The sequence below is a fragment of the Helianthus annuus genome, chromosome 14, assembly GCF_002127325.2.
Source record: "Helianthus annuus cultivar XRQ/B chromosome 14, HanXRQr2.0-SUNRISE, whole genome shotgun sequence".
Lineage (NCBI taxonomy): Eukaryota > Viridiplantae > Streptophyta > Magnoliopsida > Asterales > Asteraceae > Helianthus > Helianthus annuus.
The window spans coordinates 11,332,362-11,404,450 of NC_035446.2; the positions used below are offsets into that span (position 1 = coordinate 11,332,362).

At 37.6% G+C, this 72,089-nt stretch overlaps 2 protein-coding genes and 1 pseudogene across 2 annotated transcripts; 2 read left to right on the forward strand and 1 right to left on the reverse strand.

Annotated features, from left to right (window-relative positions):
* Nucleotides 1-16,207: 16,207 nt before the first annotated feature.
* On the forward strand, nt 16,208-17,335 carry LOC110906408 (annotated as a pseudogene).
* Nucleotides 17,336-24,200: 6,865 nt separating this feature from the next.
* LOC110906407 lies at nt 24,201-24,977 on the forward strand. The gene has a single exon (XM_022151543.1). It carries the CDS (start codon nt 24,201-24,203, stop codon nt 24,975-24,977), a length of 777 nt encoding a protein of 258 aa, XP_022007235.1.
* Nucleotides 24,978-50,282: 25,305 nt separating this feature from the next.
* Nucleotides 50,283-57,298, reverse strand: LOC110908076 (enoyl-CoA hydratase 2, peroxisomal). Its single transcript, XM_022152981.2, has 13 exons — nt 57,245-57,298; nt 56,875-56,923; nt 56,729-56,796; nt 55,390-55,412; nt 55,177-55,282; nt 54,506-54,576; nt 54,348-54,420; nt 53,924-53,963; nt 53,413-53,485; nt 52,276-52,423; nt 52,038-52,108; nt 50,837-51,010; nt 50,283-50,585 (listed from the first exon to the last, which is right to left on the reverse strand). The coding sequence occupies exons 3-13, from the start codon at nt 56,783-56,785 to the stop codon at nt 50,495-50,497; spliced, it is 927 nt and encodes a 308-aa protein (XP_022008673.1). The 5' UTR covers nt 56,786-56,796; nt 56,875-56,923; nt 57,245-57,298; the 3' UTR covers nt 50,283-50,494.
* Nucleotides 57,299-72,089: the final 14,791 nt, after the last annotated feature.

The window sequence follows — 72,089 nt, forward strand, 5'->3', positions numbered from 1 at the left end:
TGATCCCACGTGAGGTATGTGAACTTGTATATAAATAAAATTTCAAAAAAAGGCATGTTATGCCCTAATAAGTAATTTATCTTATGTAGTGTTTTTAATAAATCATGACGAATATGATTGTAAATAAAGAAAAATAAAACTTAATAAATAATCTTGGAAGTCCCGACACTCTATGACAAGTCCAAAAACCTTCTCTTCTACCCATTCCATTTGGGAGTGAAAAAGCCACATTATAAAGAGTTTTTCTTAAGGACAAGCAAAGATTCAAGTGTGGGGGTATTTGATGTGCACAAAATGCAACATATAAATTACATCAATTGTGGCATAAAACTAACCCTTTTTTAGTACTAATGTTGGAAAAAGTGTGCTTTTGTCTTCCTTTTGTATTTTCAGGATTAAATGAGCTCATATAAACAAAAAAAGTTAAAAGGCAGCTAAATCTAACATAAATACAAGAAAAGAAACAAACGTCGCATGCCCGACCTCCCGACAGCATCTTCCCAAGCAAAACAAGAAAACAGAAGACTGAACACGCCCCGTGCTCAGTGAGCACGGGGGCGTGCCCAAGTGTCAGCAGAAAAGACAAAGTTGTAGAAGCTTCTATTGCCCACCATGGGGCCGTGTTCAGCGGACACGGGGCCGTGGTCAACTATAAGATTCGCACAATCCAGACAAATCTTGATAGTACAGATACGCTTCTGCACACGGGGTCGTGCTCAGTGGACACGGGGGCGTGGTCAACTAATGCAGACAAACTTCATTTAATGAAGAAAGAGAGGAGGATGGACACGGGGCCGTGCCCAATGGACACAGGGCCGTGCCCGGGCTTCTGTTCAGCCTATAAATAGGAGTGCTTGGAGCTCTTGCAACTCATCCCTTGGCACACCACCTCTCTCACACTTCACCCATCACCCACCACCATCACAACACCATCATCCACCACCATCATCCATTGTCCATCATAGAGTGTGTGAGTCGTCTCGGGATCCAAGATTGATCGTAAGAGTTCTTGACAATCAATCCCTAAGTCTCTTACGTCACTTGGTGAAGACAAGTGTTTAGTGTATTACTTTTTATTTTTAATCTTTTGCACTTTTTAATTGGTTATGTATTAATGACTTTAATTACTAGTTTCTTATGTTGAAGGTGATTCTTCCTTATCGTTTGTCCGTGGTGTCTTGGCATTATTTTACTGTCTATATAAAATAAAAGATTTTCACCATTCATATCTCCACGGTCTATATGGAGGTATCTTGGCTACCTGGTCGGGGGTTAAGGGAACGGTTTTGTAAGAGTCTTGCCATTGTTCAGTGTATAGATCCTGCAAAGGACCTGGGTCAAATTTAGTAGGACCTCCTTCAACACCCACCGGTATTAGATGGCGGGGGTCCAAACTCTTTGATCCCCTCATAAGTTAAACTACTATTAAAACTTTAACCCCGCTACTTAGGACTGTATCCTTGCTGACTCAGACTACTTAGCCAAGGGTAACGTCACCTTCAAAAGAGGGGCCTACCACATTATGCATTAATAACTTAATTAATTATCTTTCAATAATTCGATCCTTTAGGATTGTATCCTTGCTGACTCAAACTACTGGGTTGAGGGTAACGTCACCTTCAAAAGAGGGGCCTACTACAATAACTAAGATAATCTCTTAAACAAGTGCAAAAGTGCGAAAATAATCAAAGGTTACACTACACACGAGTCGGATCCAAATGATTCATCTTGTCTATCTGTTTTTACTTTTATTTTAATTTTTAGTATTTTAGTTAGTTTTATCTTTCTAGTTTAAAAACCTTTTTCTAACTTTTGATTTGATTAGACGTTGAGGATAAACCGGTACTAAAAGCTCTTGTGTCCTTGGATGACCTCGGTATCTTACCAACACTATACTGCGTCCACAATGGGTGCACTTGCCCATATGTGTGTTTAGTGTTAGTAAATATTGTGGGGGCTCAATGAGTTCTAACTTTATAATGAAGTGCTGAAGTCCCTCTCGAAGAAACGTCCTTGCTTCGGAGATAGCGAGGAAACGTGTTCTGAAGGTGGTGGGGGCTCAATGAGTTCAAGCCTTGAAGCCTCCGAAGCAGCGGGTGCAGCAAAGAGGAAAAAGAGGAAGGCTAAAAAGACCCAAGATAATGAAGGTTCGAAGAAGGATGATACAGCAAAGTCTACCATCCCTGACATTGCAAAGTGAAGAAGAAACCTTTATTCATAGCTTTCTTAGCATGTCGAATAATGTTATGGGTTGTTTGTTTGAACATCTTTTTATTTTAAGGGAACCGTTTAGGTCCCTTGGTGGTTAAAGCCTGTAAGGCTTGCGGACAATGTTTTATGTTTGATGGCCATTATGGCCCTTTCTATCTTTAACTTATCTTGCTATGTTTATTGTGTTGTTCTGTTTACTTGATGTGCACAAAATGCAACATATAAATTACATCAATTGTGGCATAAAACCAACCCCCTTTTAGTACTAATGTTGGAAAAAGTGTACTTTTGTCTTCCTTTTGTATTTTCAGGATTAAATGAGCTCAAATAAACAAAAGAAGCAAAAAGGCAGCTGAATCTAACATAAATACAAGAAAAGGAACAAACGTGGCATGCCCGACCTCCCGACAGCATCTTCCCAAGCAAAACAAGAAAACAGAAGACTGAACACGCCCCGTGCTCAGTGAGCACGGGGGCGTGCCCAAGTGTCAGCAGAAAAGCAAAGTTGTAGAAGCTTCTATTGCCCACCATGGGGCCGTGTTCAGCGGACACGGGGCCGTGGTCAACTATAAGATTCGCACAATCCAGGGAAATCTTGATAGTACAGATACGCTTCTGCACACGGGGTCGTGCTCAGCGGACACGGGGGCGTGGTCAACTAATGCAGACAAACTGCATTTAATGAAGAAAGAGAGGAGGATGGACACGGGGCCGTGCCCGAGCTTCTGTTCAGCCTATAAATAGGAGTGCTTGGAGCTCTTGCAACTCATCCCTTGGCACACCACCTCTCTCACACTTCACCCACCACCCACCACCATCACAACACCATCATCCACCACCATCTTCCATTGTCCATCATAGAGTGTGTGAGTCGTCTCGGGATCCAAGATTGATCGTAAGAGTTCTTGACAATCAAAGGCCATGTTTGCCTAAGTCTCTTACATCACTTGGTGAAGACAAGTGTTTAGTGTAATACTTTTTATTTTTAATCTTTTGCACTTTTTAATTGGTTATGTATTAATGACTTTAATTACTAGTTTCTTATGTTGAAGGTGATTCTTCCTTATCGTTTGTCCGTGGTGTCTTGGCATTATTTTACTGTCTATATAAAACAAAAGATTTTCACCATTCATATCTCCACGGTCTATATGGAGGTACGTTGGCTACCTGGTCGGGGGTTATGGGAACGGTTTGGTAAGAGTCTTGCCATTGTTCAGTGTATAGATCATGCAAAGGACCTGGGTCAAATTTAGGAGGACCTCCTTCAATACCCACCGGTATTGGATGGCGGGGGTCCAAACTCTTTGATCCCCTCATAAGTTAAACTACTATTAACACTTTAACCCGCCTACTTAGGACTGTATCCCTGCTGACTCAGACTACCTAGCCGAGGGTAACGTCACCTTCAAAAGAGGGGCCTACCACATTATGCATTAATAACTTAATTAATTATCTTTCAATAATCCGACCCTTTAGGATTGTATCCTTGCTGACTCAAACTACTGGGTTGAGGGTAACGTCACCTTCAAAAGAGGGGCCTACTACAATAACTAAGATAATCCCTTAAACAAGTGTAAAAGTGCGAAAATAATCAAAGGTAACACTACACCCGAGTCGGATCCAAGTGATTCATCTTGTCTATCTGTTTTTACTTTTATCTTTATTTTCAACATTTTAGTTAGTTTTATCTTTCTAGTTTAAAAACTTTTTTCTAACTTTTGATTTGATTAGACGTTGAGGATAAACCGGCACTAAAAGCTCTTGTGTCCTTGGACGACCTCGGTATCTTACCAACACTATACTACGTCCACAATGGGTGCACTTGCCCATATGTGTGTTTAGTGTTAGTAAATATCGTGTTTTATAAATTTAAAACTTGGTTAAAAAGTGTAAAAGGGCTTAAAATATACACCTAAAATATAATACACTTCACACGCATCAAGTTTTTTGGCTCCGTTGCCGGGGACACAAGGATTTTAAGAAAGCTTAAAATCGACGGCCAAATCAGTTTTTCAAAACCTTTTCAAAACGCGCGCACATTTTTCTGTATTTTAGTTTAGTTTGCATTTACAATAGGTTGAACACGGGCCGTGTCCAGTGAACACGGGGCCGTGCTGCATATTTTTAATAAAACACCCAGATACAGAGTCTGAACACGGGGTCGTGCTCACTGAACACGCCCGTGCTCAATAAGACCAGTAACTTTTATTCAAACGCCCAGATACAGATCCTGAACACGAGGCCGTGTCCACTGAACACGGGGCCGTGTCTAGCCTCTGTTTCCGTTTTTATTTTATTTTCTGGTCTCGAGACTCTGTTGTGGTCTGTTGAGTGATTCTCATGGATCAATACTCAGGAGGCTACAACTACACCTATGAGGAGGATGATTATAGGGAAGACTATTGCACTAATTGTGGTAACCCACACTCGGTTCAATATTGTAACTTATTTCAACCATCCACTTCATACACCTAATATGAGGAACCCAGGTACGAGCCATCAACTTCATACACATCCTATGAAGACCAAAGGTATGAACCTTCTCCCTCATACTCATATTTTGATGAACCAAGGTATGAGCCTTCATACTCATACTTTGAGGAACCAAGATATGAGCCACCACCTTCATATGCTTATTATGAGGAACCATGGCATGAACAACCCACCTCATATGAGTATTATGAAGAACAAAATTACGACCCTTATCCATCATATACTTACAATGAAGAACAATGGTGTGAACCACCTACTTCATATGAGTACTATGAGGAACCAAGGATCGAACATGCGGATTCAAGCTTTGAGAATCCCGATCCTAATTCTATGACCGAAGTGACCAATAGGATATTAGAACACCTTAAAACTATCGAACGTTACATAAAAGAATCTCGCGCAAGGGAAGAGAAGTCCCGCGCAAGAGAAGAATTAAATAAAGAAGAGATAGTTGAAAGTGTAAAAATGAAAGAACAAGTAAGTGAAAAACCGACACATGAGTTAAACAACGAAAGAGGTGAGTCCGTCAACGCTAACATTCAAGAAGAGTCTAATTTTAAAGAAATTAATCTCTTGACGCCTTCTTTTGAAAATCATTGTTTAGTACCCACTCATGCTAAGTTTTTAAAAGAGTTAAACACTAACACTAAAATTGACGAAACGGTAAGCGTTAAGTTAACAAATGATCAAACTTCGCTAATAAAAGAAGACCCTTTTGAAATTAATATTACACCGGTTCCATGTTTCTTTCAAAATTCCTTTATTAGTAATATCACGATTGATAAAGATCTTTGTGTTAATATAATGCCCAACTATATTTTCGAAAAATTAAGTATTAGTGATTTTTCCCCACTTCAAATACCCATTTTTCTATCTAATCGGAAAGTGATAAAATCAATCGGTATAGTTGAGGATGTCTTGGTTCAAACAAATCAAATGGTAATCCCAACCGACTTTGTCATCCTTGATGACGCTCCTCTAGTGTTGGGACGACCTTTTGTAAAAACACACGAAGCCTTGAAAAACCGGAAGTACAATAATCTATCTATTCAATTAGGGGCATTTAAAAAAAGTGTCGATCTTGAACGATCAATGAAATATCCAATCAGCAATGACGACCCCCTAATTGAAGATGAGCCAGAACCACCCGATAAGGAGGGTCTAGCCAAGGACCCTTATAAACGTGGCGCACCACGGAGGCATTCCGCGGAACTATCCTTAGTTTTAGTTTAGATTAACTTTTATGTTTTCTAGTTTAGTTTTATTTTTCAGGAATAAAACACACTCGAAATGGTGGAGGTTACTAAGGGAAACTTGAACCCACACCCCATGCACAAAAACAGAGCCTCCGTTTTTCTTCATTACAGCAAGTTCAGCACGGGACCGTGCTCACCCAACACGCCCCGTGCCCAAGGTTCTGCAGAAAATGCCCAGTTCAGGTAACTGGACACGGGGCCGTGCTCACTAAACACGCCCCCGTGCCCAGCCTTCTGTTTAAATTTGATACTGGAAATCTGACCATGGGGTCGTGCTCAGCCCAGCACACCCCGTGTTCAGCCATCCAGTAACATAAAATCTTGTTTTTAACCCACTTTTACACATTTTAATCAACTGAAAAACTTATTTTTGGGACACATTGAGGAAAATGTGTAATTTAAGTGTGGGGGATGCTAAAACCTTGAATCTTGCAAGTCCTAATTAACAAGCCTTACATAAAACTCTATTGGAACCGCTAATCACCCCAAATTTTTTCAAAAATTTTCATTTTCTTTTTACTTGTCTAGGTTTAATTTGGGAATTTCAATTCTAACGAGGTTATTTTTTTACAAATTTACAACCGATAGCGTCGTGATAAAAAGAACCAGCATAAAAAAATTACGAAACGGCATGACAAGTTTAGTTAAAATTTGATTATATATACTTGATCACATAAAAACTCATTCCCACAAAAGTGAGTTTTGAGCCTTTATTGAGCAAACAAATACATATCATTAAACTAAATGCTCATTCTTCGTTTCTTGTGTGAATAGCCGCTTGGTTCTTACAAATCTAGAACTTGCCACGACGATACATTCTCGGTCCTTACCAACTTAAACCCAAGCAAGTAAATGATAGAGGCATTAGGATTAACCCTTTTTCTTTCTTCACCATTATTTTTCATTTTTTTACCACCTACCCAAAATCCCCCTAGTTAACCCCTTTGAGCCTAAACCTTTTCATTTCTAAACCCAAAAAAACAAACACCCTTTTTACCCACCAAAACCATTTTTTCATTTTAACCCTTTCTTTTAGTAACAAAGCTCGGTTTTTCTTATGACTTACAAAAAAAATCCATGATGATGAAACCAAATAAACAAACAAGTTTGTCAAAAACAACATTGTTTGAAAGAAATGGTTCATCAAAATAAAATAAATTATCAAAAATAAAAAGTATTTCAAAAACCGATGCTTTTTACGCTTTTCGCCATTTTACTAACCACTAACCCAACCACCCACCTTTAGCCCAAGCCTAAAGCTTCACCCAAAAGTCCTCTTGATATTTACAAAGGTATATAGTTAAAAAGGAGGAGGATTGATTGCTTGGCAAGCTTATGGTAGGAGTAAGTTCCATGCCGCTCTCGAGTGATTCACAAAAAAATTACACCTTCGGCCGAGTGTTGAGTGATCCCACGTGAGGTATGTGAACTTGTATATAAATAAAATTTCAAAAAAAAAGGCATGTTATGCCCTAATAAGTAATTTATCTTATGTAGTGTTTTTAATAAATCATGACGAATATGATTGTAAATAAAGAAAAATAAAACTTAATAAATAATCTTGGAAGTCCCGACACTCTATGACAAGTCCAAAAACCTTCTCTTCTACCCATTCCATTTGGGAGTGAAAAAGCCACATTATAAAGAGTTTTGCTTAAGGACAAGCAAAGATTCAAGTGTGGGGGTATTTGATGTGCACAAAATGCAACATATAAATTACATCAATTGCGGCATAAAACTAACCCTTTTTTAGTACTAATGTTGGAAAAAGTGTGCTTTTGTCTTCCTTTTGTATTTTCAGGATTAAATGAGCTCATATAAACAAAAAAAGTAAAAAGGCAGCTAAATCTAACATAAATACAAGAAAAGGAACAAACGTGGCATGCCCGACCTCCCGACAGCATCTTCCCAAGCAAAACAAGAAAACAGAAGACTGAACACGCCTCGTGCTCAGTGAGCACGGGGGCGTGCCCAAGTGTCAGCAGAAAAGACAAAGTCGTAGAAGCTTCTATTGCCCACCATGGGGCCGTGTTCAGCGGACACGGGGCCGTGGTCAACTATAAGATTCGCACAATCCAGACAAATCTTGATAGTACAGATACGCTTCTGCACACGGGGTCGTGCTCAGTGGACACGGGGGCGTGGTCAACTAATGCAGACAAACTTCATTTAATGAAGAAAGAGAGGAGGATGGACACGGGGCCGTGCCCAATGGACACAGGGCCGTGCCCGGGCTTCTGTTCAGCCTATAAATAGGAGTGCTTGGAGCTCTTGCAACTCATCCCTTGGCACACCACCTCTCTCACACTTCACCCATCACCCACCACCATCACAACACCATCATCCACCACCATCATCCATTGTCCATCATAGAGTGTGTGAGTCGTCTCGGGATCCAAGATTGATCGTAAGAGTTCTTGACAATCAATCCCTAAGTCTCTTACATCACTTGGTGAAGACAAGTGTTTAGTGTATTACTTTTTATTTTTAATCTTTTGCACTTTTTAATTGGTTATATATTAATGACTTTAATTACTAGTTTCTTATGTTGAAGGTGATTCTTCCTTATCGTTTGTCCGTGGTGTCTTGGCATTATTTTACTGTCTATATAAAATAAAAGATTTTCACCATTCATATCTCCACGGTCTATATGGAGGTATGTTGGCTACCTGGTCGGGGGTTAAGGGAACGGTTTGGTAAGAGTCTTGCCATTGTTCAGTGTATAGATCCTGCAAAGGACCTGGGTCAAATTTAGTAGGACCTCCTTCAATACCCACCGGTATTGGATGGCGGGGGTCCAAACTCTTTGATCCCCTCATAAGTTAAACTACTATTAAAACTTTAACCCCGCTACTTAGGACTGTATCCTTGCTGACTCAGACTACTTAGCCAAGGGTAACGTCACCTTCAAAAGAGGGGCCTACCACATTATGCATTAATAACTTAATTAATTATCTTTCAATAATCCGATCCTTTAGGATTGTATCCTTGCTGGCTCAAACTACTGGGTTGAGGGTAACGTCACCTTCAAAAGAGGGGCCTACTACAATAACTAAGATAATCTCTTAAACAAGTGCAAAAGTGCGAAAATAATCAAAGGTTACACTACACACGAGTCGGATCCAAATGATTCATCTTGTCTATCTGTTTTTACTTTTATTTTAATTTTCAGTATTTTAGTTAGTTTTATCTTTCTAGTTTAAAAACCTTTTTCTAACTTTTGATTTGATTAGACGTTGAGGATAAACCGGTACTAAAAGCTCTTGTGTCCTTGGACGACCTCGGTATCTTACCAACACTATACTGCGTCCACAATGGGTGCACTTGCCCATATGTGTGTTTAGTGTTAGTAAATATCGTGTTTTATAAATTTAAAACTTGGCTAAAAAGTGTAAAAGGGCTTAAAATATACACCTAAAATATAATACACTTCACACGCATCATTACTCCCTTGTGTTTTCTTTGGTTTTGTATGTTGTCTTTGTCTTGGGCGGTGCATCTTATGTTATTTATACCTTAAAGGGTTCAGTGCTGCAGTCACTTAGCCTTAGGATATTTTTAACAAGAAGATGCAACCTCTATCCTATGTATTACATTCACTTAGAGTCTTTTTGGTTCGCAAGCCAATGTTTGGGCTTAAGGAACATTTGGTGTAGGCTGTTCCAACCCGTCTATGAGACATGATTTTTAAGATTTCTATGAGTCTCATGGAGTTGTATTGATTTAGGAACTCACCCCTTATATAGGTCCATTGAACCCTTGAACCTATTGAGCGATGTGGCCTGGGAGCTCATCCCCTTACATGGTCCTTGCCATGGAGTTTCTTGCTAGGTTCTCAACCTGATTATAGGATAGAAATACAAATTTTGATTCATTGTTCATTCATTTCAAAGTACTTTGATTACTAGGGGAATAGAACAACTTTGGAACTATTTGTAACACGTTTTGGTTAAACATGGAACCTTTTAAGGTTTTTGCCATCCCAATGGCGGGGAAGCTTTTTGCCTTGCGGACCTGTCAGCTTGTATGATTCCTCTTTGTGGGCTTTAAGGATAATGTATGGCCCTTCCTACTTAGGGCCAAGCTTTCCTTGGCTTTCTTTCTTGTAGGCCTCATTATTTCGAAGCACAAGGTCCCCAGGCTTGAAGCGTTCATGCTTCACCCGTGTATTGTAATACAATTCCATGTTTTGCTTGTACCTTGCTTTTTGTATGGTTGCTTGATCACGAGCCTGTTCGAGGAGTTCCAAATTCAATATCGTCTTTTTCTTATTTGGCTCGAGGTCGATGTTAATTGTTCTTTGTGTTGTTACTCCGATTTCAGCTAGGATTACAGCCTCTGATCCAAACACTAGGCTGTAGGGTGTTTTCTTGTGGCTCGTTTTCTCGGTTGTTCGAATTTCCCATAGCACCTTGGGAAGTTATTCGAGCCAGTTGTTTTCGTATCTTTCTAATCGAGATTTAATCTCTTCAACAATGTTGCCGTTTGTCCTATCAACCTGGCAATTGGATTGTGGGTAAGCTACCGAGCTGAATACTTGAGTTATTCTGAACTCCTTACACCGGGAGCTAGAAGGCTTCTCGGCAAACTACTTCCCGCTACCTTGACAAGTACCCCTGGGAGCCCAAAACAATAGATTATGATTTTCTAAACGAAATCAGTGACCTGTTTCCCTGAGATTTTTGCCAATGGTTTTACTTCCGGCCACTTGGTAAAGTAACCCATGGCTACCAATAAGAACTTGACTCCTCCTTTGGCTGGTGGGAATGGTTCAACAATGTCCATTCCCTGCTTGCGAAATGGCCAAGCCGAGGAGGTGGGAATGGGGTCATGTTTTGGGGCTTTTGGGTATCAGAGCATGTAACTGACAAGCTTCACATTTTCGCAGTTTTTCGAAGGTATTATGGAAGGCCAAAAGTATCCGTGGTTCATTAGCTTTCACACTACCAATCTTGGGCCACAATGAGCCCCACATATCCCTTCGTGAACCTTTTTGATCAGATATTGGCTTTGTTTTGGGCCAACGCATCGATGTAGTGGTGCAAGGTATCCTTTTTTGTAAAGGATGTCTCCTTGTAACACGTACTTCCTTGACTTGGTACAAACCTTTTCTGCCTTTGTCTGATCATCAGGTAATTCACCATTTTTGAGAAACTTTTCTATGGGAGTCATCCAATTTGGCCCTTCTTTAGTGATCACATCTTGATCCTCAAGTTTTTGGATGGATGGGGTTTTGATACCTCCATTAGTACCTTCTTAGTGAGGTGTTCAAATGTAGGAGATACAAGTTTACTTAGTGCATTAGTTCTCTTGTTTTGAGATCTTGGAACTTTTTCTATGGAACATGTTTGAAATGTGTTAATCAATTCCTTTGATTTCTTTTGGTACTAATACATGTTGGGTTCTTTTGCTATGTCTTAGCTTGAGAGAGTCTGTGAGGACTTGAAGCTTTTGAACCCCCATTCCTTTGGCTATGTAGTTGTCACTTACTTGGTTTGAAACAAGCAACGAGACTGTGAAGACTTGAAGCCTTTTGACACCCATATTTTTTGCAAGCTTGAGCCCAGCAATCAATGCTTCATACTCAGCTTCGTTGTTTGTAGTCTGAAATTCAAGATGAAGGGCATACGTGAATTCCGATTCGTTAGGATCAATTAGAACTAGCCCTGCTCCTGACCCTTCAATGCTGGAAGCTCCGTCGGTAAAGAGCTTCCAGGTATGGGGGTCGGAGGGTTCAGTGGAGGCTGTATTGACTTCCGTTTTGACTTCTTTAGGGACTTCTATGATGAAATCAGCTGGGACTTGGGCTTTGACAGCTTTTCTCGGGACATAGGTGATTTTGGGTTCACCTAGTTTTCACAACCCATTTGGCTAATCGTCCGGAATTTTCTTGTTTTTCAAGCACATTCTTAATAGGTTAGTCAGTGACCACTTATATCGGGTGTGACTGAAAGTACCTTCGAAGCCTTCTAGCCGTTTGGACTAGGGCTAGAGCAAGATTTTTCAAAGAAGGATATTTGAATTCTACTTATTTTGAAGATTTGAAAAAGTAAACGGGTATCTGAACTTTGTTTGGTTCAATGATCAGAGTCGTACTTATGGCATTTTTAGCAATCGAAAGGCAGACAGAGATCGTTCCTCCAGTTTCTGGAGCTGAAATGGTTGGGAGTGAAGCCAAGTGTTGCTTCATTTGGTTGAAGGCTTCCTTTTGAGGTAAAACGCTTCAAAGCTGTAAGCTTTCCATCGAAAGTCTTTCTTGTTAGCACATCCCATGAGGGTTAGCTTTTATGCTTTGTTTCCCCATGATATGCCATTGAAACGAGCACTTGACTGGATCAAGCTTCATGTTGATCTTTCTTGAGTTTTGGAAGGTTTCTTGTATGTCATCGAGCACTTGGTATTCCGTTTTGCTCTTGATCACAAGATCGTCAACATAAGCTTCAATGTTCTTGCCGATTTGTCCGGTAAACGCTTTGTCAACCAGACGTTGATAAGTGGCATCTGCATTTCTTAAATCAAAAGGCATTTTTTGATAGCAAGATATACCTTTATCAGTGTGGAATGTGGTTTTTTCTTCATCTTCTTCTTTCATTAGGATCTGATGGTAACCCTTTTAGGCGTCAAGAAGACACTTGGACGGGAAGCCTGTGAGCGAGTTAACCTTGAGGTCTATCTGGGGCAGTGGGTAGCAATTCTTTGGGCATGCTTTGTTTAAGTCTTTAAAATCGATACACATTCTCCAAGACTTGTCGGGTTTTTAAACCATTACCGGATTGGCTACCCATGATTGATACTTGAACTCTCGAAGGATTCCGGCTAAAACAAGCTTTTCCATCTCTTGACACTCTGCAAGGCTTCTTTCAGGGGTTTGACTCCGTTTCTTTTGTATAATGGGCTTGACATCAGGTGGGATCCATAACTCATTGTTCAACAATGCTATGAGGGATGCCGGTTATATCTTCCGGGCATCGAGCAAAGACATCGACATAGTGCAAGAGCAGCTTTTCAAGGTATGAGAGGGTTTTATTGGAAATGTTAGTGTTTACCCTTATCCCCTGTTGAGGATATTTTGGGTTTATGTCCAACCCTTGTTCATCATCTTCATCCTTTCTTGATCTTTCTCCTTCAACCACAAAAGCTTCTTGGGTAGGTTGAAGGGTTGTTATCCTTTTTTCAGTGGGAAACTTCACAGTGCCTTGACCAACTGAAACTGCCATTCCGAACACACTTTGCCCTGGCCTTCCTATGATAATATCATAGTTGGAGGGGATATTGATCACCGTAAAAGTGAATTGTTCGGTTCTTCCCTTTGTTCTCTCACTGAACAAACGTTAAGGGTTATCTGGCCTAAAGGCTTGATAGGTATGTCTGCGATACCTTCGATGGAGGATTCAGACTGTTGAAGCTTTGAACGTTTATCGTCTCTGAGAGGGTTAAAGCATTTCTCAAACATGATTTTGGTGGTTGCACCAGTGTTAATGTAAGCCTTTTGTGTCTTGATGGTTCCTATGTTGGATTCCATCACAAGAGGGTTTAAAAGCAACTCTCCTTTCGGTGGTGGGAAGCAAACATATTAACGTTCCCATGCCTTGGAATGATGATGTTTTGTGGGAAGCTTTGTTTTCAAGGTCGACCATGTTCATTTCCTACTTTGTTTTTTTTCTTCAACCATCTTGTCCTTGACCCCTTTAACCAAGTGAGCCAGTTCGGACTCGACGGCTTCTTCGATCCTCTTTTCGAGTTGGAAGTAATCATTGGTATGGTGACCTTTCTATTTGTGAAACTTACAATATTGGCTTGATTTTTCCAATCTTTTGTTTTTTGGCAAAGGTCGAGGAGGGCGGAAGCTGTGTTTTACCTCTTTGGTTGCCAAGATCTCCTGTGGAGTCTTGGTTAAGACTGTAAAGTTTATGGTTTTTTCTCAGCTTGGAGGGTTCCGGCCTTCAGGCCTTCTGCAATCCGAGCCTTTGAACCGTTTGTCATAAGAGCCATACTGGAAGCTCCAATTAAGAGTTCTCACTCTCTCTTTTTTTTGTTCTTTGATGTCTATAGCTTATTCTTCTCGAATGTGGGCTTCAGCCCTTTTGAGTGTTTCTTCAGGGTTTTAGGCAGGCATTTATTAAAGTCTCTTGTGAGACATTTGGAATTTACAGCATTCATGAACCCTGTAACCCTAATCTTTTCATTGGTGTAAGTTAAACCTTCATTCTTGTACCTTTCGGTGAAGTCTCTGAGACTTTCATCGTCATGTTGTTATGGGAAACCTTTGCTAAAATTGTCAAAGGTCTGAATGCTTTGTTCAGGAAGGTCATTAAACCATATGCGTGAAGACCCTTCAAGGGTTCGCATGAACATGAGACAACATCTGGGGTTGGGCCATTTTTCAATTCTTGCTGCCCCGGCGAAGATTTGGAGGTGGTTTTCAGCACCGTAATAGCATCTTTATCTGGGTTTGAAACTCGTACTCAACAATTTATTGGGAGAAGCAAGACAAGTTGTTGGGCTTGTAAGGTTTTGAGAGGTATTTAACTACCCTTGAAGCTAGGTTACCGCTTGAGGTACCCTGGTGAGTGGTTGGCACTTGGTTGATGAAATTAAGGTTAAAGCCTTGAAGGCTTTCTGTGTCATCATCCACTTTTCACGTGCTGCAAAGGAAGTTGTGCCATCATCCGTGTCATCAGCTAGGGCATAAGGTTAAAGCCTTAAAGGCTTTCTGATGGTACTCATAAAAGATGTCTTCATCTGTGTCAACAGCTGGGGCATAAGGTTAAAGCCTTGAAGGCTTTCTGATGGTACTATATAAGGCATTCCCATGGATGTGCTCATGACCATACCTTGAGCCAAAGCCAGGGTGGCCATGGCTTGTTTTCACGAAGTAGCAATGGGAGGGGGAACACTTGAAGCTGGTGACTGCCATAATTGATCAAGAGTAGTTTTATGCCCAATAGATGCATGAGTTGGGAGGTAAATAAAGGAAAAGCGGTTGGACTTGGCCTCCTAAAAGCTCAAGGGCTTGAGTGGTTGGTCTGTCACACTAGTACCAGCTTCAAGGTAAGATGTGATTAAACGTGAGCTGCTAAAAGGAAGAGATAGAGGGCCAGGTGATAATGAGAGTTTAGACTCCTCCTAATTTAGTTTTATTCTCACCCTTTTCTTCCTTTCTAGGTTCACATGCTAGTTGAGAAGAGATCTCAGTTATAAGAAGTTTCTAGCTACTCCCTCGGGTGTTAGATCCATGCGTTTTGATGTACGCATTGCACCGATTTGAGGAGATGCAACCCCTGATCGAGATGGGGTTGGAGTTGGAGTTTGAAAAGAAGTGAACTCCGGGAACATAGTTCCCGTTGGAGTACTTCCGGGAGTAGAAAGAGGTGTAGATCTAACCGGTGAGATCCGACCAGGATATGGTGTTAAATCGGTGTTGTTAGGCACCTGATTTACCTTGCCAAGAGACTCGCTTTCAGCCATGATGTAAAGAGAAAATGGAGCTACACAACTGGTCTTTAAGATAAAGTAAGCGGCGTAGCCCCACGGTGGGTGCCAACTTGTTGCTACAACAAATACAAGACCAAAGCCTGTAGCGATATCTCCGGGGTAAAAGGGTTCAAGGTTTCGATTAGCCTAACGTAGGTCGTGGGGTCCTCCCACGTTGGGGGGGGGATAGTGCACAGTCCTCCCAACCGCCGGAGTGATCTCACGTTTGTAGCACGTTTGTAGCACGTGGGGTTGGATCACTTGTTTATTGTTCACTTTCAATTTTGGATTGAAGGGAATTCAAGCCAGAATTAAGTTGTTTGTGAAGCAATGATGTTTGAAGTGAAGAAGAGAAGCAAGCACAAAACTTGTTCTCAAGGAGGAAGAGAAGATCAGTGAGTAGGTAAGAACTCAGCAGATCTGGAGTGTCTGATATGGCTGTTGGAGCTAGTACTTATAGATAAGATGTATTCTATAAGAGGAAGCTCGCGACCATGGATCCAAGGATACAGTGGAGGAATTACCCGTTTAGGGGTTGAACCCTTTGGACCTGCGGATAAAAGGTTGTTCTCTATGCACATATTCTCTTTTACGGCTGTGAGAGTGTTGGACACGCAGAGGGTGATGTGACAAGGCTCTAACTTGTCCTTTTTACTGTTCATGACAACTGACCATTTCTGTACCTTTTAACCTTTCAACCTTTTAAGCTGTTGTGTCTCTAATCAGTTTATTAAGGTTTGAGCTACCCCGTCATCAAAACCCATATAAACAAAATGAGTGTACCAAATCCATTTGTGGATCTTGCAAGTAAGGAACTTGAAGAACTATTGTCAGATGATATTGAAATAATTGCGCAACAATTTTTGGAGCTCGACACCGGTAGGGCCAACCATTCTCCCCCCCCCCCAAAAAAAAAGTCGAAATGCAAGTGCATTGAAAGATGTCATGGAGATGGTGATGGTCGTATGTGGAATGATTATTTTGCTCCCAATCCGGTGTACCCCGAGTATCTCTTTAGACGGCGATTCCGGATGAGCATTCGTCTATTTAACCAAATTGTTAAAAGGTTAATAAAACATAATAACTGGTTTTCACAGAGATTTAACGCAATAGGTGGAAAGGCTCTTTCACCTCAACAAAAATGCACAACAGCTATTCATCAGTTGGCATACGATGTAGCAACCGATGAAATCAATGAATACGTACGCATTGGTGAATCTACTGCTATCCTTTGTTTACAAAAGTTTTATAGTTCTGTTATTGAAATTTTTGGTAAAGAGTACCTTAGAAGACCAAATGAAACCGACATCCAACGGTTACTTGAGGAACATTTAAATGTGCATGGCTTCCCAGGAATGCTTGGAAGCATTGATTGTATGCATTGGACTTGGAGAAACTGTCCAACTACATGGAAAGGTATGTACACGAGTGGTGATCATGGTTGACTAACCATTATGCTGGAAGCGGTTGCTTCTCATGACCTATGGATTTAGCATGCATATTTTGGAGTGGCAGGTTCAAACAATGACATCAATGTGATTAATCAGTCGCCACTTTTTAACAAAGTTTTAAAGGGGAATGCGCCACCATGCAACTTTACAGTGAATGGAACATAATACACACAAGGATATTATCTTGCAGACGGAATCTATCCAGAATGGTCAACACTTGTCAAGACTTTTTCATACCCACATGCCGATAAATTGAAGTTTTTCGCCAAACATCAAGAGTCATCAAGGAAGGATGTCGAGAGAGCCTTTGGTGTTCTTCAAGCTAGGTGGGCAATTATTCATGGTCCAGCAAGATCTTGGAGCTTAGACAATATTAGTGATATAATGTATGTGTGCATCATATTGCATAATATGATTGTGGAGGATGAATGCCATGCTATATCTAATTAGGCACGTGATGATCATGAAGATGATCCACCAAGTTAAAATCATGGATCCGTGCCCGCATTTCAAGCACGACTCGAAAGGTTCAAAAATTTACGTAGCGAGGAGGCGCATCATGCAATCCATGGTGATTTGATGGAACACCTTTGGGCAAATCGGGCAACCCGGGAGTAGTTAGTGTTTATTTTTAAATATGTTTGCTTATTAAATCTAGTTTTCTTTAGTTTTTATGTAAGGATATTTCTTTGTTTTTATATTTTTAAAAAACTTACGGTACCCTTATTTTGAATATTGTACCATTCTTACATTTAATTAAATCATCTCGTTACATTAAAATCAAAACCTCATTTAATTTTCATACATTAAAAAAACCCTAATTGCTCCGACTATGTCGGGCGACCAAAGGCGGCCAGATCCAGAAGAATGGGAACAAGCTCGTCATCGAAAAAGGAGAAGGAATGATCATCGGGTTAAGGGTAACAATAAGGTAATATCAAAGTTCTTTGTTTCGAATCTCCCTCCAAAGTGTTCGTCACAAGATCTTATGGAGGTGTTGGGAGGTTACGGTAGATACGAAGGGTCGTATATCGCCAGGAAGGTAGATAAATGGGGTAAAAGGTTTTCGTTCGTATCCTTCTCAGATGTTAAAGATATTAAGCGACTGGAGGAGGAGTTATCGGACGTTTGGATTGGCTCATATAAGTTGTTTATTACGATTGCCCGGTTTGTGGATGGTGAGAAGGTGGCTAAGCCGGTTAGTGATCCGATACGGAAGACGACAGCAACGTATCAGAAGACTCATGCAAACCCTAGTTCTGGGGTAGCATACGAGGGGGGTGGTAGTCCGTTTTTGAATGGGTCTAACAATGCGGCAGTAGGTCCTGGTCGGTCGTTTCTGGACTCAGTGATGAACAGAAACAAAGTGGACATCATTAGAGTCGACGATGTTGTGGAACGGTTTTCTGAATGGAATGGGTATGCCTTTGTTGGGAGGGTGGTGGATTTTAATACCTTGGTTACATTGAACAGTTGCTTCGTAAGAATGGATGCTTATCAATGGACATCATGTATTTGGGAGGGCTTACTGTTGTATTGGTTTTTCATGAAAGTGGTGAAGCGGAGAGGTTCTTTAATGATAATTCTTGTTGGACCGTTTGGTTTACGTCCTTAGCTCCTTGGGACGGTAATGTTAGTATGGAGAAGGAACGTATTGCATGGATTCAAGTGCATGGGGTACCGGTTCAGTTGACGTTAGACCAAGTGTTCGACTCGATTGACAGTAGGTATGGTAAGATGGTTCACTCGGCAAGCATGTCGGGTGACGATAACAATTTTTTCGTATGCTCTTATTGGTGTTTTAACTAAGGTGTGTAAACGGATAGTGGATCGGGTGGACATCAGTTGGAGGGGTAAATTGTTTAATGTTTAGGTAGATGAAGACGTTGGTGATTGGACCCCTGATTGTGTAGTGGATAATGAAGAGGATGTTATGTGACAACCCTCATAATTATATGTATCAGTACGATTTATTAATGTTAATTAAAGTGCTTGATGACTGTGCTGAATTACTTAACTGCTTTCTGACTACTGGGTCATACTTACATATGCTTGTTAACATACTAGTCTTGTGCAGAAAATTGACTAAATAGTCATGTAGGCTTTCCTAAGTGTGGGGAATTAAAAGTGTTACAAAAAGATACATAAAAGACACTAAACGGAACAACTTAGCACTTTAACGAACCGGTATCTAACCGAACAACCGGACATTACCCGGGACACCAAAATTTTGTCAGAAACACTGGTTTATTATTTCTGAACTAGTCATGGTCTCCGAATACCCCAACACACTAGAAAATATGACATACACTTAATGCATTAGATATTACACTTAACCTCCTAAATAATTACCTACTTAAGATCAAAACTTACAATTAACCCCCCCCCCTCTATATTTTCGGCTCCAAGGAGGGACCCACCCTCATCATCACCAAATCCCATGGAATATTTACTCTTATTTTGATTGGGCCTCTTTACTTGTTTCACTTGCCAAGATATTAGTGAAATGATTATAAGTAGGGTGGTTACAAGAATCATCATTTCTCTCTCTCTCTCTCTCTACAAGATCACTCCATCACCCTCACCACCTCTCCCTCTCTCTCGGCCCTCCCTACATCCGCCACCACCACCACCTTGTCACCACCATTACTCCACTTTCAAGCTTGCTCCAAGTGCTAGAAGGTTATCCTTGAAGGTTGAAGCTTGGAGGTCTTGAAGGAACTTCATACTTTGCTCTACACCTCATCTTCATCATCATCCTTTGTTCATAAGTTCATCCCTAGCCTTTGAGCTAGTTGTAAGTCTTTGATTACACTCTTGGTTACTTGTATGATGATTATTCGAAAGATTGTTGTTTGATGTTTAACACAAGAACATAAAAAGAAAATGAACAAGGAACATGAACATAAGTTTACATAAAGATGAAATCTTGTTGGATTACGGTTGGTTAAAGCATGCATGATGTTTGATCGTTGATTTCTTGATAAACCCGTTGTTAGGACATTTGTTGATACGTTTTAGTAACATTTAAACTATAAAAAAAGCATGCTGATTAGCATTTTCAGCCAACTTCAACTGGCTGTAAATGGATCATAATAAATCGAAAAACTGATTTTCTAAAGCCTAAATTATGTATTTTTGAAAAACGGATCAAAAGGCACTGGAATCGTAATTTTTCGAGGTTGTTTACTACTTTTAAAGGTCTGTTTTTGGACAGCAGCTCAAGCTGTGTTTTTACTGCAGAAAATGTGTGATGTGTTTTTCGTCATAACTTGAAACCTGAGTAGAACTAGCTCATGAAATTTATACTGTAGATGATCACTGATGTCACGGTCATTCCCCAACTAGAATTTCGTCAATCGGACCTACGATGAATTTTAAGTGAATTATTCTTTAGACTGTAGTCAGAAAGTGACAAATTTGATTGCAGTCCGGTAAATGTTTTTTTTGAAATATTGGTAATGAACTGAACCCCAAAATTTTTACAAAATAATATTTGGATCGTTTAACCCGTTCTGTAAAAATTTGGGAATTTTTGGAGTAAGTTAACTATTTTATTAAAATTCCTGAAAACAGCCCAGTTTTGAATGTTAAAGCTGAAACGACATAGGTAGTAATTTGCGTGTCTAAATGTCGGGTAGGTTATCTGAGAACGATCTAACATGTTATTTGTCAATGAAAGTGTTATGTGCAATGTCGTATGTTTACTTATGAATGGGAATAGATGAGATGTTAATATGGGCATGAACCGTTAAAGTGAGTGCATGTTATGTGGTAGATGCGTGTAGGAACTTCGTGCTTATTTGAAGTCACTAATAAACTAAGTGGTAATCATACTAGGACGTGATTGACCGACCTTGACTGTTAGTTATTTTTGAGAGTCAAACCGAGCAACCAAAGGTGAGTTCACACTCTTAAGGCATGGGATTCCCGGTGGGTTGGGAATGGGATTAAATAGCTAAGACGGAACTTGTACTTTCACCACTACTAGACTACTTACCTCCGTCCTCGGATTGGGAAGGACGCCAGCGCTAAACCTACGTATTCACTACATACCACTGTCCTCGGATTGGGAAGGGCACCAGCGCTAAACCTACGTATTCACTACGTACCGCTGTCCTCGGATTGGGAAGGGCACCAGCGCTAAACCTACGTATTCTTATACGTACCTCTGTCCTCGGATTGGGAAGGGCACCAGCGCTAAACCTACGTATTTAATATGTACCTCTGTCCTCGGATTGGGAAGGACACTTATATATACATCTAGTCTAGTGGTTTACAACATGGGGTAGCCCCCACCGTTTATGGTTTGGAAAATAAGGAAAGTTGATTTAACCTGCAGTTGCAAACAAACTCATAGTTCTTGAAAAACTACTTTATAACAAACACCTACTGTGAACTCGCTCAACTTTGTTGTTGACTCGTTGTTACATGCCTTGCAGGTCGTTAGATGCTTATGGAGCTTGTGCGAGGAGGAGGTCTTTGTGGGATATGGACTGTTATGTCCCATTCTAAATATTTAAACTTTATGAACTTATTGAACTTATGTTTTGATTCCACATCTTATGCTTCCGCTATTTAATTTGAACTTGATTAACTAGTTTTGAAACACCAATTATATTGCGTGATTGGGTTTTATCTATTTTAAATACATTGTTCAATATGATTGGTGGCTGGATCCTGGTCATGTCACGCCTCCAAGCGGTGATACTCCGCGTGTGGATTTTGGGGGTGTGACATGTTACTTCGGAGACACCAGAGGAGGAGAAGGTCGATGACCTTATGCAGCAGGATGAGAATGTGTTTGCTCACTGTGAGGAGGGGGAGGTGCGAAGGGATGAAGGGTTGGGGAATGTTGACAATGATGGGGTTGGGAATAGTCATGGTATCTCTCTTGGGGCTGGTGATGTTCGTGGTTTGGCTGAGCCTTCCGGAGTGCAAACTGTTACATCCACTGGTAGGAAGAAGTTTCGTCGTAAATCACTATTCAAAAATAGAAGTGAGGGTAGTGGTTCTCTTGAACGTCCTAAGAAGAGGCCAAGGGAGAATAACGACATGTTCGGCTTGGACAAGTTGATTGGTATTTTATCTGATGCTTCTGAGTCGGGTGGTAGTGGTGAAGCAGCCGGTAACGATTGCTTTCTATCTCCGGATCTCAACCAAAGAATTACAGCCGGAAGTTTAGATAGTGGTTCTATTGTAGCGGTTCATGCCGAGGTGAATAATAGTGAGGCAGTGGTTAAGCAGCCATTGATTTAGAAGCATCGGAAACAGTGGAGTTGAGTAGAGCCTTGGGGTGGAAAACTTGAGTGATTTCATGCCGAAGGTTAAAGAGGTGTTGCGTACTGAAGGGTATCAATACGGTGATCAATGAATGTTATTTCATTGAATATCCGTGGTATAGGGAATCACGGTAAAGCGGATTGGGTTCGTCGTCTTCGGACTCATAATGAGGTCAGTTTTTTAATGTTGCAGGAAACACAATATAGTTCTTTGGATCGGTGAACTTAGGGCGTTTTTGGGGGGTTGGGGATTTTATTTATGATTGGGTGCCTTCTACGGGTAGATCGGGAAGTTTGTTGTCTATTTGGGATCCTCATGTGTTCGTCATGGACAGGGTGGTAAAAAATCCTAATTGGCTTCTTGTTTCCGGGGTGATCAAAGGGAGCGGGTGTCCGTGTCATGTGCTCAATGTGTATGCTCCGCAGAATATAGTTGCTAAACGTGTTTTGTGGACAGAGATTATTGGGTTGGTTGGTGAGGGGGTTAGTAGGTGGATTGTGGCTGGGGATTTTAATTCGGCCAGAAGCGCGGAGGATAGGCAGAACTCTATTTTTAATGTGGTTGAGGCTAATGAGTTTAATGATATCATTGATGCAGCGAACCTTCATGAGTAGTCCTTGAAAGGGAGGCGTTTTACTTTTGTTGCAGGTGTGAAACTGAGTCGCATTGATAGGATTTTTGTGAACTGGGATGTCTTTATGGAATGGCCCTGCGTTGAATATATTGCTTTAGAGAGATATAAGTCTGATCATAGTCCTCTGTTGTTGAAGATGGGTTCGAGAAATTTCGGCCCTAAACCCTTTAGATTCTAAAACTCGTGGCTTGGTCGGGATGATTTTGGTATGATTGTTAGAAGCACCTTAGAAGATGGCTCGTTCACTGGTAACCCGGACTCGATTCTAATGAGGAAGTTCAAGATGTTACGTAATAATATTTCCAATTGGGTGGTTGAGGTTAAAGCGAATGAAATAGAGGAGAGGCGTTTTTTGGATCATGAGCTTTGTGTGTTAGATCAAGCTTTGGAAAGTAGAACTTTATCTGAGGAGGAGGTTTGGACTTTGGAAGAGATAAAACGGCGAACTGGAGAACTAGATGATTTTAATTATCGTGATTTGAAACAGAAGGCGCGGTGTAATTGGGCTACTCATCGGGATGATAATTCGAGATATTTTCATGGGTTTATTAACAAACGTAAGGCGTCTAATCATCTTCCTGGTTTGGAGGTTAATGGGAGGTGGGAAACGAATCCGGTTAGTATTAAACGGGAGGTTATGGGATTTTTCCGGGATAAGTTTAAAGACTCTTTGTGTAACCGGCTGAAGCTTGTGTGTTATGGGATGTCCTCGTTGAACTTAGTGGACGCTGATGGGTTGGTTGCTGAGTTCTCGGTGCAGGAAATCAAACGAGCGGCTTTTGATTGTGGTGCGGATAAAGCTCCTGGTCCTGATGGATTTAACTTTAGATTCATTAGGCATTTCTGGGACTTGTTCGAGACTGACTTTGTTGATATTATGGGTCATTTTCACGAGGTGAAACGGTTTAGCTCGGGGGTTGGGTCGTCTTTTATTACACTGATTCCTAAAGTTAGTGCTCCTTCGAGCCTGGGGGATTTTAGACCGATTAGCCTTATAGGGAGCATCATTAAAGTGGTGTCCAAGGTGTTGGCAAACCGGTTGAAGTCGATTTTGGGTAGTCTAGTGTCTGAGCATCAGTCAGCGTTTTTATCCGGGAGATATATTCTTGATGGTCCTTTGATGACCAATGAGGTTATTGCTTGGGCAAAGAAGAGAGACAGGAAAATCTTTTTGTTCAAGATCGATTTTGATTAGGCATACGACAACGTTAACTGGGAGTTTTTATTGTCGGTCATGGCGCAGATGGCCTTTCCTGTTGCTTGGTGTGATTGGATTCGTGGTATCCTGGTTTCATCTAGAGTCGTTGTTTTAGTGAATGGTTCCCCTACCTTTGAATTCGGGTGTCAAAAAGGCATTTGACAGGGAGATCCGCTTTCTCCTTTTTATTTATTATTTTGATGGAGGCCTTCTCGGGAATGCTGAATCAGGCATGTGATATAGGTGCTTTTCATGGGGTCAAGCTTCCTAATGATGGTCCGGCTATGTCTCATTTTCTTTCGGATGATGCTATGATTATGGGGGAGTGGTCGTCGTTTAATTTCACTAATATGAAGCGTATTTTGCGTATCTTTTATTTATGTTCAGGTCTTAAGATCAATCTCCACAAATTAGTGCTTTATGGAGTGGGAGTGGAAGACGCAGATGTTGTGGGTATGGCAGAGACTTTAGGATGCAAGCAGGGTGCATTGCCATTTTCGTATTTGGGCATCAAGGTTGGGGCAAATATGAATAGAGTGTCGAACTGGGAACCAGTGGTGTCTTCGTTTAAGCGGCGACTTTCGAAATGGAAAGCTAATACCCTTTCTATTGCCGGACGTTTAACTTTGATAAAGTCGGTGTTGGATAGTCTACCAACATATTACTTTTCCCTTTTCAAGGCGCCTAAGAAGGTTATTGGTGAGCTAGAAGGTCTAATGAGACGCTTTCTTTGGGGAGGCACGGAGGATGTCCGAAAGATGAGTTGGGTTTCGTGGGAGATTGTTACTAAACGTATTAAAGACGGTGGGTTGGGGATAGCGCCTCTTGAGGTCAATAATAATGCGATGTTAGTCAAGTGGTTGTGGAGGTTTCTTAATGAACCTAATGCATTATGGAGAAGAGTAGTCGTTTCCATTCATGGCTCTTCTAGGGGTTGGGGTATTGCGCCTATTAACAATGCCATTCCGGGCGTTTAGAAAAATTGCGTTACTTTCTGGAATAAACATAAGGTAGAGGGGGTTGGCCTAAATGGTATTATTCGTGGTAGTCCCGGGAATGGGAGGCAAATTAGATTTTGGTTGGACACGTGGTTGGGGAGTGAGCCGCTAAAAGTTTCTTATCCTACTCTCTTTGCTCTCGAGAAGTCTAAACTTGTACTGCTTGCTGCTCGTATGAAGGTTATAGGGACATGCCATGTTTTTAATGGGATTGGGTTAGAGCTCCGATCACTACTGAAGAGGTCATTGACAAACAATCGATGGAGGCTCAGTTGCAGGCGATTAGCTTAGACGGTAGAGAGGACAGGTGGGTTTGGTCTCATGGCTCTAATGATGGGTTTGAAGTCGCTGCTGTCAAGCAATGGTTGCGAGGTTTGGATAATGGTGCATCTACTTTCGGGTTTCATTGGAGTTCCCGGGCCCCAAACAAATGTAATATTTTTATGTGGCACGCGTTTTTGGATCGCCTCCCAACTAAGATGGCTCTTGCTCGAAGAAACATTGCCATTAATAATCAGTTTTGTGTTTGGTGTGAGGCGTATGAAGAAACTATAGAGCATGTTCTTACAGGTTGCGTTATGGCTTTGGGGGTGTGGAATGCGATTTCTGTTTGGTGCAACATACCTAGACCGTTTGTTTTTCACGTCAAGGATTTGGTGGATTTACATGATCATAGTGGAGTGGCGGGGGTCAAGAAAACGATCCTTCATGGTATCATTATCATTGCATGCTGGAGATTATGGCGAGCCAGGAATGATAAGGTCTTCAATAGTAAGGCGTCTAATGTGGTGGATTTGGTTGCGGATATCAAGACATTGGGGTTTTTATGGTACAAACATAGGTTTAAGGGTGGGGTAGTGGACTGGAACCGATGGTGTTCATTTGATGTAATGTAATTGGTTGTTTTGTATTTTCTTGGTGTTCGACTTCTTTCTCCGCCTTGGAGATAGTAGTCGGTTTTGGTTGGTTTTTATGAAGTTCAATTTTCATAAAAAAAACAAAGCATTTAATTAAATCATCTCAGTACACTAAAATCAAAACCTCATTTAAATTTCATACACTCTTTCAACAGAACTAATACACAGACTTCATTTATTTATTAAATCAACCAACTTCATTTAATAATCTTTATTTCATTTCATTTTCATACTTTATGTCAAAAGAACGAATAAATGTAATTTACCAACTTCATTTATTTAATTAATTAACCAACTTCATTTACTCCATGTAATTTACTTACCTACCCATTGAACTCTATTTACCTTATATTTAGAACTACCAGTTGAATCACCTAAAGAACACATAAGATTCTGCAACTATCACCAAATTTCATCACCTATCTCACCATAAAAAAAATGAATCCAAACCAAAAACTAAACTTTACCGAGTTGTTGAATCAAGGTAGTGCAGATAAAAACCCAAACTTACCACTTCCAAACTTTGGGTTTCCACAAAAACAACTAAGCCAACCATTACCAAATATTGGTTTTCAACAGTTCGACCAAAATTCTGGAGTGATTAAACAATAAATAATGTTTCAGCAGTTCCAACAACAAATGATGTTTCAGCGGTTACAACAACAAATGCAACAACAACAACAACGACAGAGTCCTGCTATTCCAAGCACCGAAACATCATTTGTGGAGCCTCATATCTTTAGTGTTGAGGCTACTCCATCCACCCAAAAGAAAACAACAAAAAACAAAAAAAAACACGAAATTTGCGGAATCATCTTTTGAAGTGAGACGCATCAAATGGACCTTGGAAAAAGTGGTTCTGCTTGCCAAGGCTTACGTGCACATTTCTGAAGACCTGGTCTTCAGAAATAGTCAAAGGGTGGGTGTATTTTGGGGATGATTTTTAGAGATTTTCTTGAAAAGCCATCAATTTCCCAAGAGAGGACTGTCCATAACTTAAGGTCACATTGGCACCATGTTTAAAACTAAGGTGAACATATTCAACGACCTATACATACGCAACAAAAACAATACAAAGAGTGGTATGTCGGACGAAATGTTGCTGATAGAAAGAATAACCCCACCGAACAACCATTTCAATATGAGCATGTTTGGAGGGTTGTGAAGGACCACAAAAAATGTTCTGGACCAATCAAGGTATACGGTGCTTAGCCGCCCAAACGCACAAAGACAGCGAGCACTGGTGAATACACCCTGGTTGGTACTCCTTCCGATGCCTATACCACGGCCTTGGACCTTAACGCTAATACCTCATTGTCGGTGGAGGATTATGGCATCTCACTAGATGATGATGATGATGATGATGATGATGACGATGATGTGCACAAAATGCAACATATAAATTACATCAATTGTGGCATAAAACTAACCTTTTTTAGTACTAATGTTGGAAAACGTGTGTTTTTGTCTTCCGTTTGTATTTTCAGGATTAAATGAGCTCAAATGAACAAAAGAAGCAAAAAAGGCAGCTAAATCTAACATAAATACAAGAAAAGGAACAAACGTGGCGTGGCCGACCTCCCCGACAGCATCTTCCAGAGCAAAACAAGAGAAAAAAAGGCTGAACACGCCCCGTGCTCAATGAGCACGGGGGCGTGCCCAAGTGTCAGCAGAAAAGACAAAGTTGTAGAAGCTTCTATCGCCCACCACGGGGTCGTGCTCAGCGCACACAGGGCCGTGGTCAACTCTAAGATTCGCATAATCTAGGGAAATCTTGATAGTACAGATACGCTTCTGCACACGGGGTCGTGCTCAGCGGATACGGGGGTGTGGTCAACTAATGCAGACAAACTGCAAATAATGAAGAAAGAGAAGGAGGATGGACACGGGGCCGTGCCCGAGCTGCTGTTCAGGCTATAAATAGGGGTGCTGGGCTCATTTGCAAACCATCCCTTAGCACACCACCTCTCTCACACTTCACCCACCACCCACCACCATCACAACACCATCATCCACCACCATCATCCATTGTCCATCATAGAGTGTGTGAGTCGTCTCGGGATCCAAGATTGATCGTAAGAGTTCTTGACAATCAAAGGCCATGTTTGCCTAAATCTCTTACATCACTTGGTGAAGACAAGTGTTTAGTGTAATACTTTTTATTTTTAATCTTTTCGCACTTTTTATTTGGTTATGTATTACTGACTTTGATAACTAGTTTCTTATGTTGAAGGTGATTCTTCCTTATCGTTTGTCTGTGGTGTCTTGTCATTATTTTACTGTCTATATAAAATAAAAGATTTTCACCATTCATGTCTCCACGGTCTATATGGAGATATGTTGGCTACCTGGTCGGGGGTTAAGGGAACGGTTTGGTAAGAGTCTTGCCATTGTTCAATGTATAGATCCTGCAAAGGACCTGGGTCAAATTTAGTAGGACCTCCTTCAATACCCACCGGCATTGGATGGCGGGGGTCCAAACTCTTTGATCCCCTTATAAGTAAGCTACTATTAAAACTTTAACCCGGCTACTTAGGACTGTATCCCTGCTGACTCAGACTACTTAGCCGAGGGTAACGTCACCTTCAAAAGAGGGGCCTACCACATTATGCATTAATAACTTAATTAATTATCTTTCAATAATCCGACCCTTTAGGATTGTATCCATGCTGGCTCAAACTAATGGGTTGAGGGTAACGTCCCCTTCAAAAGAAGGGCCTACTACAATAACTAAGATAATCTCTTAAAAAGTGCAAAAGTGCGAAAATAATCAAAGGTTATACTACACACGAGTCGGATCCAAGTGATTCATCTTGTCTATCTGTTTTTATTTTTATTTTATTTTTCAGCATTTTAGTTAGTTTTATTTTTCTAGTTTAAAAACCTTTTTTCTAACTTTTGATTTGATTAGACGTTGAGGATAAACCGGTACTAAAAGCTCTTGTGTCCTTGGACGACCTCGGTATCTTACCAACACTATTCTACGTCCACGATGAGTGCACTTGCCCATATGTGTGTTTAGTGTTAGTAAATATCGTGTTTTATAAATTTAAAACTTAGCTAAAAAGTGTAAAAGGGCTTAAAATATACATAAAAATATATTACACTACACGCACATCAATGATGATGATGATGATGATGATACAAAGGCCAACCGGGAGGGACAAAGCAAAGGCAAAGGATAAGGTTAAGATTAAGAGGAATGCCAAGGCAGGATCTTCTTACCAAGAAAAGAAAGAAGAACTACTTGACCGGTTAAATGAAACTCTGTCTCTTAAGCAACAAGCGATTGGTTATTGGAGAGTTCATATGACAAACTAATTGGAATTTAAATAGAAAAAAATACTTTACATCCCGACTGCTCACATGGACCCAGTTCAAAAAGCCCGACATGACACCGAGTGTGCTAGGATTAAGGCAAAGTATAACATGGATTAATCGAGAGTAGTTTATGTTTATTTTTAAAATGTTTGTTTTTAAATCTAGTTTACTTTTATTTTTAGGTAATGTAATTTTGATGTTTTTATGTTTTTTTATTTTATTTAAACTACTTATATTAATTATCTAATCATTTAGTTTTTTTTAATACATTTTAATAATTTAAGTAAGTGAACTTAAAGAAAAAATGGGTAAACTTAAATAAAAAATTGGTGATGATGTGGAAAATGGGTGCACTTGCCCATATGTGTGTTTAGTGTTAGTAAATATCGTGTTTTATAAATTTAAAACTTGGCTAAAAAGTGTAAAAGGGCTTAAAATATACATAAAAATATATTACACTACACGCAGATCAAGTTTTTGGAGCCGTTGTCGGGGACACAAGGATTTTAAGAAAGTTAGGAATCAACGGCCTAATCGTTTTTTCTAATTTTTCTGTTTTTTTTTTTAGGATTTTCTTAATTTTTCAGCTTCTGCAGAACTCAGCACGGGCCGTGCCCGCTGAACACGCCCCATGCCCAATCTTTGGAACTGGCAATCCTGTTTTAAGTCAGACAGTAGGCTAAACAAGGGGCCGTGCCTACTCAACACGCCCCGTTCCCAAGTTTCAGTTACTGAAAACAGAACCGTAAGATCCCGACGGTTGGTAATTTCTGGCACAAACATGAGTGATACTGATATTTTTTACTTTCAGCACTCTTATCGTACGTGGTGTCAAATATGTGGTGGCTCTCATAAAGAATTAGAATGTTATTTTCTAAATTATAAGCCCCACTATATAGACCCAGTGTTTTCCTGTATCCTAAAGAGGGGCGAAAGTAAAAATAATCCATATCTCTCCCTCGAATGCTCTCAACCGGACCTTCTAGGAGAAATGCTTCTTGATGAACTATTTCAATTAGAAGATCTAATTCTTAATTGGTTAAAAGAACTTAAGATGGATTTCATTGATTCATCTCAAGACGATACCCAAGAAGAATTGTTGGGATCGCATTCGAATAAAAACAACTTCGTTGTTCCCGACATTACCTTCAACTCTACCGAAGACTTGGGCGATAGTCGTCCCTGTGTCGATTGTGCCGTGAAGGACTCTCCATCGACTTCGTTCGGTGCATACAGAGACCTGAGCAATTCGGCATACACCTTCTTTAACGAGAGTCCGGGAAAGGGTTGGACTTATCCACCTACATTTAGCATAGGAATCACCCTCACCGACAACCTCTTGCGTTCTCGTCTTAATCTAGAACAATTAAGGTATCTTAGGCACTTCGGGGTTGTTCCATCCAGTAAGGAACCGCCCGATCTGGATAAATTCCTTAAAAAATAAGAAAACTCCATTAGACAGCTTCTAGACACGGGGCCGTGTCCAGGTCAACACGCCCCCGTGTCCACCAAAAGATTCCTTTCTGATTTTCATCAGAATACGGACAAAATGTGTCAGGATTCTGTCTGCACACGGGGCCTTGTCCAACCGACACGGGACCGTGTGCAGCGTGCGGTCGTTTTCTATAAATGCAGCAAGATTCCTGCTCATTTGGACCACTCCAAAGACAAAGATTTGCTGGGATTTTCACTCATACCATCCAAGGTATATTCTAAAGAAGGTTCTCAATAACCATCTTGTCTTTTCCACTTTTGTTCATTGCCTTCTTCTTCAATTTTCACTCAATACCTCCATTAAAACTTGAAATCTCCATGATTCCAAGTTTTATTGTAATGTTTGTAAGGTTATTATTCAAGGAATCTTGTTTAAAATGAGTTATACAACTTTGTTTTAAATTATTTATGCTTAAAAGTACCTTATAAATTGAAAAAATAATAATTTAAAACTCCAAGATTCCTTGCTCTAAAAACCTGCAAACGGCTGAACACGGGGCCGTGTCCGAGGTACTGTTCCATAAAAATTGAACTCTTTTCGGTCTGTTTTCTCAGAGTGGCGAGCAGAACTAGCGGAACATCTTCGTCGCAATCAAGGAACAACCGGCAGGGGAGGAGGTCATCAACGGTAGAGGACTCTCTTGTAAACTATGTTTACGCTTTAAGAGAAGCTATTGATGAAATGACAGGGGTGGAAGAAGCATTGGTCGACCGTATCAATCACTTAACGGTGGGACTAGAAGGGTGTCTTCGAGAGGTCAACCTTTTGCACCAAAGGTTGAACATTCTCACCTCTCCTCCTTTGGTACCAATAATCACCCAAAGGACATGGAACGTGGTGCCTGAAGTCATTATACCAGCCGAATGGTACACCATACACCCGGGACCTCCTCGCGATATACTACAAGGGGTTCCGATTGGTGTCACTCCCCATCCATAAGATGTTGAAGAAAATGAAGCCGCCTTCTTCCTCCCGAGAGAGATAGAAGAATGGCTTTAACAGCATCTAGGGAACACCCCTCGGCCCGTAGTTCTACCAAGCTTCTAGATACCGGAAAATCATTTCCGGAATTTTGGTTCTTAATGTAAAAGTAGAGCTCCTTAGAATGATTTTATGTATCACTTGACCTATCTAGTTTAGGACCTTTAACTTTTCTTTTTCTTCTTTGTTTTTAATTTTCTAGGATTATTATGTATTTCTCTCTATTTTAATGAATGATGGTTTTAATTATTTTGGTGCTTGGATGATGTTGTAAAGGATAAAACACACTTGAGATGGTGAAGGATAACAAGGGAAACTTGCACCAGCACCCCATGCACAAACACAGGGCCATCCGACAAAATTTTCTTCATTACAGCAAGTTCAGCACGGGCCGTGCTCAGCCAACACGGCCCCGTGCTGCACAATCTGCAGAAAATGTCCAGTTCAGGTAACTGGACACGGGGCGTGCTCACTGAACACCCCCCCCCCCCCCCCGTGCCCAGGCTTCTGTTTCTTTTTACAAACTTTTGTTACTGGCGATCTGAACACGGGGCCGTGCCTGGACACCACGGGGTCGTGTCCAGACGCCCAGTAACATAAATTTTTGCTTTTTCGCACCTTTTTACACATTCAATCAACCTAAAAACTTATTTTTGGGACACATTGAGGACAATGTGTAATTTAAGTGTGAGGGGGATGCTAAAACCTTGAATCTTGCGAGTCCTAATTAACAAACCTTACCCAAAACTCTATTGGGACCGCTAATCACCCCAAATTTTTTTCAAAAAAAAAATTCATTTTTTTTACTTGTCTGGGTTTAATTTGGGAAGTTCAAATTCTAAAAAGGTTATATTTTTACAAATTTACAACCGATAGCGTCGTGATAAAAAGAACCAACATAAGAAAATTATGAAACGGCATGACAAATTTAGTTAAAATTTGATTATATATACTTGATCACATAAAAACCCATTCCCACAAAAAGTGAGTTTTGAGCCTTTATTGAGCATATAAATACATATCTTTAAACTTAATGCTCATTTTTCGTTTCTTGTGTGAATAGCCGTTTGGTTCTTACGACTCTAGAACTTGCCACGACGATACATTCCTGGTCCTTACCAACTTAAACCCGAGTAAGTAAATGATGGAGGCATTAGGACTAACCCTTTTTATTTCTACACCATTATTTTTCTTTTTTTTTTCTACCACCTACCCAAAATCCCCCTAGTTAACCCCTTTGAGCCTAAACCTTTTCATTTCTTAACCCAAAATAAACACACTTTTACCCACCAAAACCTTTTTATTTTTAACCATTTGTTTTAGTAACAAGCTCGGTTTTTCTTATAGCTTCCTTGTCGAAAAAAAAAATAATGATGATGAAGCCAAAAGAAATAAACAAACAAGTTTATCAAAAAATAATGATGATGAAGCAAAGGCAAAGAATAAGGTTAAGATTAAGAGGAATGCCAAGGCAGGATCTTCTTACCAAGAAAAGAAAGAAGAACTACTTGACCGGTTAAACGAAACTCTGTCTCTTAAGCAACAAGCGATTGGTTATTGGAGAGTTCATATGACAAACTAATTGGAATTTAAATAGAAAAAAATACTTTACATCCCGACTGCTCACATGGACCCAGTTCAAAAAGCCCGACATGACACTGAGTGTGCTAGGATTAAGGCAAAGTATAACACGGATTAATCGAGAGTAGTTTATGTTTATTTTTAAAATGTTTGTTTTTAAATCTAGTTTACTTTTATTTTTAGGTAATGCAGTTTTGATGTTTTTATGTTTTTTTATTTTATTTAAACTACTTATATTAATTATCTAATCATTTAATTTTTTTAATACATTTTAATAATTTAAGTAAGTGAACTTAAAGAAAAAATGGGTAAACTTAAATAAAAAATAGGTGATGATGTGGAAAATATAAGGATATGTAAGGATGTTTGTATGGTTGGAAATGAAATTGGTGGTTTTTAAGGATTTTTAAGGATATGATGTGTCAGCTGATTAGGCAGCTAAAGGCGCCTAAGGGCGCCGTTTGCATTGGAGATAGTCTTATAAATTAGGGATGAGATTTTTTACCGGAATACCGGTACCGTACAGACCATCGATAGTCTTATAAACCAGTATTAGTACCGAATTTTACTAAGGAATTTCAAGAGGTTTTTTTGGCAACTAATTAATTTATCCTTCAATTTATATTTTAAATAATGGTAGATGAGTTAACTTTGGTGATGTATTTTTCTTATAAACCAGTTGAATATTTGTTTACAATCTTTTTAGTTAGAGTTAACTGCCAAAATTGTCCCTAAGGTTTGGGTAGTTTTGCCATTTTCGTCCAAAATGACACTTTTGTACCAAATTGCCCCCAACGTTTGTAACTTTTTGCCATTTTCATCCAAACCACTAACTTAGTTTATTTTTTCTGTTAAGTTGAGGATATTTGGATGAAACTGGCAAATATAAAACCACAAGGACAATTTTGACAATTTACTCAAACTCTTTTAAATTTCTTTTATTTAATTAATTTTGTTACATATATAATAAAAAAGAATATACATGCAATTTTTATATGAAAAAAATAATAGCTTTGTCAAATAATTTTTATAAATTTTCATCCAACCACTAACTAAGTTAAATTTTTCTATTAAGGCGAAGGATGTTTATAAACTAAGACAAAAATTAATTTCTAATCTTTTACATAGATCAGTTTTATAAAAGTAAAATCTACTTAAACCTCTAAATTTTATAAAATTAAAATGCTGGTGACCTTATTGAAAAAGGTCAAATAAAAAAATCTTATCATATGTACCAAGTTTGCAATTCATCTTCTACTCTTTTAAATTCGCTCCTAAGGAAAAACAGAAGCCAGTGCCCCCTCCCCCTCTATCAAACAACGTATCGTTATCAAACTTTAAAATTACCCACCAAATTGTAATTATAATGTTATGAACCAAAAGTTTCTTTACTCAAACCACTGAGAATAAGTATTAGTTAGTTGCCCTCATAATCTTAAGTAAATAAATTTTTTATTTCTACCAACATATTTCCTAGGTGCTCAACACATTAAAAAAATATGTAACGGTTTGCAATTTTTTTCTATCTCTACAACTGATAAATACAAAAAGTTGTAATCGATTGTTATGTGTTGTACATCAATGACGTTTTCTCTTTATAAAACTGATTTATATAAAAAAGCTGTAAATTAATTTTTGTCTTAATTTATAAAATTTAAAACATCCTTCACCTTAACAGAAAAAATAAACTGAGTTAGTGATTTGGATGAAAATTTATAAAAATTATGTGACAAAACTGTTAATTTTTTTCTAAAAACTCCATGTATATTCTTTTTTATTATATATGTAAGAAAAATAATTAAATAAAAGAAATTAAAAAGGGTTTGAGTAAATTACCAAAATCATTCCTGTGGTTTTATATTTGCCAGTTTCATCCAAATATTCTCAACTTAACAGAAAAAATAAACTAAGTTAGTGGTTTGGATGAAAATGGCAAAAAGTTACAAACATTGGGGGCAATTTAGTACAAAAGTGTCATTTTGGACGAAAATGGCAAACATGCCCAAACCTCAGAGACGATTTTGGCAATTAACTCTTTTAGTTATTTATTGTTTTTATAAAATAAAGATATAAGTGTTTGAATAGTTTGTGAAATGAAGAATAGGTGGATACTGGATAGTAGTTGCTTGATTGAGTCGATTGATTAAAACAAATTATGCATATGTGCCAGATTATGTTGTACTCGTTCATTATTTTTCATTATATTTTACTTTTCCATTTACATTTGAATTCCAAACCGATATCCCATTTACACGATTTTTTCTTCTAAGTTGTTCATGGCATAATTATAAAAAGTAAAAAAGCATGGCCCAAGTGTACTCATTCATGGCATCTTCTAGTATGATAATTTAAACTTACTTGCAATACAATGGTTCGTATCCATCGATAATGGATATTAGGTAAAACAATGGAAAACACCAAAGCGGGACAAATGCGGTAAAGTACCGAAAAACCGACCGAACCGATATATTTGGTACAGTATTCGGTATCCACTTTTCCTCAATTTTGGTATCGGTACCGGTACCGGTACGGTACCAGTATGATATCGATCTCATCCCTATTATAAATTGTGTCACAAACCAAATGATTCGATTTATTGAATAAGGCAATACAAGAACAATCCACTAAAATTAGACAGATGTAACAAAGGCAAAAATATAATTCGATAGGATCAAGACCAGACTATTCAATACATAATTTAATCCAGAAGCTGAATCATCAAGTGATTGATGGTCGATCGAACAACGACGAACGATGATGATGGGGACGAGCAGGGAGCTCCAATTTATAGCACACGTTTAGAACAATAATCGCTTCGTGATAGCAAGGAAGGAGCATTTACACAGCTTACTATGATCGAGATTTAGGAAAGACAGCCAGTTAACTGATTTAAGTTTCCTTTTATCCCTTGAAGTCCAACAATTTACCTAAGATAGCTTAAAAGGATAAATAACCAAAATGGGCATGGTGGTCATGGCGCTGACGTGGATGGTCATGGTGGTCATGACCACACCTTATAGCCTTAGACCATCTCTAATGCAAGATTGAGATTCTTGCAAAGAATTTTTTCACATCATCTCCTTATTCACTCTTTTTCTTTCTTCATTTAAAAACTCACTACCATCGGCGGAACCAGAGGGGGGTCAGAGGGGTCCGTTGACCCCCCTGGGCGATCAGAGTTCCATTAGTATGCTACCTCCCATCGGTTTTTTTTTTTTTTTTTGTTAAACGGAAAAGATTGTCAAAGGCAAAATTATCGGATTAGATCTGGTCATCATTTCCAATCAAAGATTTGCTAGCTATTCGCCAGCCTGTTTCAAGCACCAACCATTCAATATGTTTCCGTGTATAGTTTTTTGTTTGGTGTATAAATAGGCCTCTTGTTTTTCATTGTAATACACAACAATCAATACAAGCTTTTTTAATAAAGTTTTCATGGTATCAGAGCGGTGTTTCTGATCCTTGGAAACACTTTGCTCATCATCTACTTATCTCAAACCAAAAATCTCAAGGAAAATCAAAACCACAAAACAAAGTTACAAAACAAACCTCTTCATCTCCGGCGTTCCGCTACAAAACAACCCGTTGATAAACCCATCTCCGGCGAACCACCGGAAAACTCCGTTGCAACCAACCTCACCTCCATCTCGAGTCACACTAACAACACCCCATAAATCTCCATCAGAAATCACCTACTTAAACCACCATCCTCCGCCGTCACTAAACCACAACATCAAAATTTTCCAAACCCACCATCCTCTGATCACGTATTCTAGCAATCACCACCAGGTCCGCCACTTCCCAAACCAGCAAACCTGCGCGACCACCACTCTCACCGTGCGCGACCACCACACACCGTCGAACCACCCTTGGTGCCTTCACTCCTGTACGGGACCAGTAGGGTTGAGCTTGAGATGAAGAAGAAGAAGAAGAAGAAAGAGAGAGTGTTTTGTGGGAGGCGGCTGTTGAACAATATTAGGGCTGCTCTTGGTTTTCATAGAGAGAGACATCTGGTTGTCTTGAAAAGAGTGAAGATAAAGAAATGAAAAGGTAGGGAACACGGGTAGAAACAGAGAAAAGAAAAAAAGAAATGGGAAATGCAAATACAGTACAGAACTATTACAAAAAAAAATAAATCTTGGATTTTCGATTGTGAGGCAACCGACACCATGACATATGAAATTTCTGATTTGGTGTCAACATCCAAACCGGGAAAAACGCATATTCAAACTGCGAACGGAGAGGTTATACGTGCAGAATGAGGGGGAACAATTGAAATCTCCCCAACATTAAAACTCTCAAATTGCCTTTATGTTCCATCATTGTCACATAAATTACTATCAATCAGTCATGTGACAAAAGAACTAAATTGTATAGTGCTAATGCATCCCACTTTTTGTATCTTACAGGATATCAGGACGGGGACGATTATTGGACGTGGAACTGAGCGTCAGGGGTTGTACTACGTGGATGAGGTGGCTCAACAAGGTACTGTGATGCTGGCTCATGGAACTACAAACCGGGAAGCATGGTTATGGCATAGGCGTCTCGGACATCCATCTTCTGGGTATCTACATCTTTTATTCCCTAAACTTTTTTCTCCTCGTGATAAAATAAATTGTGAAACTTGTTTTCTTGCTAAAAGCCATCGACAACCTTTCAAGCCAAATAATACAAGAGTTAATGTGTCTTTCTCATTAATTCACTCTGATGTATGGGGCCCGTCCCCTATTACGGGGGGCAAGGCTTTCGTTATTTCTTGCTATTCATAGATGATTGTACCCGTATGACGTGGGTTTATTTCTTGAAACACAAGTCTGAAGTTTTTGAAAAATTTACTATATTCCATACTATGATTCACACACAATTTCAAAAAGAAATTCAAATTCTTCGATCCGATAATGGGGGGGAATTCGTTAATGCATCCATAAAACAGTTTTGTCAAACCAAAGGAATAATTCGCCAAACCACCTGTCCACATACTCCTGAACAAAATGGAGTCGCCGAGCGCAAAAACCGTATAATTCTTGAGATGACTCGGGCCTTCCTAATCGAATCCGAAGTCCCTAAATTTTATTGGCCCGAAGCAGTTGCTTCTTCTGTATACCTCATAAATCAACTTCCTACAAAAATTCTTGAACTAAAAACCCCCATACAAGCCCTATAAAAATTTACCGAGATCCCTCCTCCTCTTACTCTTGAACCACGAATTTTTGGCTGCTCAACCTTTGTTCACATACCAAAACCAATCGAACAAAACTTGACCCGTGTGCCGAGAAATGTGTGTTTGTAGGCTATGGAGTTAATAAAAAAGGTTATCGTTGTTATAACCCAAAAACACGTCACACACACACTACTATGAACCTTGACTTTCTTGAAACAGAATACTTCTATAACACCCAACCCAGTGGTCAGGGGGAGAACGAACACATAGACACACTGGGTTGGCTGACTCGATTCCCATCGTCTGAGGAAGCCAAAGGAGATCACAGTACCAAAGGAGAATCACCGCCTGACACAAACATACAACCAACTGAGCACAGTGTCACTGAAGAAAATCCCTCCAACCTGATGCCCGAGGTAAGTAATAATGAGATTCCTGAAAATTCTGATGTTTCCCCTAATCATTATGAATCTGAGCACACAGAACAGGAGCAAGCTGAACAAAGTTCTCCTGCTTTCCCTAATCATAGTGATGATGAACACATAGAACCAGTGACAACAGCAGAGCACATTGAACCAAGGGAAGCACCAGAACGATATGTGTTGCCACCAAGGGCAAATAGGGGAGTTCCTCCCAAGCGATATTCCCCAGAGAAGGAATCTCGAAACTCAAATTATCCGGTAGCCAACATTGTCAGGGGGAGCCTGTCTCAGGAAGCTAAAGCGTTTGTTTCCTCATTATATTCTGAACATACTCCAACAAATGTAAAACAAGCCTAAGAATCTGAGAACTGGAAAAAGCAATGAGAACAGAAATGGAGGCCCTGATGAAAAATGATACATGGGAAAAGTGTACTCTTCCTCCAGGAAAGAAACCCGTGGGATGTCGCTGGGTTTTTACAGTGAAGTACAAGTCAGATGGAACCATTGAGAGGTACAAAGCCCGACTGGTAGCTAAAGGATATACTCAAACATACGGGATCGACTACTTGGAAACCTTCTCACCAGTAGCCAAAATTAAGACTATCAGCGTCCTCTTCTCAATAGTTGCAAACGAAAATTGGCCACTTCATTAGTTTGACGTAAAAAACGCTTTTCTGCATGGAGAATTAACAGAAGAAGTTTACATGGAAGCTCCTCCTGCTTTTGCAACAGATTTCAAGACAGGTGAAGTATGTCGGTTAAAAAATCCCTTTATGGTCTAAAGCAATCTCCCCGAGCGTGGTTTGGTAGATTTACACTCGCAATGAAAGGATATGGATTCAAACAAAGCAACTCGGACCACACTTTGTTCATCAAACAAAGAGGAAGACTTGTAACATGTCTAATTGTATATGTTGATGATATGATCATTACAGGGAATGACAAAGAAGAGATGACAAAATTAAAGGAGAGCTTGTTCCAAGAATTCGAAATGAAAGATTTGGGAAGACTTAAGTATTTTCTTGGAATTGAAGTACTAAGATCCAAACGAGGAATCTTTATTTGCCAGAAAAAATACATCCTAGATATGTTAGCCGAAACGGGAATGATCGATTGCAAACCAGCAGATACACCAATGATGGTGAATCATAAACTTCAAATGGAGGAAGGAGCAAAACTAGTCGAAAGAGAGAGATATCAATGGCTAGTAGGAAAACTGATATACCTGTCACACACACGACCTGACATAGCTTATGCAGTAAGTGTTGTTATCCAGTTTATGCACCAGCCTCAAATAGCACACATGGAAGCAGTATGTAGAATCATGAGATATCTCAAAGGTACAATTGGCCATGGAGTCCTCTTTAAATCAAACGGACATCTAAAAATTCAAGGGTACACTAATGCAGACTGGGCTAGAGATAAGGGGATCGAAGATCAACATCAGGGTACTTCACCCTAGTCGGAGGAAATCTAGTTACCTGGAGAAGCAAGAAGCAAAAGGTGGTTGCTCTATCCAGTGCAGAAGCTGAATTTCGAGGAATAGCACGAGGCTTGACAGAAATACTATGGATACGGAAGCTTCTAGCTGAAGTCGGTTTTCCTCCGACAGAACCAACTAGAATCATGTGTGACAACAAAGCAGCTATTCAAATCTCAGAAAATCCGGTTCAGCATGATCGTACAAAGCATGTAGAAGTAGATAGACACTTCATTAAAGAAAAGCTAGAATCAGGGATACTTGAACTACCTTTTGTGCGGTCTGAAGATCAATTAGCAGATATCCTAACAAAGGCGGTTAATGAGAGGATATTCAGCAAATGCCTAAACAAGTTAAGTATTGGAGATCCCACTACTTAACTTGAGGGGTGTAGGATCGTTGTTGAACCCGAATGAGTCAATCAGAAGAGTTGTTTATCCAATTCAAAGGCGGAATCAATGAATCAGATGCTCAAACTAATTATAATGCTTCTTTGATTGATTTTAACAATGTTTACAACCTGAAAGCAAATTGGCAGCACTTCGTTACAAGTTCCAGAAGTTGCCAAATGAACAACACAATGCCCTATTTATAGTTGAAACAGGTTCGCTTATATGGACGTTCATATGAGCGGACCTACTTGCTAGATAGGTCCGCTTTTATAGACAATGTCCATATAAGCGGATCTACTTGCTAAACCACCAACTTTCGTTTCTCGAACCTCGTGCACTGGATATCCTATCCTATCCTATTCTATTACATGGTACAAGACGAAGTCAATAGACGTAATGCACTAACAGACTCCCCCTCGGATATTGACGAAGTCTTCAGTGATTAATCTCTGTTATGCCATCTCTTCGGTCTTGATCATTTTGCCATCTCATTCAGATTGTAACAATGTAAGCATCCATCATTCTTTCTCTTTGATCAGCTTCTAACTTTGACTCTTTTACCAGGATCTCATCACTGGTTTTATCATCAACAGCTTCATCATCAGCAGGCTCCCCCTCTCGTCAAGCTTCCGTGCTTCTAGGGATCGACACCTAGCTTTTCAGCTACAAGCTCATCCTAACTTTCAGCTTGTCTTCAGACTCCCCCTCAGACTTTGCTTTCGGGATCGTAATCTGGTATCTTTCTTATCCTGCAATCACTCAAACACTATATAAGAAACAACATTTTAAAACCATCAATCAAATTCCCTAATCCACTCCCCCTATCAACATACTTTATAGATATGGCAGCATTAAAGAATCCAACTCCCTCACAGTTTATCATCCAAGTTCAACTTAATTACCTTGGAGATATCACAAACTGTTTTTGAAATTTTTATTTTTAATTATCAAGTTTCAAATTAATGAACTTGTTTTATTTTTAGAAACACAATCAGCTTACTCAGATTTTAAAACTTAGCATGTCAGACATCGGTTGTCGAAAATAAAACAGAAATCAAAATCTTTTTGTATTTTCTGAAAATATAAAGCAGTAACGAAATATTTACAGACAATATTTTTGTTTTGAGCATGCGTTAGAGAATCATATCAGTTTTAACAAGTCACAAGTACCGATGAGCGTAATTTCACTTTAAGAATTAAACAATTCACCTCGATTGTCGATATACTGATCCATCTTAAATTTTCATACAAACTTCAACTGATTCAGGATACGATTTAGATGTCTTTTGAACTTAAACTCATTCATGTGTCCCACCTCTTGAATATACTCCCGTATCCAGAATCCCAGATATTCAGTCTTACAGGTGAGTATACCACAAATGATATCTGTAAGGGGTTAAATGCGAGGGCCGTGAGAGCTCAGGTCGATACACCGTATACGCAGAGAGATGACGGCTTCGACTTTTCGGTGTGTCCCCTTTAGAGGATCTTTTAGTTACAACAGCAGCGACTATCAATTTTATTGTTTCATCAGCTTGCTGAGGGCGATGCTGTGTTTCAAGCAATTGCAGAAAGTATTATTCGGGGACTAGGTCAGTACTTCCATACAGCAGAAGTACCGGAATAATACCCCAGATATCACTGAGTATAAAGACCTAGTATCTCAGAATATGGAACCTTTCAAACGAGATTTCAGGGGTTACCTATATATCCAAGTAGTGTTCCCCATGAAATAAGCAAGTGTTTGAATTTAGGTTTATATCCCGAAATAGTTTACTAAGTGTATAAAAACCTATCGACATATCATCAGTGAGACTGTTTAACGCTTATTAATTCTTTACAATTCTTTAGCATACCGTAACTGTCTACTGATGTACTATCATTTCCTCTTTTTACACAAAACTCAAATTTTTGAATTTTATCATGTTTTTGGCTTTTTCAAATTTTCTAATGTTTTTTGTATTTTCTTACAAATTTTTCTCCCCCTAAAATGCAAAATCATTAAAAGAAATTTGACAACACGATACTGATAGCTTTGTCTCGCCATCCATGTTCTGCTAATCGTGCACTGAATTATACTAAAAGCAGTAATTACCCCCATGATTTACAACACATTGATTTTTACAGTTTGAAAACCGTTTTTCAATCTGATGAATGTAATCATGTTTGTTCAGCCGTGAGGGCTTCGGCGTATTCAATCAATATTTATTCTAACAAAAACTAAAACATAACATATTTTTGGTTTTTAATTTTTCAAGTTTTTAGGGTAAATATTGTTTATTTATGTACAAACAACACTCAAACTAAAACTCCCTGTTCAACCAAACCAGGGTCCTGCAACCTCTTCCTGTGCCAGGCTGCTCCAACTATCATTCTCACAATCTTCAGCTTCGTTGAGCACCTGCACATGCAAACTTTATCAATCATTTGAACAATTTAGCCCAGGTCTGTTGGACCTTAGGCATTCCAACACAATAATTTTCATTCAATTTTGGAAATTCTTTGTCATTTAAAACTTTTTCAGCTTTGATTTCAACTTTTTCATCTTTTATCGACATCACTTGTTTCTTAGCACTCTATACTTGACCATTTGGAGTACCTCTTTTGTAAAAATTTGTCTCTTTTTGAACCTTTTGATTTTGAACAACATTTTTAGGTTTCCAAAACTCTTGAGGTTTTGTCATATCAACAGATGTTCTCCAACTCTGTGTTGTTCTGAATCTGGGTGTGTGAGAATTCCAGGTCTGTCTTGAATCGAACCTATTTGGGTTTGATTTCCAATTTTGATTTGAAGCAAACTTGTTTGTAAGGTACCTCCAAGTTTGTCTCGAATCAAATCTGGTTGACCTTGGTTTCACACTCTCAGATTTCTGTTTTTCAACATCAACATGCTTTGGATTTTGACACTTTCGTGCAACATGTCCAATTTGATCACATTTAAAGCACACTTTCTCTGAAACATCCTTAGCCTGTTGTTGTTTCTTTTTCATAGCATCAAACTCGTCATTAGACTGTTGTCCAAATTTGAGTTTTTCCTCTTCTTTCAAACTTTTCCCTTGAACAAAATTCATCTTTTGTTGCAAATTTTGTTGTTTACTTTTATTCCAATTTTGTTTCCTTTTATAACCCAAACCAGCCTTCATGTTTTTCTTCTTAGAACCAGGTTTGTTATAAAAAGATTTATGACCTTTACCAGCAAACTTTGAAATTTCCGACTTCTCAATCTCAACCATTTTGAAAACTTTATCGACCTTTTCTGAAATCACATTCTGAATCGGGAATACAACATCTAAGAATAGTTTGTCCGATCCAATCATGGTATAGACCAATCCCTTTGAATCATCATCCAAATTTTTCTCAGATTTTGTGTTTTTCAGATATCCATCATAAAGATTTCCTTCATCTTCATCCTGTGATTCAGACTTACCTTTTGTAGACTCTTCTTTCAAAACACTATCAACCACCTTACTTACCACCTCTGAATCATCAGCATCATCAGATTTGGTGTAAGTCACATCGATACTTTCAGGTAATTGGTCAGCTATGTTCAAACCCTTTGCCACCTTTTCCTCATCATAAAAAGTATAATTGTTTCTCAATGGTGGTGGTACCTGATGAAATTCTGAACCAATACCCTTTTTGCAATTATTAGTATCTTTGTCATCTGGTATGATGTTAAAAATGCGCTCGAGAATGTACGAAGAATTATGATAACTTTGAAGTTTTGTAACAATCTTTTCTTTTTCAGCCAAGACTTGTTTAAGATTAGCAATTTCATCAACACACTTGTTCAATTCAATTTGCTTTTCTTTAAACTTTCTTTCATACATTTCTTTGGTTGTTAAAGTTTCAGACAGTCTTTGATCAAAACTTTTGACTTGGCTCTTCAAAGTATCATAAGCTTCTTGTACTCTCTGACTCGACCATTTTAAAGAATCATATTGTTTTTGTAACTCTAGAAACTTTGATTCTTTCTCAACACAATCAACACATTTTGCGGCACATTTTTCTTTCAAAATCTTATTTTCTTCTTCAAGATCATGACATTTCTGTGTTAACTTCTCAACTTTTAATTTTAAAACTTCTTCTGTTTCAATTCTTTCTTTACATTTCATTTTTAAAACATTTTCAAGTTTGTTCATTTCATTATCTTTTGTTTTTATCAGTTCATCTTTATCAATACAAGCTCTACATGTTTCCATGCATTTCTTGCATTGTTCAATTGATGTTAAGATTTTAGAATCAGAATTTACCTCAGTGATTGACACCTCGGCGTGCTCAGCTGCCTCTGTCTGTTTCAGCTCTTGTATCTTCTCGTTATCAGCACCATCATCACTAACAATCTTCACCTTCTCAATCTTTTCTTCAATCTCTTTCAGCACCAGTTCTTCTTTCTTCTTCTGTTCTTCCTCAGCTTTTTGATCCTCTTCAACAGCAAGCTTTGCGACAGTCTTCACTTCTTCAATCATCTTTCTCAATTCTTCTTCTTTTCTCTTCTTCATTTCTACCACCTTCGGTAGACTTGCTTCAAAAACCTCCTTTAACTTGTTCATCAAATCTGGCAGATAACTTTTATCAGAAAGCCTTCTTGTGTTGAAAGTACCCTCACTTGGAAACAAATTGGTTACAGCATCAAAATCCACTTTTGACGGATCAACTACTGGATTACCCTGTGGATCCATGTAACACTCCAACTCTTCATTCCATCTCTTGGCTCTTTGTGCTTCTTGAAATGGTTCATTCAACTTGCTAATCTCCCATCTCGCACTGTCTCTTCGCCACCAAGTATCATGATCATCATTTGCAACAAATGCATATCCAACTGCATCTTTTTCTGGGCAAACTTAACTCCAGTCGTAACCTTCATCGTCATATATAACTGCAAGAGCCCTTGATTTTTCTTCTGGCTGTTTCAATCTTGGTGGCTCAGACTTGTTCTGATGGTAAATCGCTTTCTTGTAATAATCTTCGTTGAACGGATTCTCAGAATCATCAGCAGCATACGCATTTCTGCACTCGCGCTTGAAGTGACCTTTTTGTTTGCATTTGAAGCATGTCACTTTGGATTTATCAAATCCCAGTTTGGTAGTTGGTCCACCAATTGATTTCCTCCCCGTGATCTCCATGAACCGCTGTGCCCGACAAACCGCATTGGCTATGCACCATCTTATATCCATTAGTTCCATCTCCTCGGGGTCTAATTGATCATAATCTTCTTTCGTCAAGTTGGTATTATCAATCTTCCCTGCAACGAGGCTTTCATACGATTCAAGTACAGATGCCAAGAAAACCATCTGTTGTTTCGCCGATTCTTCGCTGAAGTTCTGCCCATTCTTCAAATCAACTGCGATATTACACTGGAATAGATTCTTTGAAGCAGATTGGTCTGAGGTGTTTGAAGAAGATCCACTGTGAAAACCACTGTGAAGACTTTCATTGTTCACTGAATTTGAACTTTCTGCAGAAAACGTTGTTTTTGGAGATCCAGCCTGTGGTGCATTTCCTCTGTAGTAAAGTTCCACATTCTGCTGATAAGCTGGACTGTTGACTTTGGATCTTTTTATCTCCAACTCATGGCTTTCAAGCCTTTCAATCAGCAAATCCACTTTTAAATCATCTGGCTTGATTGTATTTTTCAGCATTAGAGCGAAGTATTGCCACTCTTGATCATTGGGCAATGAATCAAACAATTTATCCACCATCTCTTCTTCAGAATATTTGATTTCATGTCTGGCTAGCTCCATTTTCAGATGTCCAAATCTCTCGATCATTTTACAAACAGATTCATTTTTCATACAACTGAATAAATCAAACTCTTTACGCAACAATTTCTTTTTGTTTTTGACAATTTCATTACTTCCTACACACTTTCTCTCTAACGCTTCCCACAATCTCTTTGAAGTTTTTTCTTGTTCAAGTAACGAGAGAATATCCTCTCTCACTGACTGTTTGATCAACGTTATCATTTTATATTCAGCCACAACATTTTTTATATCTTTTTCAGTAAAATCTTTTTCTTCTATTAACTCTCCTCCTTCTTTCTCTAGTGCTTTATATTCACTTACTAATTTTAACCAGCTTTCAGGAGCGAAAGCTTTTACCCAACCCTCAAATCTGTTTTTCCACCAGTTATAGTCTTCAACTTTCATTAGCTTTGGTGGCTTCTGCTGACTTCCGTACATGTTCTCAAACTTCAAATTCTCCAAAATCTCTCTTGAATATTCTTTCAACTCAGATCTTCTATCTGTCAATTCGGAAGTAAAAGCGTTGTAAAATGTGTTGTAGAACTCCTCACCATTGCTTGACATCTTTAATCACCTGAAAGTCAATGACCTGAAAGCAAACAAACAAACTTAATCAGTTTAAACAATATCAAGTAATCTGAAATATACTGACACTTGGTTGTCGTGAAATGATCTTGACGCGAAAATGTTCACTTTCAAGCGAAATATGACACACGGGCGAAATCAGATCGTACTAAAAAGTGAAACCCAAGTTGACTAATGAGCAAACCCCTATTGGACTGATAAGCGGATCCCCTATTGGACCAAAAAGCGGAACCTCTATTGGACTAATAAGCGGAACTGCCTTGGACAAATAAGCAAAACTGGTTTGACTTATGAGCGGAACTCCGATGTATGTATAAGCGAACCTCTTCACTGTCCTGAAAAGCGAAACTAACAGGTCCGTTCGAGCGGAACCTCAATTGTTCGAATAAGCGGATCTATAATGTCCGTTCGAGCGGATCTACTTCAAGTTCGAATGAGCGGATCTACCAAGATATTTCGAGCGGATCTAGGTATTTTCGAGCGGAACTACTCAGAATGTGACCCAATAAGCGGACTTCTAGAGCGGATCTAGGTATTTTCGAGCGAACCTATCGATGTCCGTAAAAGCGGAACTATATTTTAACCATTTTTCACCATGTTTTAGTCCGAATTTTAACCTGAAACTTTCAAGGGTTTGTTATTATCCACTAATACACATTCTGTGAAAAATTTGGCCGATTTTAACCGTGGAAACTTGTCCAAATCGAAAAAGAAGGTGTAGAAGACAGAAAACAGATCCAATTGAGGTAAACTCTTCCTCCTGAGCTCTGATACCACTTGTAGGATCGTTGTTGAACTCGAATGAGTCAATCAGAAGAGTTGTTTATCCAATTCAAAGGCGGAATCAATGAATCAGACGCTCAAACTAATTATAATGCTTCTTTGATTTATTTTAACAATGTTTACAACCTGAAAGCAAATTGGCAGCACTTCGTTACAAGTTCCAGAAGTTGCCAAATAAACAACACAATGCCCTATTTATAGTTGAAACAGGTTCGCTTATATGGACGTTCATATGAGCGGACCTACTTGCTAGATAGGTTCGCTTTTATGGACAATGTCCATATAAGCGGATCTACTTGCTAAACCACCAACTTTCGTTTCTCGAACCTCGTGCACTGAATATCCTATCCTATCCTATTCTATTACATGATACAAGACGAAGTCAATAGACGTAATGCACTAACAAGGGGGAGTGTTAAATGGAAAAGATTGTCAAAGGCAAAATTATAGGATCAGATCTGGTCATCATTTCCAATCAAAGATTTGCTAGCTATTCGCCAGCCTGTTTCCAGCACCAACCATTCAATATGTTTCTGTGTATAGTTTTTTGTTTGGTGTATAAATAGGCCTCTTGTTTTTCATTGTAATACACAACAATCAATACAAACTTTTTCAATAAAGTTTTCATTTTGAGTGAATTTCAAGGATTGTCCTTTATCTTTATACTCATTTTCAGGCGATGTCCTTTATGTTCAAAATTGAAGAGTTTTGTCCTTTATGTTTTCATATCATACACGTTTTGTCCTTTAGGCCTAACTCAGTTAGTTTTTCTAAGTTAAATTTGGTCATGTGCTTTGCACATGGTGGCATTTTTGTCAATTCAAAGGTTGCAGAAGCTTTGAGTTGTAAATCTGTCGTTGAACTTACCTTTGAATTGACAAAAATGCCCTCAGGTGCAAAGCACATAACCAAATTTAACTGAAAAAACTAACTGGGTTAGGCCTAAAGGACAAAACATGTATGATATGAAAACATAAAGGACAAAACTCGTCAATTTTGAACATAAAGGACAACGCCTGAAAATGGGTATAAAGATAAAGGACAATCCTTGAAATTCACTCTTTCATTTTTATATATAACTTGACCCTTCAAATCGTGAACACTAGAGTAGCCATAGTGAAGAAAGAAGAGTAAAAACATAACTGGTTTTTTTTCCGGTGAGAAACTGCGGCTACTGAAGTAATATCGTGGTGGACTGTGTAAAAGATGAATGTGAAGAAGATGACTAGTTTTTGTATTTATTTTGATTTTAACCTAAAAGTAAATAATATTTTATTATTATTGTTATGTTTGCTTTTCCAAGACCAGTGTCAGTAAGTTTAAAAAGTCTTTTATATATTGTACATCAACTAAACTTATTTAATTGCTAAATATATAAATATTGAAAAGATCATGAGACGAATTTTAGTTTCTTTTTTTTCCAGTTTATTTGATTTAAGTTTTAAAAAGTATTTCCGTTTTTATGTTATATTTATAATTTTTTTCATGCTATTTGCCTCTAAATTTAACTTTATTTGTTTCTTATATACAAGATTGTTGTACATATTTATTGGTGTATCCCTACTGAAAATTTTGTTTTTACTTATCAATTTAACTTTGTTAATATACAAAAGCTTCATTTACCAACAAATAGCCATTTTAAGCTTCTTGTACATTGTTTTGATCAATAAAAAAGTTAACTGGTATATGTTTGAAATGTGAAAACAATATGACTACTGCGACCCCCAAATAAAAAGTTCTGGTTCCGCCACTGCTCACTACTCACAAACCTCATTCTCTCTTGCAAATGCATGCACTTAGCCAAGAACATTTCTACCCTCTCTCTACTCTCTCTCTCTCTCTCCTCTAACTCATTATCCATATCACAAATGCACCTCAAATGCATTGCATTGGGTTTTGTCTTGGTAATGTAATAAATAAGAGAAAGACGTCATAATACAAACACAATGACGTATACTAGTTCGGTGGATGTTTACAAAACCACCGTGCATCCACTTCTTGGTCTTGAACCAAGAGTTGTGCTCAATTATATTTCTTTCTAAAATTGTAGAGATCATGTCTACACAATCTTCTCTCTAATTTGGTAGAGATCACATTGACTTCTCCATTCTTTTACAAAAACTTTGGTTGGTCCAAAGGTTTATTTGATTTTATCAAAATTATAAAAATTATTGATTTGTTTAATGTTCGACTTCAATGCATTCATATATGCATTTGCCTCGTTGCATTGCATTGGGGTTGTAGTGAAACTTGCTCCGTGGTTCCATTGTTTTGCAAGTGCACTTGACTTTGAGATGTATCTTGAAAGATTGATGATGGTTTGGTCGTTAAGCGGATCTAATTATCATTACAAAAAAATATTGCAACAGTAACAATTAAATTACTTGAATATGTAATGGTTTATTTTAGAAGGTTATAAACAAAGAACTTTTACTTCCAACCAGTTTACCAGATGACCTGTTTGTTTAACTCGTCCCTCTTTATAATTCGACCCGTTTAGGAAACATATGACCCAAATCGACTGAATGCAACATGATTATAGATAACATATGTTCAAAATAATAATACATTCACAACATCATACACGAATTTTAAGCATCTATTAAACTTCTTACCCGGCTTCACAAGAACTCAGAGAGACGAAGATCTTAACTGATTGAGGTCCACGAATCCAGCCAGCACTGCTCTGTTTCGTTCTTTGACCTTCGTCTGATACAAAACTCTGCAAGTTTCGATTCTTAATTAATTAAAACCGAACAAGTAAAGGCAGCAATATCAACTCGTTTACCTCATAATATGGATATGGGTTATAAATTATTTCTAACGAGTCAAAAGGGTCCAATATAAATTAGCAAAATAAACTGATCAAACATGTTAAAAGTTGCCTAAAGTATATTTAAATGCTTACAAACTCGTAAATCACATTAAAGTATATTTGCCACCTCTAATAGATTGAAAGAATATATAATATACCTCAAGCCTTGAAGCCACATCTCGGTTATTAACGTTTCACCAGGGTAAACATGCAACAGAAACCGACCCGAAATGGCTTTGACAAGATTTGCATCTCCATTGCAGATGGTTTTGATGATAGCCCTGACAGCAAAGCCTAGGGTGCACAGCCCGTGAAGTATCGGACGTGAAAACCTTCACATAAGTAGTAGTTGGTTTAAATATTAGGTTCAAGAAATAGCTCATCAAATAGAGCAAAATGAATATACAAAAGTGATGTTGCAGTTTCATGGATAGTTAGGTACAGTGCATATCTGCTTTTTCTTAAACAGTGTTGTAACAGAATTACTCATTCGATATGCATTACACTTTCACTTTATCAAACCCACCTAAAAAAATATTAATTACCAAGAACTGATGAATCAATAAAAACAAATTAGCTAAAAGAAACAGGTCGAAGTCATCAAACGGGTCGAAAGTCACACATAGAGGTGTTCAAAAAGCTCACAGCTTGCGGCTCGCTCGAAAAAAGCTCGGCTCAAAAGAGCTAGGCCTGGCTCGGCTCCCGAGCCGGCTCGAATTATTTTATTTAATATTAGACTGATTTTGATTTTAAATGTATTAAAATAAAAAAATATGTGGGATGGGGTTGAAGTGTTAACATTTAAGTTTAATTAACCAATAACAAAAAAAAATGGGAAAATTAACAAAAAATATACAAATAGTAGTTTTAATATGCCTTTTGGTCTTTAAAATATTAGTAAAATTAAAATAATAATACAGATAGATATATGTGTATTTTTTATTTTATGTTATCAATAATTGTAACAAAAATTAAAAAAAGATAACGAGCCGGCTCGATTTGGCTCGAGCTGGCTTGAACATTTTAGGAGCCGAGCTCGACTTTTCTGCTCGATAAAATAAACGAGTCGAGCTCGAGCTCAACCTGTCTCGGCTCGACACAGCTTGATTACAGCCCTAGTCACACGAGGTGTATACGAATTCTTACAAACTCTTGATTTCTTTGTTTAAAAATATGATATATTAATTTAATTGTATACTTACTGCATTAGTTATTTTTTATGTTTCAAAAAATTTGATAGAAAAGTGTTGGCCGAACCAGACCCGTTTTGAGTGACCCCTAACCCAAACCGCCTATTTGTCACCTCTAAAATAAACAAAATTCTCAAAAATGAAACATCTCAGCAGCCAACGAACATACCCTGCCACTTCTGCAATCTTAGGATCTGAATGCAAAGGGTTGTAATCACCCGAGAGCCTGTAAAGCAACGCCTGCACGGTATCATAACGATTTAGCATCAACTTAAATAGTTATAATTACCTAAAGGATCCACGAGATTGCTTTATGTTATCTTTGTTAAAGGGTATCTTTAGACATATAGCAAATAGTCAAGCATTTTATTAAACTATACGTCAAGTCAAATTTCGGCTTTACAAACCTGTGCGGGCTGAGTACATTCCTCGTGTACTACAAAGGGTTGAGTCTTGGGAGTTTTTGAAGATGTTTGATCCCTCGGATACTTGGTGAAAGAATACGGTTGAGATGATTTTGAAAAGCCGCCAGCACCCCTCAAATATACAGTTGTTCTGTTTTCAAATAAAAATAGTTGAATAAATAAACAGTTACTTTTCTTTTCAGTATCAAATAATTTAACCTAAGTATCATTAGAATAATATAATGTTACAAGAATAATCTAATAATTTTTTTATAAATCAACTTGACTTTTATACATTTTGAATACACTGTGGGTGACTTTTGACCCTTCATCCATTTTCATTTCCGATAAATTTTCTTTGGAGTAAAGTACACAGATGGTCCCTATCATCATCATCATATTCAGTAAATCCCACCAATAGCAAAGCTAAGGTAGGTCTGAGGAGGGTAAGATGTAGACAGCATTACCTCTACCCGTTAGGAATAGAGAGGCTGATTCCAGTGAGACCCCCGGCTCGATAGTAGTTTTGCATCAAGCCTTGGACATAAGGCACATAATACTCAGCAATTAAGACAAAGGCCGATTAGTGCATGTACTCCCTTGTCTTTCGGCTATCAACGCCACCACATGATGCATGATTAACCATCCCCTCTTTTAACGTTATTTTCACAAAATTAGTAAAATAACGTTAAAATTAGTGCACTTTCACTTTTGCACCCCGAGCGCCCACACATATATACATTATATGCGCATACCGGCAGCGGGGCGTGACAGATGGTCCCTATGGTTTACCAAAATTTTGGATTTGGTCCCTTGCTTTCCAAAAGTACATGGATGGTCCCTGTGGTTTGCACTTTGTAACGTATGTAGTCTCTAGCCAAAAAATCTAAAGGTTTAAGCAGGTCCAAGTTACAGACTAAATTTGTTACAAAGTGCAAACCACACGGACCATCCATGTACTTTTGGAAAAAGTTGGGGACTAAATGTGTTACGAAGTGCAAACCACAGGGACCATCCATGTACTTTTGGAAAGCTAGGGACCAAATCCAAAACTTGTTAAACCACAGGGACCATTCATGTACTTTAACAATAAATGGGTCAAACTTGCCACTTCAATGACCGTCATTCACATGTATTAACCTGTTCATGCATAATGGCTCGCCAGTCTCTTTTTCATAACTTACAACTTCAATCTCAAGAATTGCAGCTTTACCTATAAAAAACAAATACCAGAGTAATTCTTGCTGATCAAGTTATAGCTTTATTTATGACCTTAGAAGTAAAAAACCGTTCATATTCTTGTTACTCTTAACTACTTTTATCAAGGGTTATTTCTAAAATAAGATAACCAACTTAAGTCCACTTTCGATTCGGGTTATTAATTTTGTTTGCCCCATAAAAACATTCAAACTTCCAATTCAATGTACTCTTTGACCTTGACAGCACGTAACTGATTTCAAAGCGCCATATCAAAAAAGTCAGCATGGTAAAAGGTATGAGCACGACACATCATCTGCCATGTCAGCATATTGCCTTTGGTCACCATTACTTTAAATCAAAATTTTTGAAAGTTTTTAAGGTTTTATCGAAATTTTGAAAGTTTTGACTTTTGAGGAATAAATTTTCCGGATTCTAAAAAGCTCGACCAAACCTTTATCATGCAATCCAACAATGCTTGATTTGTTCTGCATCTGCAAGTGTAAGAACAATAAAAGAAGTCAGCAGCAAAAAACAATGCGGCTGCAATAAATCAACTATTATTTGCTGGTGACAATTCTAAACCATTGATGTTCAAAATGGGTCCGTTTTGAGTAGCATTTTACTGCTGAAGGGTCAAACTAACAAAATTTAAAAATTTAGCTAAAAAGGGAACAGGTCAAGCATGTAATAAAAGTTGTCCGTGGCATACTAAAACTTAAGTGTTCCCAACTTCCTAACTTGTTTTAATAAAAAAAAATGAACCATTTATTTTGATGACGATTGCTCTAGGCATATTTGATACATTTGTTATTTGTAAAATTAAGATAAGTTGTCGGAACGTCAAATCAACCTGAAATTGTGAAACGCATTCTTACCAAACAATTTGTAGGTAAAGGCTTGTAGATCTCAATATATTGTTGTCCATGTAAAAGAAGCCGTGGATCAAACCTGAAGAATTTATAAACAAATTTGAAATCTTACTAACAAAAAAGTCTTGATCAGTTAGAGCCAGTAATACAGTTCGGTCACTTACGCAAATCCTGGCAACTGGCTTAGTTGCGAAGTAAGCCCAATGGAAAATAAAGCAGCAAATGTTGGAAATACCTAGAAAGGATCATGTGGCTCAAAAAAGTTTAAACCATGTCATTAGCAAAAAAATTAAAAATAAAATACATTAGAGTTAATTACTGTTTTCGTCCCTGTGGTTTGTCAAAAATCACTATTTCAGTCCATTAGTTTAAAATTTACGATTTCAGTCCCTGTGCTTTCACTTTCGTAACCATTTCAGTCCACCTTGTAACCATTTCAGTCCCTGTACTTTACAGAATAATGGATTGAAATGGTTACAAAAGTGAAACCACAGGGACTGAAATGGTTACGAAAGTGAAATCATAAGGACTGAAATCGCAATTTTTAAACTAATGGACTGAAATAGTGATTTTTGACAAACCACAGGGACAAAAACAGTAATTAACTCAAACATATTGCTTATGTGCATACACCGTTGTTTCCTAAATCATAATATTATATATAACCTTTGTAATCATATCTGACACTGTATTTATTTGTTTAGAAAATAAGATTCATCCAATTTGTAGCACCTTGATGGTATGCTATAAGTATAGGTTTGGTAAGGTGATAGTAACATTTGTGGAAGATTTTTTTTTTTTTTTATTAAAGAGAGATTTATCTAATTTGTAGCACCTTGATGGATTGTTGGCCATCTTCATGGTACACATATTTGAGCTCCTTATCATCTAATGCATCTTTCGCACATGCTCCAATTCCAAGGGCGTATAGTGCGACATCTCTGTTTTAGATAAAGGGGAGAAATTGATGTGTGAAAGAGTAGTTACAAACCAGCTTCTTGAAAGTGTCAAACAGAACAAAATAATACGATATACATCTAAATCCTACCTTTCACTGTAGGTGTGAGTCACCTGCAACAAAATAGAATGAAATCAAATTAAACCGATCATGGTCAAATATAATATACTGGTTCAATCACATCATTCAACCTATACTTATATGATCAGTGTGATAAGAAAAATTATTGGCTAAAAAAAATGTATGATTAAACTTTATAGGACAGAAACCATGACATAGTCACATGGCATAATGCATATCTGCAAGTTCCAATTTTAAACATAATATCCAACATCTTTGACATTTTCTAACTAGTTTTGTTGTAACTAGTTATTTGACCTTAAATAATCAGGTAATCATGAGAAGAAACCGGCCACCCCCACCCGTAGCTCAAAAGTGACTTAGCGATTAGTTAAACACCGTTAAAACTCACAGCCAAAAACCCCTAGTTTAACATGACTATACTCTATGACTACATGATGTATACATTTAAAACTGGAAAATTAACACATCTGATTTAATTTTCCAAAGTCAAATATGAATCAATCCATTTAGGCTAAATTAAAGATTATGACATGTAATCAATTCATTTAATTTCCAAACTCATATATGAAGTCAGGACATTAATATATATATATATATATATATATATATAGAGAGAGAGAGAGAGGCTGGTTATTGTACAAATTGCCTTAACGTACGCTACGTACGAGATTCGGTATCAACATGCGAAATTTGATTTATAACATGCGACTTTCATTTTTTTTACATGAGATTTCACTTTTTTTAAGTACATGCGATTTTGAGTTTTTTTTTGGAACATGCGATTTCCCTTTTTTTATGTACATACGATTTTCAGTTTTTTTGGAACGTGCGATTTTCATTTTTTTGTAACATAACGTGCGATTTGCCACTGCGTACGCTTCGTATGTTAATGCATATTGTACGATACACTTTTTCTATATACACACACACTGAATGCCAGTACTGTACTGGTACCGCTGCAACGCGCGGGGTAAAATGCTAAAGTTATCATACAGTCCACAAAATTCAATAAAGTTGCTTTTTTTTCTTCTTTTACAACTATATCGCGCGATACGGCAGGGTAAAATACTAGTTTAGGTTCAATTGAAGAATATGACATGTATGAATCCATTTAATTTCCCTAAACTTAAGTATGAAATCAATCCATTTAATTTCTAAAGTCAAATAGCAGCTTTTTTTCTATAAATCTCAGTTCATAATTGATAATTCTATAGTAGAAATAAATCAGTAACAATATATCCAACTAATTTCAAACAGACACTGATTCCATATCATTACAACAGCCAAAAATCATACTAATTGAAATACAACAGATAACAGAAATGAATCAGTAACAATAAGTTACCTGTGGAAATTTGTGATTGATTACGAGCTCTGGATTCATAACGGAATCGTCACTCATGATCGCTATACCTGATGATCGAAAAAATTACAAATTAGAAGTTAGAGATATAAATCGAAATTAACAATTGCGAAACTCAGAGAACTGACCAGAAGTAAGGTGTTGTTTTGAATTTTGTTTGACCTAACTGAAGAAGAGCTTAGGGGGTGTTTGGCCTAGTTTTTATTTTTTGGCTTATTATATTTTAAACTAGCTTATAGCTTATTTTCTATCATTTGATAAGCTTTTTTTAATGTGTTTGTATTAGCTTATAGCTTATTTATATCATTTGCCCTTACACAAAGAAGGTTTCTTCAAATAAGCTAAAAAACCATCATCAAATAAGCTTATTCAAATTAGCTTATATAAGCTAATAAGCATAAGCTTAAAAAGCTAAACCAAACATCAAATTAAGCTTATTTTGTAAAAAAAGCTAAAAAAAGCTATAAGCTTTGTTAAAAAAGCTAGGCCAGACACCCCCTTAGTTGCGTGGGGAAGGGGTATTTATGTATGTATGGGTACGCAGATCGAAGTTGAAGATGAAGGCTGTGTTCCCGAGTTAAAAATCCCTCTCCATCCCTCCCCTCCCCTCCATGTCTTTCCAAATTGGAAAGACTATTATCAGGCAAAAAAAACCCCATTTTCCCTCCCCTCCCCTCCCCTCCCCTCCCCCTATTAAGTGGATCTCTGGAAAGACTATTATCAGGACTTTTGGGGGAGTTAAATATGAACTAGTTTTTTGGGGGTTTTTTTTTTTTCAAAAGGTTGGTGATCGAAAAAATATTTAGGTTAAATTACACTTTTCGTCCTTTATGTTTGTACTAGATTGCAACAGATAGCCTTTAACTTCAATAATTACAGTCACAATCCTTTATTTGCAAAACCCGTTACACTTTACGTCCTTTAGTACTAACGGGATTAAAATTTTCAGTTAAGTTTATTCACTTAAGGGTATTTTAGTCAATTCATGTTTATATCTAAATGTTTAATAAATAAAACAAAATAATTGCATATACCCTTCTCTTCCCAATTTCTTAACCCTAAAATCTTAACCACCACATCTTTGCCACCACCACATCCTGCCGCCACCACCCCTAACCGTTTTGGATTCTCCTCATCGAAAACCGATTGTATGAAACGACACCCTTTTTGCTCTTTAGCAAACACACACACACACACACACACACATATATATATATAGGGAGAAGATCATGCGAGAACCACCTCTTATTGCGAGAACCGCGAGAACCAATGTGAACACAACCAAAAAATGCCTAAAAATAGCTAAAAATCACACAAAAAAAATTTAATATTTTTTATATAAAAATCGCTACTTTTCGAAGCCAAAAAAAATTAAAAAAAAAATTTTGTAAAAAAAAAATTGTAAAAAAAAAAGTTTTTTTTTTTTTTTGCCACTAAAAGTAGCGATTTGAGCATAAAAAATATTAAAAAAAATTAGATTTTTTTTCGGTTTTTTGAGGGTTTAGTTTTTAGCATTTTAGCTTGAGGGGGGGAGGTTTAGGTTTTTTGGGGGTTTTAGTTTTTAGCATTTAGCTTGGGGGGGGGGGGTAGGTTTTTTTTTTGGGGGGGGGGGGGGTTAGGTTTTTTTAGCTATTTTAGGTTGTGTTCATATTGGTTCTCGCGGTTCTCACAATAAGGGTGGTTCTCGCATGAGCCCCTCCCTATATATATATATATATATATATATATATATATATATATATATATATATATATATATATATATATATATATATATATATATATATATATATATATATATATATATAGGGGATCGCTAAAATGAAAACCACCTCTAGTTGTAAAAACCATGAGAACCACTTTATGGCCCTTAGATCAACTAGATGGATGGATGTGATTAAAAGTAGTTAATATTAATATTAAAAGCTTTTTGTCTTATTATGTTTTTAATATTATAATACAAAAGGGTATTTAAGTAAAATAACTCTATTTTGTCTTTTTATATATATTAATTTTAAATTACCTTTTTGTCCTATTCATTAATTACTTTTTATTACTTTTATTTTTTAAACATAATTTCTTTACTAAAAACATTTTTAAATTCAGATTTTTTTTTTAAAGATTTTTATACTTTTTACAATTTAAGTTTTACGTTAAGCTTTTTACGTTTTTTTGACGCGCCGTTTTTAACGCCGTTTTTTAACGCGCCGTTTTAACGCTGTTTTTGAACGCCGTTTTTTAACGCGCCGTTTTTAACGCCTTTTTTACGCGCCGTTTTTCACGCGCCGTTTTTACGCGCCGTTTTTTTTAAGGCGTCGTTTTTCTCAATCGGCGTTTTTCTCAATCGCCGTTTTTTTAACATGTCGTTTCTAACGCGCCGTTTTTATCGCGCCGTTTTTTAACGCGCCGTTCTCAATCGGCGTTTTTAACGTGCCGTTTTTTTAACACGCCGTTTTTTAACGCCGTTTTTTAACGCGCCATTTTTAACGCGCCGTTCTCAATCGGCGTTTTTAACGCGCCGTTTTTAACGCACCGATTTTTTAACGCGCCGTTTTTTAATGCCGTTTTTTAACGCGCCGTTTTTTAACGCCGTTTTTTACGCGTTGTTTTGCACTCGCCGTTTTTTACGCGCCGTTTTTCAGGCGTCGTTTTTCACGCGCCGTTTTTACGCGCCGTTTTTTAAAGGCGTCGTTTTACTCAATCGGCCTTTTTTTAACGCGCCGTTTTTTAACGCCGTTTTTTTAAGTCGTCGTTTTTCTCAGTCGGCGTTTTTTTAACGCGCGGTTTTTTACACGTTTTTTACGCGCCGTTTTTTACACGTTTTTTAACGCGCCAAATTTTTTACACGCTTTTTACACGCCATTTTAACGCGCCGTTTTTCCGAAGTCTTTTAATGCGCCGTTTTTTTGAAGTTTTTTAACGCACCGTTTTTCCGATGTTTTTTAATGCGCCGTTTTTTTACGCGTTTTTACGCCCCGTTTTTTCAAGCGTCGTTTTTTAAAACGCGCCGTTTCTCCACGTTTTTTAATGCGTCGTTTTTTTACACGCCGTTTTAAACGCGCCGTTTTTTTCATTTTTTTAACGCGCCCCTTTTTGTACACTTTTTACGTTTTGCGTTAAAAATTTAAACTTTTTACGTTTTACGTAAAACTTTTTACGTTTTACGTAAAACTTTTTACGTTTTACGTAAAACTTTTTACGTTTTACGTTAAAAATTTAAACTTTTTACGTTTTACGTAAAAGTTTTTACGTTTTACGTTAAAATTTTCACGTTTTACGTTAAACTTTTTACGTTTTACGTAAAACTTTTTACGTTTTTACGAAAAACTTACGAAAAAGTTTATGTAAAACTTACGAAAAAAATTTACGAAAAAAATTTACGAAAAACTTACGAAAAAGTTTACGTAAAACTTACGGAAAACTTTTTACGTTTTACATTTTACGTAAAACTTACGAAAAAATTTACGTAACACTTTTTACGCTTCACGTTTTTACGTTTTACGATAAAAAGTTTACGGTTTACGTTAACAAGTTTACGGTTTAATTTTTTTTACAAAAACGTTTTTACGCAAAACAGAACGCAACAGAAAATCGCCGTTTTTTTACGTTAATTTTTTTACGTTTTAACGCGCCGTTTTTTTACGTTTTACGTTAAAATTTTTACGTTTTAACGCGCCGTTTTTTTACGTTTTACGTCAAAAAGTTTACGTTTTACGATAAAAAAGTTTACGTTTTAACGCGCCGGTTTTGTTAAGTTTTACGCGCAAGTTTTTTACGTTAACGTTTTTTACGATTTACGTGCCGGTTTTTTACCTCAACATTTTTAACGTTTTTACGTTTTACGCGCCGGTTTTTTATGTTTTATTGTTTACGTTTTACGTTTTACGTAAACTTTTTACGTTTTATGTTTTACTTTTTACGTTTTACGTTTTACGTTTTACGTAACACTTTTTACGTTTTTACGTTTTACGTAACACTTTTTACATTTTACGTTTTACGATTTACGTAAAACTTTTTACGTAAAACTTTTTACTGTTGCGTAAACCTTTTAACGTTTTACGTAAAACTTTTTACATTTTACGTTTAACGTTTTTACGTTAAAAAGTTTACATTTTACGTTAAAAAGTTTACGGTATAACTTTTTTTTTACGTTTTACCTTTTACGTTTTACGTTTTTACACTACATTCTACCAACTCAAACTTTTTACGTAAAACTTTTTACTGTTGCGTAAACCTTTAACACGCCGTTTTAGCGTCCCGTTTTTACGCGCCGTTTTTTTCACGCCGTTTTTGCGACCGGGTTTTTACGTGTGGTTTTTTATTCCCGGTTTTACGCGCCGTTTTTACACGTTTTTTAACGCGCCGATTTTTTCACATTTTTTAACGCGCCGTCTTTTACACATTTTTTACGCGTCATTTTTTCGGCTTTTTTATCGCGCCGTTTTTTACACGTTTTTTCAAGTGTCGTTTTTTTAACTCGCCTTTTTTCACGTTTTTTAACGCGCCGATTTTTTCACATTTTACGTAACACTTTTTACATTTTACGTAAACTTTTTGCGTTTTTACGTTTTACGTAACACTTTTTACGTTTTACGTTTTACGGCTAACGTAAAACTTTTTACGTGTTGCGTAAACCTTTTAACGTTTTACGTAAAACTTTTTACATTTTACGTTTAACGTTTTTACGTTTTACGTTAAAAAGTTTACATTTTACGTTAAAAAGTTTACGGTTTAACTTTTTTTTTTTTAAAAAACTTTTTTTTTACTTTTTACGTAAAACTTTTTACTTTTTTCAAATTCGGGTTTTTACGAAAAATGGACAGAGTTTCCTCTGTTTTTGGACGATCCCGACAACTAAAGTGTCGATTTATTTTCAAAATTCAAATCAATTACTCAAAATATAACAATATATATAAACTCTTCGTCAAGTATATTAATATGTAAACTAATACTTAATCGAATATGGTCGAGCTCGGTCGCGTATAACTATAATAAAATCTAAAAAACCGTGTAAACTAATCTAACTAGCCTAATAATAACAACTCGCTAGTTGTTACCCAGTCCTGAGTTGACCGCGTTTGACCATTGTTGACCAGTTGACCAAATCGTTGACCAAACTCGAAGCTTGACCCGAAACCCGAACTCGAAGCGAGAACCCGAAGCTGACCCGAGTTGCACCGCGTCGAGCCGAAACCCGAGCCGCTACTGAACTGTGCCACCGCCAAACTCAGCTGAAACCCGAAACTCCCGAACCTGCTGAGCCGAAACACGAGACATAACCCGAACCAGGCTTTGACCCATGCCTGATGTAAAACGAACCCCAAACCATGACCCGAACTGGAACCACATACCTGATGTTAAAAACTCGAACCAAAGCTTGACCAGATCTGAAAAACATTAACCACCACCGCCGTCGCGGCAGACGGCGGCGTCGCTGCCGTGAGCCTCCACTTCCACCGCCGTCATCAGACGGCGAACAACACCACCACTAACCCAATATCACTATCAGTCCGCAACAACATTCTTGAACCTCAACCACCACCGAAGCGCCGCTGTCGCCGTCGTCCACACACGCCGTCGCGTATGGTGGTCCCCGCCACCTCTCTGTTTTGCACCGTCACAGCCTCCACGCTGCTGCTAACAAAGGCCTCAAGAAGAAGGTTACGAAAATTGTAACGAATTTCTCCATAGATCTGTTCCATCTGAGGGTTCATTTGCAGATCCTAATTGGCCATTCTGAAACCCTAGACCAGTTGATGAAAATAATTATAAAACTTTGAAAGCTAAAAACAAAGGGTAAACTTTAATTTTGAGAATCTTGAAAACGGAACATTGGTGAGTTCTACACCAAACCCACTTCAACCCACCAACAAAATTTAATAAAGATGAAAGCTTTGTTATGGGTCTGTCTAAAATTTGTAGTAAATTGAAGAAAAAGGGGGGATATTTGATGAACAAGAATGAGATATAGATCTGGGATTTTGAATATGGATATGAAGAGAGAGGAGAGAGATGAGAGATAAGAGATATATAAAAAGACTACTAACTTTAAATGAAGAGAGAGAGAGAGATAGATTTGACATTTGGGGTAAATGACCAAAACACCCTTTAGGTTGGCATAATCTGATTGGTTAAGAGTGGTTCTCATGGTTCTTACAACTGGGGATGGTTTTCATTTTAGCGGCTCCCTATATATATATATATATATATATATATATATATATATATATATATATATATACACTAGCCATTTACCTGCGCGATGCGGCGGGAGTGACGATTTACAATAGAATACTCGTTTACCGTTAGTTTATCACCTATAGGTTTGGCGGGAGTGACGATTTACAATAGGATACTCGTTTACCGTTAGTTTATCACCTATAGGTTTGTTGTTCTTCGATTTCAATATGGCGCGATAAATTGTAGCAAGTGAATTTAGAGAGAAAAATGGCTCAAGATTTTAGGGTTTCATTGTTTAGAGATGTAATCCGGGTCAAGTAGGATCTATTAGTACCTTATGTAATTTAAATTGTAATCTCTTAAAAACTCATTGGTTAATGATTATAAATCATATACATTGCCGAATATAATCTAAAAAAAAGTGTAATTCAAATCATATACATTGCCGAATATAATAAAGTGACCATCTTTATTAAAAAAAAATACAACCTATAACATGTCGGTTTGGACCAACACAACAACACTCCTTTGTCCAACTATTTATACTTGTATTAAACATAACTACAAAAACAACATTAAAATGTTAAGTGTTGAAAAGGTAACGCTGTCTGATTACTTACTGCACGTTGGCAGATATTTACCAATACATATGCTCTAAAGGTCAAGTCAAGATTTGAAACCTGCCAACCGATGGGTCAATATTGTGTTTTATAACAGATGAAGTGATGGCATATCTAGTAAAGTTAACCACATAACCCAACCAACCATTTTCTTGCTACAACTAACTGATTCCGAAGATCCATTTTTAGAGTTCGAAAGCCTATTTTGACCCGTTAGTTGACCCAAACAATGAACTTGAGTGGCAATGCACACAAAGAATAACTTTACCTTTTGCTGTGCATGACACTTCGTACAAGTGTATACAAGATAATCAATTATGAATACATATTGGTAGCTAGCATCATAAATATGAAATTATCTTGTTTTTGTTGGTCCAATAGTCGTTCCCATTCAAGCATCAGAAATATGTAGGTGGTTTCTAATATATAATCAGAACATGCATACATACATACATCTGTTTTTTTTTTAAAGTAGTTCACTACAGCATGATTGCTTTTTATTATAAACTTGAATGGCTATCATTTCAAATCCAGAAAACTGATTTGGGCTCGATTCAAGCCGACCGGTGTCACTGCAGTAGTCATAGAATAGAGTAAGTACGGAAGTTCTTTGTTGCGTCAAACCACAGGTTCAACCTCTGTTCCCTATTACCCTGCATATACCAAACAAACTTGCGATTAGTTTATGCACAGCTATTCATAATCATTTTATCATGAAATAAGGATACCTGAACAAATGTCTCGCTCGACCAATAGTTTATGCACAGCTATTCGCTCGGTCCAACAACTCAAGCAAATGTTTTCTATGTTTTTTAGGGGGAAAATGGGTGGATCTCTCCACAGGGCATACAAGACACAGGTTATTGGCGGCAGTCCGCCAAATTTAACATATAAAGTTTTTTTATATGTTAAATATGGCGAGCTGCCGCCAATAACCTATGTTTTGTATGCCCTGGGAGAGAAGCACACATGTTTATAGAGACTGCAGCAAGCAAGCTGTCTTTCAGACATGTACTTTTAGATCTGTGAATCTGTGATAATACTTTTACAACTGGAAGACTCAGACATGTAATTGAGAGATGAACACAACTACGGGTAAAGCCATGGCTGCAACACACGGTTGCAAAGTGAGAACTATGCAACCTGGATATTGCCCCGCCAAGATGCTACTCGGATCTTCTATGTACCCTCAAAATACAATCATCATCACAGTCTAATGTGTTATGTAACCCCGCTTTAAAGCATGATGTACAAGAGTAATTTTCCACTAAACTTAAACAACCTTTAAAGCATGATGTACAAGTGTTTTAAGCACAAGAAACACATATGTAACCTCACAGGCTCAGCTTATGCATCATAGCCTTAACAGTTTCAGTTCAGACATATTAAGAACACAAGCTCAGCTTATGCATCATAGAGTCGACAGGCTCAGCTTATGCATCATAGCCTCACAGGCTCAGCTTATGCATCATAGCCTCACAGGCTCAGCTTATGCATCATAGCCTCACAGGCTCAGGTTATGCATCATAGAACACTTGGGAAACATCCAAGCCATCTAGGTCGTATCACTTAGGACCTTAGTCCGACAACCATCAAACTATGCCATCTGTCCGGCCCTTAGAAACACCTTTGTCTTACTAATCTTACATCTTATCTTCTCACTATTACATATCCAAAACTAACCTAAATATCATGATTATCATATAACCATGACACTTATCAGTCCCAATAATGATGAAATATCCAAAATATCACAAAACAAACTAAAATCAAAACTGCAAAATCAATTTATCCTTTTCACTATTCCATGTCTAAAATTGACCTACCTATCATAACTATCATATAACCACAAGACTTATCATCCCGAAAAATGAAAAAGTATATCAAAACATCCCACAGAACAAACTAAAATCAAAAGTACATAACAATCTATCTTTTCACTATTCCATATCTAAAATTGACCTAACTATCATAATTTTCATTGAACTACAACACTTATCATCCCCAAAAATGACCTAAATATCATAATTATCACAAAACCATGACACTTATCAGTCCCAAAAATGAAGGAAAAGATCAAAATATAACAGAACAAAGTAAAATCAAAACTACAAAAACAATTTATCCTTTCACTATGTCATATCTGAAATTAACCTAACTATCATCACCAAAAATACAAATTCAAATATCACAAAACTTTCAACCTAATTTGAAATAACCGCATCTACTAACAAATCCACATCAAGATTAAAGATAAATCAACATTTAGAACCTAACCTGAGTCGATTCATCACAAAACACATGCGAAAATCCTTCGTAAACCTCAGATTTCGTCCTTCGAACATCCGTCAAGCTCTTCCTATCACTTTAATAAACATATATGAAAGACAAGATGGTAATTGAACAAGGTGTTGAAAAAACACTTAATGCACAATGTACAACTGTCAAGGCACAAGAAAACACAAAACCATTTACCCTTTACATGGATCTACATCTGCCGTCCATTTTTTTAACTTTATCACACGGATCTAGATCTGGACCGTCCATTTCACTTCACACGGATCACCAATTGCTTTCTCTCTCAATGCTCACACATCTCACAAAACAACATCAGATCTTCTCTATTGATCATCATCACAGTGAGGAAGAGCTTGACGGATGTTCAATTACCATCTTGTCCTGGATCATCATCACAGTCTATTGTGTTATGTAACCCCGCTTTAAAGCATGATGTACAAGAGTAATTTTCCACTAAACTTAAACAACCTTTAAAGCATGATGTACAAGTGTTTTAAGCACAAGAAACACATATGTAACCTCACAGGCTCAGCTTATGCATCATAGCCTTAACAGTTTCAGTTCAGACATATTAAGAACACAAGCTCAGCTTATGCATCATAGAGTCGACAGGCTCAGCTTATGCATCATAGCCTTAACAGTTTCAGTTCAGACATATTAAGAACACAAGCTCAGCTTATGCATCATAGAGTCGACAGGCTCAGCTTATGCATCATAGCCTCACAGGCTCAGCTTATGCATCATAGCCTCACAGGCTCAGCTTATGCATCATAGCCTCACAGGCTCAGCTTATGCATCATAGACCACTTGGGAAACATCCAAGCCATCTAGGTCGTATAACTTAGGACCTTAGTCCGACAACCATCAAACTCTGCCATCTGTCCGGCCCTTAGAAACACCTTTGTCTTACTAATCTGCATGTGACATATAAACAAACAAGTAAACATAAAAAAAAATTAAAAAAGTAAATCCTAACTAAAACATCGGATGTAGGAAAGCTTTCACATCGGATGTAGGAAAGCTTTCAACAGAATGCATTGCAGCCCGTCTTACCTGATAGCCTTCAAGTCCAGCTTTCTCCAGAAGCCTCTTGATAGCGGTATGAGTTTTTTTAATTCCTCTAGCCCCACCATCATAAATAAATTTAACCCAATTATGCTAGCACATCCTTCTATCCTGCCAATACATGAACACATACATATAAAAACTATAACAATCAGCTTTGTGAGTGTTTAATTAAGGTCAAATGTTACACCTCACATAAATATAATCTATCATACAAAAGTAATTATCATAATTATCATATAACCATGACACTCACCAGTAAGAACATCTTATCTTCTCACTATTACATATCCAAAACTAACCTAAATATCATGATTATCATATAACCATGACACTTATCAGTCCCAATAATGATGAAATACCCAAAATATCACAAAACAAACTAAAATCAAAACTGCAAAATCAAGTTATCCTTTTCACTATTCCATGTCTAAAATTGACCTACCTATCATAACTATCATATAACCACAAGACTTATCATCCCGAAAAATGAAAAAGTATATCAAAACATCCCACAGAACAAACTAAAATCAAAAGTACATAACAATCTATCTTTTCACTATTCCATATCTAAAATTGACCTAACTATCATAATTTTCATTGAACTACAACACTTATCATCCCCAAAAATGACCTAAATATCATAATTATCACAAAACCATGACACTTATCAGTCCCAAAAATGAAGGAAAAGATCAAAATATAACAGAACAAAGTAAAATCAAAACTACAAAAACAATTTATCCTTTCACTATGTCATATCTGAAATTAACCTAACTATCATCACCAAAAATACAAATTCAAATATCACAAAACTTTCAACCTAATTTGAAATAACCGCATCTACTAACAAATCCACATCAAGATTAAAGATAAATCAACATTTAGAACCTAACCTGAGTCGATTCATCACAAAACACATGCGAAAATCCTTCGTAAACCTCAGATTTCGTCCTTCGAACATCCGTCAAGCTCTTCCTATCACTTCAATGGTTGTAGCTTTCTCTTAGATATCAACAATTTTAGCTCTAAATATGTCCATTAACCGCTTCACCTGAAAAGTAAGAATCACAAAAGAACATGGTAAGATATATAACACTCATTGCAACTTATCAGAACATCAAACGGATCCCTTGTTCAAATCTGTGGATCCCTTGCCAGATAAAGCTTGTGATAGATCTCATGAAACCCTAGATCTGCTCATCAAACGGATCTGGTGATAGATTCAAACGGATCTGGTGATAGATCTCATGAAACCCTAGATCGCCGAGAAGAGAGAGAGAAGAGAGAGAGAAGATCTGATGTTGTTTTGTGAGATGTGTGAGCATTGAGAGAGAAAGCAATTGGTGATCCGTGTGAAGTCAAATGGACGGTCCAGATCTAGATCCGTGTGATAAAGTTAAAAAAATGGACGGCAGATGTAGATCCGTGTAAAGGGTAAATGGTTTTGTGTTTTCTTGTGCCTTAACAGTTGTACATAGTGCATTAAGTGTTTTTTCAACACCTTGTTCAATTACCATCTTGTCCTTGATATATGTTTATTAAAGTAGTATAGATATATATATATATAGGATTAGGTTCAAACGTGAACAAAATCCCAAGAGTGAACTGCGTGAACTGATCTGGGCCCTTGATTTTTATGATCTTGAGATTAAAGTGAGTGGCATGATGGTAATTATTTGGTTAATTTTTTCCATTTAATTAAATACAAAAAGGCTATATGTGTAATTTCCATTTTGCATTGATTGCATAAATCCCGTTTCTCTCTCTCAAATCAAGTAATCTTATCTCCTCCAAATTCCAATCCTTCAAACCATCTTCATCGAAGCCACCATGATTACTATCACAGCCATCATCGATCTGCATCACCACCGGTTATGCATCAAAATCGAATAAAAAACGGATCGTTTTTCAGATCCGAATCGAAGAAAAAACGGATCGTTTTTCAGATCTGAATCGAAGAAAAAAGGATCGTTTTGTAGGTAAACTCTTCTAATCGCCTCTTATTATTATCAATTTCATTCAATATATGTTAGATCTTGATTGTAATCGTTGATTTCTGTTGTTTAATTTGTGTATTTTGATGCTCTGTAGCGAAAAAATTAATATTTTTTGCGATAAACAACCGACTTTCAAAAATTTCCCGACCCCCTTGATAAGAATTTATGGGTCTGCAATTATTAGTTTAAAAGGTTGGTGATTGAAATTCCGTTTATGGTACCTTAGTTATTCTTATTGTTTCAGCCAAGTCTTGGTATGTAGTGAGGGCGCTAGTGAGTAAGGATCCAAAGCTGGAGTCAAGGTTACCATCAGAAACTCAAAGCTCAGTTGAATCCCAATTAGCAAGGGACTGTATGTTGAGTATGTTGAAGAATCTGGACAAAAAAGGTTTTGTACTATAAGATTATTCTTCTCTCGTCTTTTTAAGTAATTTACTTAGGTATTTTGTTTGATTTTAGAGATCTCAAGAACATGCTTTCATGTTTTTTGGAGCATAATCCTGAAGTTCTAAAAGGTTTGTACATAACCAGTTGTTCTTTGTTGTTGTAATAGTAGTTGTTGTTAATGCTCTCTTAAAGGGTTGTTCTCTTTGTGTATCAGTTCTCTTTCGGGGAGGACCCAACTCCATTGAGCGCATTACGATGGAGAACATACAGATTTCATTTTTTACGAGTCGGTGTAAAAAAATCTTTTTTTACGAGTCGGAGTAAATATTTTTTTACGAGCCGGTGTAAAAAAATTTTACGAGTCAGTGTAAAAAATTTTGCTGCTTTTTTTACGAGTCAGTGTAAAAAATCTTTTTTTATGAGTCAGAGTAAAAAAATTTTACGTGCGTTGTAAAATAACATTCACAGGTGTAATGCGATGTACACATGTGTACATCGCATTTTTCTCTGTTTTTAATGCGATGTACACATGTGTATAGCGTCTGTTTTTTGTGATATCTCAGTTTTTTTTTGTGTATTGAATGTGTAAAGTTGTTGATGTACACTTGTGAATTATGCAAAGTATTAGTTGCTGAGTTTTTTTGTTCAATTCTTTGATTTTGCTCTGTTTTTAACGCGATGTACACATGTGTATTCTGATTTTGCTCTGTTTTTAATGCGATGTACACATGCGTATTCTCTTTTTGCTCTAATTTTTTGTGATATCTCATAATTTTTTGTGTATTGAATGTGTAAAGTTGTTGATGTACACTTGTGAATTATGCAAAGTATTAGTTGCTGAGTTTTTTTGTGCTATTATAGGAGATGTCATTAATGAGAAAAGTGGAGATGGAAGGTCGATAAGGATGATTCACGTATGAGGTCAATAAGGATGATTCAGCATACAACGTGGCGAATAGTTGTAAAAGATTATGTTTTTTTGTTTTTTCGATTATGTTGGGTTTCTTGTTTTTACGAAAATGGAACTTGTAATTATATGTTTTTTTGTTTGGTTTGGAAAATATTATGGAACTTGTAATTTGTTAAGTATAAAATAGTTTTACAGGTATTGTTTCTATGTATGTATTATGTAGCTAATTACACATATGTACGATGCTGAGTACACATGTGTACTGTTCTATTTATATCCAAGTACACATGTGTATACCGTTGAAATATTAAGGTTACGTGGATCTTAAAAATCAAAATTTGAATTCTGGTGATGAAATCTGAAATAAAAATTAAAATTGAAATATGGTGATTTGTTGTTTGTTTTGATAATTATCTTACTAATAAATAAAACATAATGTGGATAATGAATTTAAATTAGGAAAGATGTAACTTAATTCAATTATTAAAATGATGATTTAAATCTAATTTTTTATATAATTACAATCCTACCCTTAACAACTAAAGAAATCAAGGGTCCAGATCTGTTCATGCAGTTTACTCTTAGGAGGTTGTTCACGCTGGAACCCTACCCTATATATATATATATATATATATATATATGTGTGTGTGTGTGTGTGTGTGTGTGTGTGTGTACCCTTTAACATCAACAAAGTTTTGCATTTCACTGGTGATGAAAAAGATTTATATCCCTTTGAAAATCAACCATATTCACAAGCACCCATGATCTGCGGATGATTACCCTTCTTATTTTGCCCTTTAAACCCAATAATGTAAAAAAAAAAAAATAGAATCAATAGGCTCACAAGAAGATCACAACCTTAAGTAAAACCCCAAAATACAAGGAGAAAAACAGAGGCCTCCACTAACCTCCGATCAAAAAACCTCCAGGCATCATTAGAAGCCGCCACTAACCTCCGATCAAAAAACCTCCAGGCAACAGCGGAGATAGACAAAGGATATCGATCTGTATATAGAGGTAACCATGATTTCCAATTGAGAAATTTCAAAAAAGCTAGGGCTCCGATTGAGCATGTTTTAGAGAGAGAGAGAGAGAGAGAGAGAGAGAGAGGGTGTAGCTCCGATGATGGTGGTGGTGAAGTCACAGGCGGTGCTGGCGGTGTTTATAGATCCAGAAAATATAGGGCTCCGATGATGGTGGTGTTGGATGTAATCTCCGGCGGTGGTGTTATGATTTAGAGAGAGAGTGTGTGTGTGGCGGTCGTGAAGCTCCGATGATGGTGGTGGTGATGTTACAGGCGGTGGCGGTGGCGCTGGTAGACTTAGGCAGTGGTTCAGTCATCAGTGATTGTTTTATCAGAGAGAAAGAGATGTGAATCAGTGAATGAGTGTGGATTAAATAAGCTCTAGTTTGTATATATGTTATTTTTTTAGTTTTATTTATTAATAACATTTAAATAAAAATGTGAAACGACCATAATACCCTTATGTGACTAGATTTAACTCAAAATTTTAACCTGGTTAGCGCTAAAGGACGAAAGGTGTAACGAGTTTTTCAAATAAAGGATCGTGTCTGTAATTATTGAAGTTAAAGGTTATCCACTGCAATCCGATACAAACATAAAGGACGAAACGTGTAATTTACCCAAATATTTATTATTAGGGTTATTGGATTTTATTACCCTTAACTATTGGCCATTGGCCGCTGCCACCTTCAACTATCACTTTGACGCCCACCACCCTCAACTTAACACTTAGTGTGTTCTGTCACCAGATCACTAACTTTTGATCCTATTACTATATATATATATATATATATATATATATATATATATATATATATATATATATATATATATATATATATATATATATATAGAGTGGG

What these genes read in the sequence shown, in the direction of transcription:
- LOC110906407 (XM_022151543.1), top strand. Translation starts at nt 24,201, where the DNA reads ATGGAGGCCTTCTCGGGAATGCTGAATCAGGCATGTGATATAGGTGCT.
- LOC110908076 (XM_022152981.2), bottom strand. Translation starts at nt 56,785, where the DNA reads ATGAGTGACGATTCCGTTATGAATCCAGAGCTCGTAATCAATCACAAA. An exon ending in AGCCAGTTGCCAGGATTTGC is followed by an intron (nt 54,421 to 54,505) that starts GTAAGTGACCGA and finishes TAAATTCTTCAG; the next exon opens with GTTTGATCCACGGCTTCTTT. An exon ending in AAGATTGCAGAAGTGGCAGG is followed by an intron (nt 51,011 to 52,037) that starts GTATGTTCGTTG and finishes ACTTATGTGAAG; the next exon opens with GTTTTCACGTCCGATACTTC.